The following is a 72,089-nucleotide window of genomic DNA, read 5'->3' on the forward strand; positions in this document are numbered from 1 at the left end:
TTTTTTTTTTTTTTTTTTTTTAGGTTCTGCTACTTCTCTTTTCATCTTTCCACTTTCTTAATTCAGGAAAATATTTTCTATTATCATTCTTCCAGGGTCTGGCTTTTCATCCTCAATTCGGTACTACCCCTAAGGTCAAAAACCTATTAGCTGAATCCAACACCATTCCCATAGGGAACTACTGAATTCTGAATGTGCTTCAACATTTAAGTAGGCATATCTAATGGAGGCCTCGCAGGCACACTGACTTCTGAAGTGAAATTGCTATTTTGAGCCTGGACAGTGTTGCTTAAACTGTAGCTTCCCTTGCCAACTATTCAGGCAAGAGACGTGAGGAAAGCCATAAAAGGAGCTGCGGGGAAGTGGAACGAGGGAGTGAGAGAAGGGGTTGAAAGGCCGGGGGTAAAAAAAGAAAAGAAAAGCCGATTAGCCGCTTTACAGTAAAACCCAGAGAAAGTGAGCACTGATGGAAATGTGGATTTTATCCCTCCAGGAATTCTAGTCAGCCCACCCGGAAATAACCTTGGCTGTAATTAGGCCCCTGAGAGCAATGACCCTTTCACAGAAGTTCAGAGACCTCTGCTTTGTTTAGACACCAAGTGTGGGTGGAACTTCCTGTTTGCACCAGGAGCTGCATAAAGCCTAGTTGCCCTGGGGAATGTTTGGGATCAAACCAGTTGCAGGGAGCCGGGTACAATACAGTCTGGTCTCCTCAGGGCCCTTCTTCCTGCAGCATGAGGAAAAACAAACTCCTTCATCCCAATTTTATTCTCCTCCTTCTGGTCTTCCTGCCTGCAGATGCCTCAGTCTCTGGAAAACCGTGAGTTTCACAGAGAACGTAAAGAATCCTTTCCTTTAAAGAGAATCCTTTCTGATTCTCATTTAGATGATTCATTTGTCTTTCTCACAAAACTGTCACCTTCTTAGCTTTAAGATCTCTTCCAGTTATCAGAGTTCATAAATTTGGTTTGTTCATTCTTTCCTTATTCTTAACTAGTTTTCTCCAACTCTTTCGATCTCTCACTTTCTAAATTTTCTAGGGATATACAAAGACTTTCTAAGGGGCATTTGCAATTGATACTTTTAAAGAATCAATTTTTAGATCCTCACATTCAGATTGATTTTCTCAAGACCATGCTGTTTATCCTTTCTTACTTCTCCTTTTTAATTGCCCATCTCACAATTTATGAGACAAACCTCTCCCTCAGTGCTCAATATTACCATGGAGCATTGTCCTGGAGTATAAAAATCTGTAGGGCAGAAATATTTGAAATACTGTTAAAGGAACAATTTGAAATACTGATATTGATGTTGAGAAAGCAAAGGATTCTAACAGTGAGGAAGAAAATTCATTTGCAGATTATGTGGTAATGAATTATTTGTTTAACAAAGTTGAAACACCGGGTGATAGGTGATTAGAAGCAATTCTTGATAATAGGTACTGGGTGATTTTTGGTACCTAATGCAGGAGTTGCAAGAACTGATGACAATGATATAATTGTTTTATCTGTATTTTATTTACCTTTAAACAATGTCTCGTGGCACTCATGTCCATACAAACTAAAAATAGCAACAGAATTAATGTTAAGCCTCATTCAGTTCCTGCAGTTAAAAAATATCCATCTAATGGAGAAGAAATGTGTGGGAAATATCAGAAAGGGAGACAGAACATAAAGACTCCTAACTCTGGGAAACGAACTAGAGGTGGTGGAAGGGGAGGAGGGCGGGGGTGTGGGGGTTAATGGGTGATGGGCACTGAGGGGGGGCACTTGACGGGATGAGCACTGGGTGTTATTCTGTATGTTGGTAAATTGAACACCAATAAAAAATAAATTTATTATAAAAAAAATCCATCCATGGATACACAAAACAGCTCATTGTTCTTATTCAAGATGTGTTTCAAAAATATTTTGATTTTATATCTAAAACTAAAAATAGCTGAAACATAATTTGTAATATGTTTATTTTGTTTTGATCAGTTGCATACTAGTAAGACTTGAAAATAATTCAATCCAGAAGAAAATGTTTAACATGTACAGCTTTATGAGTTAAAGTTAAATTAAGCACCCATACATAATATTATATATGTATGAGTTCATGTACCTATATATACATATATATAGCCCATATATGTATAGTTAATAAAGAAGCAAGAGTTATCCATAAAAATATTTGGAAGCATAAAAATCTGAAGATAAACTTCTAAGTAGTAAGTGGCATGATAATTCAAGTTTAAGGAGGGAAAAAAAGGAAAGATGTTAAATTTCTGATCATCACAAAAAGAATCTTTTGATGTATTTTTTAAGTAGATCATAGTGAGTAACTTATCACTATATTTTAGAACCCATTGAAAACTATAGAAGACTAATGTAAGTTTTAACTTAAAATGTCATCCAAAATAATATCTTTTGGTACTATGTGTGATAAAAATATAGATGTTTACTTGGAAACATGTAAGGAATACATAGTGTCTAAAAATTATTTTAGGAATTCTGTGAGCAAAAATGTTTGAAAACTACATAGTCAATAAAATCATATATGAGGGTATTGGCAAAGTTTCTGTTCTGCTCATGAGTAACCCAAATTCCATCACTAGAAGGCCATTTTTGGGTGGATCCATTGTCTAGCTATGAGTTGAAAGGCAAATATTTAAAATGCAAACAGTCAGGGTTAGATAATATGAATATTTCATTAGTTACTTACCACAACTGAGACTTTAAACTAATGACTCACTTTCCTCAGATTCCCTCTGTAAAGTGGAAGCAAGTATGTGCCGTACCATTTTCACAGGGTTGTTGAATATATATACTTTTGTTACCCAACGAAAGTACTATTTATTGATTGATTTTTGTAGTGTCTCTCCTGAGGCTTTGCTTGCTTTTTACTGCATTCCTAGTGTAGAATTGATTTACTGCATGAAGAAATATAATTCACATATTTTCATTTGAATTTAGATGATCACATATTGTGTTCCTTCAAGTTCCTTCAAGGTATCCTAGCAGATTTTAATCTACTTCAAGCTCACTTCAAGCAAAATGTTCACTGCCATGGCAATGATGATGGAATGAGAAATCATTTTCATGCATGCCATTCAACAGCAGTGATCAACGTCATATTTATCAATCAATATGTCTTATCAATTGGTATAGAACTAATGAGAGTAATAATCATTGTGATGGAAAATAGTGCTGGTGATAACAATACCTCTCCTCCTTCACTCTCCTCTAATTGGATTCCCCCATTCCCAGGCAGTACATGGTCCTAGTCCCCTCCCTGCTCCACTCTGAAATCCCTGAGAAGGGCTGCCTCATTCTGAGCTACCTGAATGAGACGGTGACTGTAAGTGCTACCTTGGAGTCCGTCAGGGAGAATAGGAGCCTCTTCACTGACCTGGTGGGGGAAAAGGACTTATTCAGCTGTATCTCCTTCACTGTGAGTATGCCTGTTTGACTTCACATACTTGATTCTATTGGTTAGGGTCATAGGCATCTAGAATTCAGTCAAGATACAGCTTTGAGAGCCTGGCAAAAACTCCAAGAAGAAATCTGCAGGAGGTAAATATTTATAGGCATATTAAAGATCAACTTAATGATCAAAGAAAAATTTCTATTAGCCGGGGGGGGGGGGGGAAGCAGTATGCACTAGACAAAAGGAAAATGTGACTTCTTAAAATTAAAATGGAGAAATGTTAATAAGGCAAATTAGATCAACCTACCACATAAACGCAGTGGTGGTCTGACAAGAACACAAGAATCAGCCCATATTAAAGAGGGAAAATTGTAAAATTACCATAAGCAAATATCCAATAATCTCTTCAGCATTGCCCGTATGTAAAATGCTTACAGCCTATAGCCAATAAAATATGGTAACCTTATTTCCCATATGCTTCTACCATGCCCTGTTAGCACATAGCATCAACTTGGTAAAGTTCATTATATAATTGAATCAAGACTCTATTAGCTGATCTACAAGGAGATGTGAATCTCACTTATGACCTCTTTTCCTCCATCTTCTGTTCTGTTTTCCCATTTGTAAAATGACAGAAGTAATTCCTGTCCATGCCAGCTTCCCCTGATGAAAATGAAGGGGGTGCAGTGAAGGGGCCAGATCTCCAGGGAGGAGAGGAACAGGGAGTGAAGGAAGAAACTTGCAAGACTGACTGGGTTCTGGGGGTCTGTCCTATATTTCAGGTGCCAAGATCTCCATCCAATGAAGAGGTCATGTTCCTCACTATCCAAGTGAAAGGACCAACACAAGAATTCAAGAGACGGACCACAGTGGTGGTTAAAAACCAAGAGAGTCTGGTCTTTGTCCAGACAGACAAACCCATCTACAAACCAGACCAGACAGGTACAAAAAGGCCCTACAGTCAGAACAACTCCAAAAAGGGAAGGCCTTCTGGCCCTGCATTTTCCCCAAAGGCTCTGTAGTCCTGGTTCTTTGGGTTTGATTTACAGGCTACTAATCCTGATTTAAAGTTTCTAGGACTCACAGAAAATGTTTCTGTTTCAGTGAAGTTTCGTGTTGTCTCATTGGATGAAAATTTTCACCCCCTAAATGAGTTGGTGAGTCTCTAAATATCTATATAGAATCACTGTTATCTGTGTAAACAATCTGAGAGTGTATTTTTGGTGCTGGGGAGGACCAGAGAGAGGAAGAATCTGGTATCACTAGCAGTGATTTCTGGCATTACAATCCTGCAAGATCCTCATTTAAACCAGAATCCCACGGGATGCCTGGGTGGCTCAGTGGTTGAGCGTCTTTGGCTCGGGGAGTGATCCTGGTCCGGAGATAGAGTACCACATCAGGCTCCTCGCATCTATCTCCCTGCTTCTCTCTGTGTGTTTCTAATAAATAAATAAATAAATAAATAAATAAATAAATAAATAAAATCTTTTTAAAAAAATAATAAAAGATTTAAAAATAAACAAAATAGACCAGAATCCCAGGTTAAGAAAGTAGCTAATTCTTTCCATCTTAGTACTGGTAATCAGTCAGTTGTCACACAATTAAACTTACTCTTTATAAAGTTTTCAATTAAGCAAATTAGAAAAGTATGTTAAATTAGGCAAATTAAAAACACATACTACATCATCAAATAACTTAAATTCAAATAACTTCTCAAAGATTTAGAATTTTTCTAAACACACCTACCAAAACCTCTTCTATAAAGGAAGAATGTAATCAGTGTTTGTTGAGACTAACACCTGATATTTATAAGGAACAACTTTTTCAACTTTAATGCAAACATCAAATCAGAAAGTCCTCATTTTTCTCTCCAAATCTACTGCTCCACCACATCTTATTTCAGAGGCAATTCTTTTCTTCTAATTCCTAAAACAAAAGCCTATCATGGGGCACCTGGGTGGCTCAGTTGGTTAACTGACCTGCTCTTGATTTCAGCTCAGGTCATGATCTCAGGGTCCTGGGATGGAACCTGGTGTCAGGCTCTGTGCTTCAGTTCAGCAGGAGTCTGATTGAGATTCTCTCTCTCCCTCTGTCCCTTCTCCCACTCTTGCTCTCTAAAATAAATAAATCTTTTTTAAAAAAGATTATTGTATAATCCATTTCTCTCTTTCTCCCATACCTACATCCACTTTATCAGAAAATCATGTTAATTTGAAATATATCCAGACTATTTCTATTTATTACAACCTAATTGCTAATCTCATCCTGGCCAATATCACCTCTAAACAAGACTGTTGCAGTAGCCTTGAAGCTGGTCTTCTAGTTTCTACTTTCATTCTTCTATCTAAAATAAACACTTCATCCATCACTGTAGCAGCCTTACCATTTTTTCTTCTCAGCATCTAACTACCTGATGTAAATCAGGTGTGTGTGTGTGTGTGTGTGTGTATTTATCACATATTGTCACCTTTGAGATATATATCATTGATATATTGATATACATATGTAAAATGAATGCTGAATCAATGAATCATTGATATATATCTCAAATGAATGCTGAATATGAAATGAATATCAACTTATGAATATATGTCTGTATTTACATATAATTTACATATTATAAATATGTAAATGTTAAGTATATAAAATATTTATCTCCCAAATATATATATATGCGTGTGTGTTTCTTTTTTTTTAAGATTTTATTTATTTATTCATGAGAGACACACAGAGAGAGAGAGGCGGTGGGGGTGAGGGGGAGCAGAGGCAGAGGGAGAAGCAGGCCCCACGCAGGGAACCAGATGCAGGACCGATCCTGGGACTCCAGGATCATGCTCTGGGCCGAAGGCAGGTGCTAAACCACTGAACCACATAGGGATCCCCTGCATGTGTGTTTCTTATATATCCAACCCTCCTAGAATCAGATATATTGTTCTTTTGTGCCTTTCTGTACTCCCAGCACCTAGAATGATGTATAGCACTTGGTGAGCACTTAATAAATATTACTTTTTTAAAAATGACTGAATATTGATAGTAGAGGAGCTATTCCTCCTCTTTATTCTTAGGAGTGAGAATTCTGTGACACATCTCAATATTTGGATCTGAGTGTGGTTCTTATAGTTAGTGTTCATTTTTTAATCTGTAAAGTTTCATAAGAAAGGAGTATTTCTCACGAATTTAAGTAATATTAGTAAATTCCATTCCTAATGAGTGGGTGTGCACATGGATATTTGTTGCTGATAGCCTAATAGATTCTTAATATTATTTATTAATTGCTTAAAATAGAATAATTAAAACTTTTATAAAATTTAACCTGGATTTCCTTTCTACTTTACTACAGAGAGCTATTCTACATAAAGCTGTTTTGCTTATAAATCAGAATTGAGAATAGTTGAGAATAATTCTACATTCCTTTATTTCTCTTTTGTCTTTCAGATTCCACTAGTATATATTCAGGTAAGCAACATGAAACATTCCATAATCAGAATTAAAGTAATAAATGTAGAGAAAGTGTTGATATTTGAGAGGTTTTTACAATATACCAGAAACTTGACATTAAGGCTGAAACCTTCGAGCTCATATAGTGCTAGATGGTTCTGACTCATCTGCCCTCCCCACCCCTCACCAGCACCCCATTGGTTCTCTTTGTGGATAACATGGGAGTTTCTGTAGATGTCTTTTATTGTCTCTAATGCTCTAGGCTCTGTTGTAAGTTCCAATTACTGTATCCATAGGACCCAAAAGGAAATCGCATCACACAATGGCAGAAACTCAGATTAGAGAATGGTCTCAAGCAATTGAGCTTTCCCCTCTCATCTGAGCCCTTTCAGGGCTCCTATAAGGTGGTGGTGCAGAAGGAATCAGGTGAAAGGACAGAGCACCCCTTCACCGTGGAAGAATTTGGTATGGATTATGAAAAGTCATGGAGCATTTTTCTTCATATCTAAACTTCTGGGCCCAGAATTTGAGCTTATTTAGAGTCCTTCCATTTCCTATGTGTGAGGTTGGGCTTTGACTAGAGTCATTTATATCTCACTCCAATGAGATTATCAATGATCTGTGAAGAGAACTTCATATACCTTGGTTATTTTTTGTAATAATTTTTAATCTCAAAGAAATGTAAAACATCTTTGTTTTAGAGAAGTCTTCCATAATTCATTAAGGCTTCAGTGATCTGTCAGAGTCCTTCAATCAGAATATCCATTTGAGGGGTGCCTGGGTGGCTCAGTGGTTAAGCATCAGCCTTTGGCTCAGGTCATGATGGGGTGTGTGGATTCCTGCTCATTGGGGAGTCTGCTTATCCTTTTCCCTCTCCCTCTGCTCCTCCCACTGCTTGTGCACTCTCTCTCTCTCTCTAATAATTAAATAAAATCTTTTAAAAAAGAATATCCATTTGATAGTAAGGTGGTTGTATTGGAGAGTATAGCTACCTTTTCAGAACCCTAAAATATTTTTAGGGAATTGTTACTGAAAATACTAATTCCCCAAAAGTTGAAAAATAATCACTAACTTCCTCTATCATCAATGAACAGTGCTTCCCAAGTTTGAAGTGAAAGTAACAATGCCAAGGATAATCACTATCTTGGAAGAAGAAGTGAATGTTTCAGTGTGTGGCCTGTAAGTTACATATTTTTTAATCTTTTGAAAAAATATTTAAAGGAGACTCACCATTTGTGATATTTTGACTCATTTCTTTAGGAACAGTGGGAGCACAAATACTTAAAGAACATGGGATCATCCCATCTCTGGAACCTTCCTCACCTGTTGCTTCTCTATTTTTCCCTCTTATTTTCTTTCTTGTCCTTATCAACATTATTATAACTATCATGGGACAAGCAACTGTTCCTAGGGAAGCTGTCTACTAGGATTGATTCTGAAAGTGACAAAGCTACACACACACACATAGGCAAATGGGACAGTGTTAAAGGGTATAATCACTTTCCCCTCCCCAGGTTGTAAAGGAAATTCTTGTCATCAACAGATCATTTACCGGACCTTGCATACATAGTGGGAAAACAGCTTAGATTCAGAATTTTTAAAGATAGGCATATTACCAAAATCTCAGCTGACCCATTGGTCTACCTAAGGCTTGTCACATACCTCTCAACACTGCCATTTTTTTAAAAGCATTTATTTATTTATTTGAGAAAAAGAGAGCACATGAATAGGGGAGGAGCAGAGGGAGATCCAGAAGCAGACTCTCCACTGAGCAGGGAGTCCAAAACGGAGCTTGATTCTAAAACCCTGAGATCACGACCTGAGCCTAAGGCAGATGCTTAACCAACTGAGCCACCCAGGCTCCTTGTCAGCACTGTCGTTTTTACTGATGAGACTGGACCTTTGGTCCAGTTTGGTCCTTTTCAACTTAAAAATTCATGTTTCCAAAATCTTATGCTCTCATCCCAGTAGTCCAGTGGTAGCACTAGCAGATAGAGCACACAGAGTGAAGAATCCAGCCCTGCCTAAGGGCCACACATGTAAGGCATCCATGATTTAGCTGAGTCCCTGCTCCAGCACTGTCTCAGAGTAATTGCCACCGAGTTCCTGATCCCATATAACTGGTGAGCCAATACCCTTGCAAATAAAGATACAAAGGATATTTTTAGGTAGAGAAGGAAACAAATACCCTTGAAAACACATCAACCATCAATGACAAATAGATAGATAGATAGATAGATAGATAGATAGATAGATAAGATAGATAGATATACACATATATGTGTGTGTGTAATCATAACCCCATTTTTGTAAAAAGTAGACAAGTTAAAAGTCATATAAATAGAGCTACACATCGGAAGAGGCTAATAGAAGGAAACATCATTGTATTAATAGTTTGTATTCCTAGATAGAATTGAGGGCATTTTCTCTCTCATTTTCATTTTGTTGGTGCTGGGTTTTCTTTTTCTTTTAAGAATAGATGTAGCTTTGGTAATAAATCTATCTTTTTAAAGATGAAATTAAAAATAAAAATTATAGGAAAAAAGATATCAAAGAAGACTATAGTCAATTTCAGCATGTGGCACTGGAGATTTTTTTAAAAAGGTCATAACTTAGCCCACTTGCTTCGACACTGTGAGAGCCCTTCAGAGATTAGAGAGAAATACAGAGTAAACATGCTAAAGGGGAAATAGAAATAGGTAGAAAATGGGGATGTTCGATGTCTGCTTTGATTCATTTGGCAATGTTCTTATGGCAGATACACATATGGGAAGCCCGTCCCAGGACATATAACTATGAGAGTGTGCAGAAAGTACAGTAACCCTTCTAACTGCTATAGTGGAGAGTCACAGGCTGTCTGTGAGAAATTCAGTCATCAGGTAGGTAGAAGACTGTTCCTTCTACGGTCTAACAATGGAGACATTGTTGATAAGCAGTGAACTACAACCTGGTACTAACTCAGGAAGAGAGCAAGCTAGAAGAGAGCAATCTAGAAGGTATATTGTACTAATTTTTTATATAGTGACTTAGCACAATGGGAATTATTTATTTCTCGTAATTGTCCACAGTGGGTGTCCTTGGTTCATCAAGCCCCCAGAATAATGGAAGTTGATCAATCTCTAATACTTGGCATCCAAAGCTGCCTTGGGCATCCACTTGTATGAAGGAAGAAGAAAAAGCATTACACCTGTTAATCACTTTGGCTGGGAAGGGCATAGGTTTTGCCTTCTTTCCATGAGTGAGAATTTGTCATATAGCACCCCGTCCCAAGGTGTCAAGGAGGTAGGAAACACAGTCTCCAGATGGGCAGCCCTTCCCAGCAGCAGGTGTATGCTATGGAAGGGGAGTCCGACTTTGGTGAAAAGTTAGCTCCCTGCTACAGCAGGATTACCCACAAATTGTTAAGACATTTTTATCTCATTAACTCTAGGGAATATCAGATATTAAGAAATACATCTGATAAACCAGATACAATTGTGAAATACAGTCATAATTAATTCCTAGAGAATATTTAGTGTTCTTATCATAGAAAATCCCTAGGTTATATTGTGCCCCCCAAATCCTACCAGATTAAAAGACCACTGATCTGTCCATTATTATGTTTTTGTATTTTATTTTATCCCCTCCTAGCTAAACAGCCAGGGCTGCTTCTCTCAGCAAATAAAAACCAAGATCTTCCAGATGAAAAGACAAGGATATGAAATGAAACTTGAAGTGGAGGCCAAGATCCAAGAAGAAGGAACAGGTTTGTGTACCTCGTGGGTGTGGAAGAAAAAACAATGTATATTGATTTATTTCCTTTCCTGAACTATGAACTGAAAGGGAAATAGTAGTATAAGAAGTTCAGGGATATCATCCTTCCAAAAAAAAAAAAAAAACTCATATTTTCTTTTTCTTTTTTCCAGAGGTAGAATTAACTGGAAAAGGATCCACTGAAATTACAAGAACCATAACCAAACTCTCATTCGTGAAAGTGGACCCATATTTTAGACAAGGGATCCCCTTCTTTGGGCAGGTGGAGTATTTTCTAAATCACAAATCAAATTGTGTATTATCACCTAATAAGCACATCATATTATGCTAAAACCAGACCTGGTTTATTATCTATTGATTAATATAACCAAAAGCATAAAACCACATAAAAATAAACCTGTCCCTCTGTAAATTTATAAATGAAATCTACAAAATCATTCTAAAGCACCATCAAAATTAGAAGTATTTTTTTTCACCTTTGAAACAGCATTGTTGTGATATCACTCAATCTTTCTTGGTTTACTGGTAGTCTCAGATTTTTATTTTTTCTCACACAAATCTCAAAATTCATAGTGGCCACTTGTGTTAGCCTTCTAACACTAACTTTGTATGGAAATGAGTGGGTAGGTAGCTTTAATTTTTATTTTGAACTATAAAAGAATCTACTGGACCTAATGTTCCTTTCATTGTTATTATATTTACATTATTTTCTCTATAATAACCAGAATATATTTTTTAAAAACAGTACACATAAGGGTAAAATACTGCTATTTAAGACTTCCAGATTTTAAAAATATAAATTCTCTCATGTATCTACAAAATATCTTGTATTGTTATTTTTTCTATTATAAGCAGATGTGTAAATGGATCTCTCTGACTCCAGAAGTCTGAGATGGCAATTGTATGTCTGTCAATGTATCATTACTGTGCATCATATTCTTAATGGAAATGTTATGAGGTATTAGGTGTGGAAACTGAGAAACAGGGAGGGACTAGACCCCACTAAGGAAGGGTGGAGTATGTTTTAGAATGTTTTGATTATGTTATGACAGAAAACTATTTGAGAAACTTTAGTCACTTCCTAAAATGAATAGTCCCTTTATTTTTAATTTCTCAGAGTATACTGATATTTCAATATTCAGTATTTCTCAGACTACTTTTTTTGAGATTTCATTCCTGCTAAATAATTACCCTATGAGTTGTAAGACTCTCTCATCAAAAAAGAATCAGAATTTTGTACCTGTCTTTATCATTGTATATGCAGCCAATATTTCATTGGCAAACTCAGATTTTATTAATCAATTACAAATACTGATCCAAGTCTTCCAGTTGTGTTTCTTTCTACCAAAAGTAGCCTCTACTGAAAAAGAACCATCATCTTTGCAATCTAAATCGGACTACTCACCTACTGAGTGCAATATTAGCAGTAATTTGACCTTAGGCCCTTATGTAATACTGTATGATTCTCCTCAATTTTGCATTTTTCACATAGGAAGTGCCCAATAATATCTGCCTACCTTCCAAAAGTTTGAAAATCTACATTGAGAAGCAGATATATTAAAAAAAAAAAACAACTAGAAAAGTACACAGGGCAATGCATTAGCAATTGCTAACTTGTGCACTTATTATACTTTAGAATACTAATCCATAGAAAGTTAAGGGTTGGCCACAAAATAAGTGTTTGGGGCTCAATTAAATTTGGCTCAGGGGTTAAAAATTTTCATTACATCTGATGTTTGTGCTCTGTGACTCTCCAAGAGTTCTATATAGTACATGGCATTTCCAAAATATCCACAGAATACATTTTTTAGGTCACTCTTTTCTCATTAGCTCCAAGATTCTCCATTCCTTCACACTTCTTTATCTTATATTATTTTTTTGGAGGAGAGGGGCCAAGGGAGAGGGAGAGAGAGAATCCTAAGCAGGCTCCACACTAGGTGTGGAATCAGATATGGTGCTGGATCTCACAATCCCAAGATCATGACCTAAGCCAAAATCAAGGGTCCGACACTTAACCAACTGAGCCACCACCCAGGTGCCCCCACAATGCTTTATTTTTCATCTTAGGGCTGATTACTAACAAATAAATATATATCATTTATGCATTTATTTAACATCTGTCTCTTTTCTGTGATAGCAGGAACTTTGTTCACTGCTGCCACCTCAATGCCCAGAGCTATGTCCAACATATAGGACATAATAAGTATTTGACATAAAATGAATGTTTGGTAACTACTGGGTATTAACTATATAACTGATCCACAGATTTTAATCTTCAGGTGCAACTCATGGATGGGAAAGGTGTCCCCATGCCAAATGAACTCATCTTCATCACAGCAAATGAAGCTAATTATAATTCCAATGCTACCACTGATGAGCATGGCCTGGTTCAGTTCTCTATCAATACCACCAACATTATGGGTACCTCTCTCACTGTCAGGGTAAGTTTGACAAGAAGTTACCAACAACATGAAGTAGACTTGGAAATAAGGTTGCAACCTAAAAGCGATGAAATTTCCAAGTAGTATTTAGTCCTATGGAAATGGAAATGGAAAATAAGTAAATAAGTAAATAAATATAATATCATTTAATTTTCAGGGTGGTGGAATTAAATGTGTTTAATTTCTTTTTTAACAGTTGATGTGTTATTTTGAAATAAAAGTAAATTAAAATTTATGAAAAAAGAATACATATTACAGCACTTAGTAAGCCCCCTTTAGCTTGAATATTATTATTGTAAAAGTCCAGTTTAACATCCTTAGCATTTAGTTTCAAGTATATATCCTCTATAAATTGTTGTTCTTACTTTATTTTGGTCCTGCTATTCTAATTTTCTCCAGATTTTTGTTATATCCACATAACTTGCTTGGTATAGCATAGAGTTCTCTATTCATCAGTGGAGATGAAGATACACATCTAGAGATACACAGATACACAATATACATTACATAATAACAATGATAAATGAGATAAATGATATATTTTATTGATTACACTTTAAATAGAAGGCATGAAAGCCCAAACCTCCTAGTAATTAAAAATTGAGCTTTCTTTCATTTATTCAATCAAGAAATGTCTTGAGTGTTTTCTATGTGCTAGGCAATGTCTTCATCTTGAGAATAAAAATATTATTTTCAAATAATATGTATCATTTACCAATTATCACTAGAACATATATTAAAATATAAATTAAGTGTTTTGCTGACACAAGGATTCATTCATTCCACTTGGCAGGTGAGGATGAGGCTAAGGAAGCCGGAAAGAATAAGGAAAAACTTCCACATGGAGAAAAGTTAAACTACAACTCAAATAGAGCCTATGAACCTTAAGAGTCAGGAACCACAAAAAGCATTAAAAATAATCAACCTAAGACATCCCAGGAGAGATCGATTTTACCTAATTCACCAACTCAACTTTTGAACCAAAGCTGTTGGCAGCAAGTGTTCTCTGACCTCTACGGTAGCAATATCACATTTATTCATAATACCTATTTGGAACCCATCATAAATAGGCTTCTGAAATGTAGTTCTTCAGTTTCTGGAGAGTATTTAGTCTCCTCAATTAGGTTTTATAGCTCCAGTGTCTCTGTCTGCGTAAGTAAAGTGGCTCAAAAAAATGTTGAACAAATTAAACAGAGCAAAAGATGCCTCTGTGTATGCTCTTCAGAAATTTACATACCAACCCAAGGAGCCTCTGCAGTGTTAAGGTCTGCAATACAGATAAACACTCTCTCACTTGTTTCTGTGGAGCAAAAGCATTCTAGGTACTAGTTAAGGTAGGACAGTGAACTAATGCAGCTTTGTGAGAACATTGATTCTCTATGACATGTGATCTAAAAAATAATATCATTTTTTTAAATTCTTTAGGTCAGACACAAGGATTCTCGTTCCTGTTATGGTTACCAGTGGCTGTCAATAGAACACAAAGAAGCTGATCACACTGCTAATCTTGTGTTCTCCCTAAGCAAGAGTTTTGTCCACCTAGAGCCCATGCCTCGTGAACTGCCCTGTGGCCAAACTCAGACAATCCAAGCACATTATATTCTGAATGGACAGGTCCTGCAGGAGCTGAAGGAGCTCGTGTTCTATTATCTGGTGAGAAGGAAGGCCACTCCATTGACTTATCCGTAGACAAAAGCCCTCTGTGGGGCAAGGAATTATGAAGTTCTTTAGACATCACTACTTTGAATTACCCATGTTCCTCCTGAAAGTTTGACTTCTCTTAGGGCTAATTATTGCCAGCTGGAACTCAATAAAACAAGCATAACACGTGAAGGGCAAGACATGGGGTATGAGATTTCTGTCAGGCAAGTCATATTCCTTTTCCTTTCCTTTTTCGGCAGATAATGGCAAAGGGAGGCATTGTCCGGAAAGGGACACATGTGCTGCCTGTGGAACAGGGAGAAAGTGAGTATTTCCACAATTCCACATTTCTGCCCCGACTCCAACATATTCAGCCTTATGTTGCAGAAATACCAGAAATAGTTTCAAATAAAGAGAGATGATTTCCATCTGACTCCAATAAATGAGAAGGGAAAGAATTGGTCTTTGTTTGTTTGGGTTTTTTGCCCTTTATCAAATATTTATTTTCTTTTCCTTCAGTGTCTTCTGTTTAGATTACTTAAAATGTTGATGCTGTTGTTTTAGAATCTATGCTTATTCCAAATTTTCAAAATTTTCAAGCCATAAATATTCATGGAGCTTCTTCACACAATGGCATTTTAGGATTGTTTTAGTTATCGCTTCATGGCCTTTTGGCTAAAATCAAGTGTAGAATTATTTTAGGAAACAGAGAAGGTAAAATTTTGGAATGCTTCCTATATACTAGGTCTTTTGCTGAGTCATTTATATTTTTACATAATATTTCCTTTTTGAAGATCATTCTGATTGATGAAAAGTTAAATTGGGTACTTCCACCATTGAATTGGATGCTCACTATGAACAAACATGGAACAATATAAACCTCTGAAGTTTTCTGCTCTTCTAAGAAAGTTTTTTTTAAAGATTTTATTTATTCATGAGAGACACAGAGAGAGAGGCAGAGACACAAGCAGAGGGAGAAGCAGGCTCCATGCAGGGAGCCTGATGTGGGACTCGATCCCGAGTCTCCAGGATCATGCCCTGAGCCAAAGGCAGATGCTCAACCACTGAGCCACCCAGGTACCCCCCTCTAAGGAAGTTTCAAAGATTGCTTACAAGAAAACTATCAGTGAGCTAGTCTTTTAATAGTCTTCATAGCAATGAAAAGGCACCATCGTAGATTTACTTACAGAAGCTTAATGCAACTTATAAAACACCTATGTGGGCATCAAAAAACAACTATCAAAGGAGCACAGTACTCCTCTTTAAAAAAATACAAAATTTGGTTCATAGAAAGTTAAATAAAATATAAGGATAAATACAATGTGTTAGTGGGGGATCCCTGGGTGGCTCAGTGGTTTAGCGCTTGCCTTCAGCCCAAGGCATGATCCTGGAGTCCTGGGACCAAGTCCCACATCAGGCTCCTGCATGGAGCCTGCTTCTCCCTCTGCCTGTGTCTCTGCCTCTCTCTCTCTCTCTGTCCCTCATGAATAAATAAATAAATAAATAATCTTTAAAAAAATACAATGTGTTAAACTCTTACTATTACATCACATACCTTCAGGTTCTATTTCCCTTCTCTAGTGTGAAATCTAGATCAAATAGTAGCCAACTGGATGTCTCCATACCCTCAGATAGCATCAGAACTTTATATAGATGAGCTAAAGTTGAAAATTGGTGTGAAACCGTTATATGATTTGTAAGAGAAGAAAGCCCTTCAATAAAGTTTTTTCTAAAGCTAGAATTCTGGGGGCACTTGGGTGGCTCAATGGTTGAGCATCTGCTTTTGGTTCAGGTTGTGATCCTGGGGTCCTGGAATCAAGTCCCACATCAGGCTCCCTGCAGGGAGCCTGCTTTGCCCTCCACCTCTCTCTCTGTGCCCCTCATGAATAAATAAAATCCTTTTTAAAAATAAAGCCAGAATTCTTAGAGGTGTAGAATTCTTAGAGGTAAACATTTACTTATTGCATCTACATTTTCTTATACCTGTTATACCAATTAGTAGAAACAGTCATTAAGCAGACCAGGCTCCTAAAAGTGGCTCTGTGCAACAGGGAAATTTCATGTCAGTCCTGGGGAGTTGTCTAACCCATAATCACTTCGTCATTCTCTCTGTGCTCCAGTGAAAGGCCATTTTTCCATGTCAGTCCCCGTGGAGTCAGACATTGCTCCCGTTGCTCGATTACTCATCTATGCCATTTTACCTGATGGGGAAGTAGTTGGGGATTCTGCAAAATATAAGGTTGAAAACTGTCTAGCCAACAAGGTAGGTTTTTTTATCATAAAATTTTCAACATTTAAAACTAAAAGTTGCTATTATTATCAATTATTTTCTGTATGTGAACATTGGGGCCAGAGGGGTTAAATGAATTTTCCAGAAATTTTCAGCAAGGTAAGGGCAGAGTCCCACTAAGAAGCCATATCATTTGACTCCTAGTTCAAAATTCCCATACATTGTCTCTTACTATATGATACAGTTCAGAGTACCTTGCTCCCCCACTATGAAATGTTGGAAAACCTGTAAGCAAGTTTTTAAGACTACTAAAGAGCCCAAAGAAAAATGCAAGAGCATCTAGAACCATTTACATTCCACCTGTACTTGATAAACACCTTCCCATGTGCCAAAGGTAAAAAAAAAAAAAAGGCATCTCAAATTTAATAACTTATAAGAATAATTAGATATCATTATAATGGTTCAACTACTACTTGAGAATCAGAGTGAAGTGTAGGGGACAAAAAGCCTCAAGGCTCACATAGCGCCAACCACCACCAAGTTAAACAAAGTGAATGTGCATTGAACGTGAGGAACACTCAGGAAATGCTTGCTTGTGAATGCACAGTTAAATCAGGACTTTTGTTTTTTCCACCACCCTCCCCAATTCCACAGGTGGACTTGAGCTTCCGGCCAACACAAAGTCTCCCGGCCTCACAAGCCCACCTGCAAATTTCAGCATCTCCTCAGTCCCTGTGCGCGCTCCGAGCTGTGGACCAAAGTGTGCTGCTTGCTAAGCCAGAAGCTGAGCTGTCCGCTGCCTCGGTGAGTTCCCCGCAGCTCCCCTGAGTTAGGAGAGGCTGCACAAAGAGCTCAGAACGAGGAGAAATGCTTACCTGAGTAAGATAGGATCTATTAAAATTATCTTTCTCTAGTTTAGAGTTTTGATCTCCTTCATGGGCACTTTTTTTATGAGAAATATATTACATTTGAATACAAGATTTATATGTATTTACATAATTTATATGCCTATACACATATATATGTATATGTGTGTTTATATATGAATATCAATCAGTCATGCACCATTCAAAGCCCCTGAAATCCTTGAGCTCTAGGAAACTAGTAATAGGTATTTTCAAACTAGTTGCAATATTTGAAAAAGCCTAACAAAAGTGGTGCACTTACCTGCACTAAAACGGATATGAAATATCAAATTTCTGTTTTTATAAGAATTATATCAAACGCCGTATGTCCCAAGATGAACACAATTTCTGAAGGAAGATATACATTGTCTGATGAATAAAAATTTGGAAAAATAAATTACGATATGATAAATTATATTGATGAGTGAAATCTTTTAAAAGGTTGGGTGAGTAGAAGAAATAGCACAAGCATATGCTCAAGTGGAATGAGGAGAAACAACAACACATACTAATAACAGTTTGAATGTATCTTCAAATTTTCAATATGCAGCCAACTGAAATAACCTCTTACTTACAGGATTTATTTTTTTCAGTCTCAAAATTTTACAAAGGGAAATTTATATTTTACTCCCTAAAAAAGGAAGTTATAAGAAAATACTTTTAACTTTTTGGTCCTTCCAAATGGAATTTAATTGAAAATATTAGAATTCTTCTCAAGAGGGACTCCTGGGTGGCTCAGTGGTTGAGCGTCTGCCTTTGGTTCAGGATATGATCCCAGGATCCTGGGATCTAGTCCCACATCAGACTCCCCACAGAGGGCCTACTTCCCCCTCTGCCTATGTCTCTGCCTCTCTCTCTGTATCTCTCATGAATAAATAAATAAAATCTTTTTTTAAAAAAGAAGTCTTCTAAAAGAAATATTAAATACAATTCAATAGTGGGAACAAAAGGGATACATGGAAAAATAACATTTTATGTTTATACAACATAATTTGATAGTTCTCAGGGAGGTTCTAAATTATAAGGATAGATGAGATAGACTTATTCATTTGTCAATAAAAAAGCAGAAGTTTTCGGGTAATTAGTAGTAGGCCTGGGGTAGGAGACTAGCCCAATCCACCCAAGTCTTGAGAGTATTTTACTAATGAAACACTTTGCTCTCAATAACATAAGTCATCCATTCAACACATTTTTAGTGCCTGCTGTGCTCTAGGTGTGCCCACTGTTTGTTGAACTGCTGGGGATCTAGCAGTGAACTACTCAAAAGACAAAAAGCCATGATCTCATGGAACTTATATTTCCATAGATGATATAAACAATAATACATAATATGCTTTGGAGAAAAAAACATACAGGGGAGATAGAGAATAGTAAGAAGGAACTACTTTTGAGAAAAAGCATTTAATTTCATTATACTACTTACTTGGCCAAGCAGTTTTGAATTTCTCTGAATATAATTTCTCTGTGCTCTATCAGCATTTTTACATCTGTCTTACTCTTCCCCTTCAAATTAATTTGAAAGCATCATTTTGCTCTATTTTATGTACTGGGTGAAGCTCTGGAGCATTTTGTTCGCATGAATAATACCTAAGAAAATACTGTCCTGTCCTATATAGAGGATATATACTTATTGATGTGCCAATTTAGAACAAGTATTCAATAACTCTGGTACACATTGGGTCAGCTGCTAACCACAAGGAGAGACAAAACTATCATTGTATTCTATCATCCTAAAGTTTTATACCATGTCTTAACTATAGCAGGCATCAACATATCTCAAGAGAGTTTTAGTTTTAGTCTAGTGTTTGCCTTGAACTGTGTAACAAACTGTCGTGATGTTTGGGTACAAAGATGGGAATGTTTTAATTGTCTTTTCCCTCTAAAACTGTTCAAAAGAAACAGGTTCAAAGTCATCTCTGTAGGAGCGCCTGGGTGACTCAGTGGTTGAGCATCTACCTTGGCTCAGGTCATGATCCCAGGGTCCTGGGATCAAGTCCCATATGAGGCTCCCTGCAGGGAGCCTTCTTCTCCTTCTGCCTATGTCTCCACCTCTCTCTGTGTGTCTCTCATGAATGAATAAGAGAAATCTTAAAAAAAAAATCATCTCTATAAATTACTGAAGCAATAATGGTGCTCAAAGACTGGTTGTGATTATTTTTTTCTTTTCTCTTTGCCCTTAAGAAGAATAAGCCACAAATAGATTTGTCTTTTTGTCATTTGCATTTGTACAGGTTTATAACCTGCTACCAGTGAAGGACCTCAGCGGTTTCCCTGGGAGCTTAAATCAACAGGAGGAAGATGATAGAGACTGTGTCCATCACCATAATATCTATATCAATGGAGTCAAGTATTCCCCTGTATCAAATACAAATGAAAAAGATATGTATAGCTTCCTAAAGGTAAATTCCTTATATTAGAGATGTCTGTTCTAAAGATTTACAAATATTATATATAAAAAAGTATTTTAATGCCTTCATGCCATAATTGAGAGTAATGGGACATAGAGAGGTCAAGTGACTTCAAGGTCACTAATAGTAGCAGATCTACTAATAGCAACACAGCCAGGGGTAGAACTTTTTGGACTATTAAGGTTTTTTTTTTTCCTGAAATTCATTGCCTTGTGTCATTTATAAATATCACATATATAAAATATTACTGTTAAAAGAGTTTTAACATCAGAATAAAATTACCTCCGCAAGTATACCAATATCACTTCTATAGATATGAACACTAAAAGTTCCACATTAAGCTAACTGGATTGTGAAATTCAATGAAGTCTGTGCTTATATAGATTTTATAATAATTATGTACTGATTAGGTAATAATTTCCTTTGCAGGATATGGGCTTAAAGGTATTCACCAACACAAAGATTCATAAACCCAAAGTATGTGAACAGCCTGAACACATGGTAGTGCACTCATCTCGAAGACTATTTGCTTCTCCAGGTAAAAAACTAATAAAAGTTAATATACTGAATCAAATAAAAGAACTTTTTGAAAGATAAAATGTGATAAAATTAACAAAAACGGCCCTGTGATTCAGATATAGTAAGGTTCTTTCTCAAGATCATAAAGCAATACAAACCCCAAAACTCTGATTGTGTCAAGCCCCCATATAAGCAACACTGAAAAGAATAAAAGGCCAGCTATGGAAAATTTTCTGAGAAGTATAGTAATGTTGTGTGTCAACTGTATTTCCCGTTTAAAAAAGGAGGGCGGTGCCTGGGTTTAATCTGTCAGGCATTTGCCTTTGGCACAGGTCATGACCCTGGGGTCCTGGGATTGAACCCCGAGTCAGGCCCCCTAATCAGCGGGGAGTCTGCTTCTCCCTCTCCCTCTCCCTTTGATCCTCTCCCTGCTCATGCTCTCTCTCTCTCTCTCAAATAAATAAAAATCTTTTTTTAAAAAGAGAGAGATGCAGTATAAAAGAAAGGATTAATTCTGATTGAGCAACCAGGAAAGTCATTCATAAAGAATCTGCCTCTGGTAAATGGAGATGTGTGACTATGTAAGATTGAGAAGGAAAGATCATATCCAGGCAGAGGATCAATATAAACCAAAACAGAAATGTTCACAAGTTGGCACTACATTCTCACCAGTTAGGTAAGGAAACTCTTTAACATCCCCAAATTATCAGCCAATATTCATGTCAAAGTCACATCCATTTGTCAGTGAAATGGCTGCTTTACTGGTGAATCAGATTGTAACCAAACATTATTTCTAGTCTGATATTGTCAAATCATGGTGGAATATAGATTGAGTACAAACTAAAATTTGTCAAATATCAGGAAAACATTCAATGAAAATTAACTGATGATGTGGAATTTAAATATTATTATATATTTTTTATTATGTATAAATTAAAGTCTATCACCTTTACAGTAGAATTTATGGAAAACTTGTGTATATACAAGTATATATATATGCACAAATTTTTTTCAGAGAGCCGGCTATTGAATATTTACTGGCATGCCATTAACAGAAGGTAAATAGGCGAGAGAACCTGACTGACCTTTTGGCACATTGTGGAAATAAAGAATTTTTTTATCCTTGATCCTTCACTCCTATTAACTTTCTGAGACCCATTGTCATCATGTCCGAATACGGTGTTTCTTTGATCTCACAGAGGAACACACCAAAAGGACACTGACTCCTGCCCTCCTCCCAACCCACGTCCTATCTCTCTTCTCTTGAGATAATGCACAGTAACCACAGAGGATACCTTTTCTACTCCCCAGGCAATCCCAACTCTTCCTGCCTCTAGGTGTCTGCTCTCTGCTTGTGATTCTCTTCCCACAGCTCACTTAGAACTTAATCGAAGAATACAGAATTCACCTAAAATATCACCTCCTCAAAGAAGCTTTGCCTGAACACCGAAGCATCCTCTCCGGGTTCCTGTCTATTCCATTACCCTGTCTATATATTTTGTAAAATCTATTACAATCTCTTTATCTTTATATTCATTATTTCTGTCTCCTCTCTTACCCACCACAGTAGTGTCTGAATTGCAAAGATCCCATGAGCTTACAGACATGGTCCATTTTTCCGAGCCTCTCACCGAAACTGTGCGAAAGTACTTCCCTGAGACGTGGATCTGGGATTTGGTGGTGGTAGAGTAAGCAACTTTCTTTATATGTAAAAGGCAACAATATAGACTTCTCACCATTTTCCATTTTTAGCTAATTTTTCAATATCCAAGTATTTCTTTTAGATATATTGCTGTTTTCAGGAGGGGTTTAACATAAACACTTCTGCTATGAGAGTCTCACTATTCTATTTATATCAGAGCTAAGAAATTGTGTATACATTTAATCAAAGACTTCCAGAAAATGGGAATAAAGACTACATATGACCAGTCACTACACAGACTAACACCTATAAGAGATCCTTCCCTGGCCAACAATTTTGAGTTAAATACAGAATCAGTCAGGCCAACTACACACCGTAGTAGTAGAATTAAAGCTTAAAAGTCTGCTCTCATTGGAAAAGTATTTCAAAGAGCAAAATTTAAGAGTAATCTCAGATTACATATTTAGTTCATAATGATATTGTCTACAATAGATAATGCTATAATTATATGTCAAAACAGAATTTCGATACTAACTAGAATTGAAAACAGAATTGGAAGGAAAGGACTCCTTATATTTTCCAACTTTAAGCCTTGATTATACTCTCCTTCATTGCTATTTCTACTAAGTGCATTTAAGTCATGACCATAGAATTATTTATAGGGATTCTCTTCCTGGAAAGGATTTATTTAACTGTTTATGTTCTATTCTTCGCATCTCTATCCTCCCCAGCTCATCAGGGGTGGCTGAAGTGGAAGTGACAGTCCCTGATACCATCACGGAGTGGAAGGCAGGGGCGCTCTGTCTGTCCAACGACACTGGACTTGGTCTCTCTCTTCCCACCTCCCTCCAAGCCTTCCAGCCCTTCTTTGTGGAGCTCACAATGCCCTACTCTGTGATCCGTGGAGAAGCCTTCAACCTCAAGGCCACGGTCCTCAACTACCTTTCCAAATGCATCCGGGTAAATAGCTCTCTGTCGTACATTGAACACAAAGTGTAACAGCCAAGTAAATTTAAAATTGCATTTTTTGAAATACAAGTGTAAGATGTGCTCACCCGAGGAGTAATGCTCTCAAAGATATTCATATGGTATAGAAGCTATGGTTGATAATATTTCCATATACTTGCAACTTAAAACAAACTTCTGACCCTTACCCCAACCCCATAAGGTTAGGAAGCTTATGCGATGAAGATTTCTGACACAGTGATAAAAAATCAGCGCGCTTCATTCTCATGTCTTAGATCCCCCAAGCTTTTAAAAAACTTCTACATTTGGGATCCCTGGGTGGCGCAGCGGTTTGGCGCCTGCCTTTGGCCCAGGGCGCGATCCTGGAGACCCGGGATCGAATCCCACATCAGGCTCCCAGTGCATGGAGCCTGCTTCTCCCTCTGCCTGTGTCTCTGCCTCTCTCTCTCTCTGTGACTATCATAAATAAATAAATAAAAATTAAAAAAAAAACTTCTACATTTCACATATTTAACTTTCATATATCATATAGCATTAATTATAGTAAGCCTTACTTTAAAAGTTATGTGTAAGAAAAAAAAAAAAGTTATGTGTAAGTATTTGATCTCCACCGAAACTATAACCATTTGTAAATCTTATATACTCTCCTGGGAGACCTGAGGGAATAGTCAAGATCCCAGGCCAGAGAAGTACAGCCCTCACAGGCAACATGCCATCATGACTTTTCCTCATCTCTTGTCTCACCCCATGAAAGAGTAGTTATCCAAAAATACAAAGATTTTGATGTCAGATCCACTGTAAGGTAGTTGCTCTCCATTTGAATCATCTGAAGTATTAAGCAACCTAAAATCTAATCAATCCCCCAATATACATTATTTCAAACCATTCTCCCTTTGGTCACCTTCTCCCTGTGATCTGTCTCTGTCTCACATGTGGTTTCAGGTTAGTGTGCAGCTAGACCCAAATCCTGCATTCCTAGTACAGGAGAAGGAACAAGAGTCTCATTGCATCTGTGGGAATGGCCGGCAAACCGTGTCCTGGGCAGTAACGCCAAAGGCATTAGGTAAGGGACAGTCTCCTAGGGACAATTCTTTACTCAAGGATTATATATATCAGGGCAGGTCGGTGGCTCAGTGGTTTAACGCCGCCTTCAGCCCAGGGTGTGATCCTGGAGACCCGGGATCGAGTCCCACGTCGGGCTCCCTGCATGGAGCCTGCTTCTCCCTCTGCCTGTGTCTCTGCCTCTATGTCTCTCATGCATAAGTAAATAAAATCTTTAAAAAAAAAAAAAAGGATTGTATATAGCAGTAGAATCCTTATATCTAGTGCTAATTCCCTCAAAGACACACACACACCATGGTAGAGTGTTTTGTCCTTTGTCTTTTATTCTAGGATGTCTAGACTACCCTCACTTCCTTTACCTCCATCTATCGCCACCTTGGATTTCTAGGGTCACTAGCCTCTAGTTGATGCTCCTCCCATTCCTGTTCCTCTGGTTTTATAAAAAAAAAGAAGTTACAAAGCATTGAACACTTACAAATCTTGAGGTTTGGAGACATGGAGAAAGGAGATAGTGCTCATCTATACTGACCATTTTTTAGGAAATGTGAATTTCACCGTGAGTGCAGAGGCACTGGAGTCGCAAGAGCTATGTGGGACTGAGGTGACAGTGGTCCCTGAATATGGAAAGAAAGACACCATCATTAAATCCCTGCTGGTTGAAGTAAGTAAGCCTACCCATTTGATAGATTATGGTGAGCCAATAAAAACAACGGTGAGTCAAGGTTCCAAGTTTTAGGTAAGAAGGGCTAAATAATCACAGAATTTTTCACAATATTTTCTCCTCTCTCTTTCTCTATCTGTTATCTCTTTCTCCATTTTTCTCTCTTGATATTTACGTAATTTTTCCTCACTTTCTCATCTATCAACCTGTCTCCTTCATATTGCTTATACTTATAGATTTGTTTATGTAATGCATTTGGAAGTCAGCTCCAATTCTTCTCTTCACTATTAAGAAATTTTGGTTCTGCTATCAATATACCATGTCTGTTCTCATCTCTGCCTTTTCTTTCTTTCCCTAAAGCCTGAAGGACTAGAGACGGAAACAACATTCAACTCCCTGCTCTGTGCATCAGGTAAGAGTCATTCATCTCAATTAAAATAGTATTGTCTAAACTTTCTGTAACATTTTAAGTTCAAAGAATTTTGTATCTTATTCCCACACTTCCCTATGACTTAAGACCCAAAGAACCATCAAACCATTTGATAAACAAGGCACCTGGTTCTTAGAGAAGCCACATAATTTGATCAGGAGATTATCCCTAGACTATCCCTATTTGTTTGATTCTACCCTAGCCCATGCTTCTGAGTCTTTATCAATTATAGCACCTGTGTAAACACCCAAATATCTTTCTGACCAGTATATGATGTGGTTATGTAGAAAGTAAGTAGAATCAATGAATATTGCCAAAGGGAATGTTTCCTTGAATATTTAGTATTACAATATATGAGTAGCTGAATTCAAGCCACCCCAACATTCAGTTTTGCATAGCTAACAGCATTTGATAACAGGACCATGCTATGTCCTGAAGAAAGAATTGACTTAGTCTGTACTATTATTGTAGTATCAATACTTGTTTGATTCTACCATGCTCTATCAGTCATTTGAGAAGAAACTAAAGAAATTCACAGCAGAAGATATAACTTTATCCTGATGGAGAATTTTCTAGTCTAAACAAAAACACAGAAACTTACTACACTAAGAAAGTTAACAACACACACACACACAAATAAAATTAAATAATAAATACTTAACAACACAATGTATCCTCAACTCAAACAATGTCAAATCAACATCATACATGTGTTTCTTGCCTTTCTGTCTACCTCCTAATTTATGTTTATTATGCTTATTGTACTGTCAAGATTTCAAATATATAAAATGTGTTCTAAAACCTTAATTGCCTGGTTGTTTAGCCTTATTTCAACATTCAAGTGAATTTACCACCAAATCCTTTTATCATGGCTTCTCTTCTATTCCTAACTTCTTCATTTTGATTTATTTCTTATGTATCTAGAGCATTATAATCATTAAGTAGTTCTATTAAAATTAATTTAATTGCCCATGTACTACAAAAATACATTCTCCTTTGCAAAACAAAACAAAACTTCACACTAATGGCAATCTTTTTCTTTTTTTTTTTTTTTTTTGGCAATCTTTTTCAATACTTTAATGATCATCTATATATGTTTAGAAATAATATGCACAGGTGAATTTGTTTATATACATGTGATTTATGTAAATGTTATAAGTTTCATTCTATAACTTCTATAACTAAGTAACATTTTAGAACTTGCTACTTGGCAACCTGACTTAGAAATCTAACCATGTTAAATTATAGAACTAGGTAATCCCTTTAAGTCCCTTTTTATGCCATACTACCAATATATCACAGTTCTGATTGGTTTTTTCGGCTATTCCTCTATTTTTTTAAGTATTTGCCAGACTGAATGATTGAATACCTCCTTATCTACAGATGCAAGTATATTTAAGGTAGATACCAAATGTGAAATTCATAATTAAGAGGGGACATGTAGGGATCCCTGGGTGGCGCAGCGGTTTAGCGCCTGCCTTTGGCCCAGGGGGCGATCCTGGAGACCCAGGATCGAATCCCACATCGGGCTCCCGGTGCATGGAGCCTGCTTCTCCCTCTGCCTATGTCTCTGCCTCTCTCTCTGTGTGACTATCATAAATAAATAAAAATTTAAAAAAAAAGAGGGGACATGTATATTAAGTTTTAATAAATCTTTAAAGACCTTTTTTATTACCTAATACATTAATATTCCCACCAGTTTATATTTCCCTGCATCATCCTCACCATCTTTAACCATCAAAGTTTTAAATTTTCCTTGAAAAATTTGGATGAAATATATATTGTTGTTTTTTCAATCTAATCACAAGTGAGGATGAGCTTATTTTTACTATTTATGAATATCGTCATATTCTTTGACCATTCAGGTTTTAGTGGTTTGTCTTTTTTCTGATTCATCTGTATGACACTGATTCTTTATCTATTGAATAAGTTGTAATTTTTTTTCACTTGGTAATTTGTCTTTTACCTCTGTGGCATCTGTTTTCTTACAAAAGTTTTTTTGAGGTAATGTAAGAGAGTTTTTTAACATACAAATAATATATGCGTAATTATATTATGTATTTAATTGTGTGGTTAAATTTAAATACACATTGCATGTATTAACATAATAACATAATGCATACAATTTGATGAGTTTGGAAATAAGTGTACATCTAAGACTCTTTCCATAATCCATACTATAAACCTATCCATCACCTCCAAAAGTTTCCTCTTACTCTCTTATTATCATATTTTTTTGTGTGATGAGACGACTTAATACGAAATCTATCCTATTGGCAAGTGCTTAGGTGTACAATATGGTTAATAGTAGACACTGTTCTGGAATGCAAGGTGGTGCAGTGACTCTGGAAAACAATATAGAGGTTCATTATGACCCAGCAATTGCACTACTGGGTATTTACTCAAAAGATACAAATGTAGCAATCCAAAGGGACACCTGCACCCCACTGTTTATAGTAACAATGTCCACAATAGCCAAACAGTAGAAAGAGCCCAGATGTCCTCGACAGATAAATGGATAAAGAAAATGTGGTGTATACATATATGAATATTACTCAGCCATCAGAAATATGAAATCTTAACCATTTTGCAACAGCGTGGGTGGACTAGAGGATATTATGCTAAGAAATAATCAGAGAAAGACAATTATCATATCATTTCACTTGTGTGGAATTTAAGAAACAAAACAGAGGGGACACCTGACTGGCTCAGTCAATTAAGCATCTGCCTTTGGTTCAGGTCATGATTCCAGGGTCCTGGGATGAAGCCCCATGTGGGGCTCCCTGCTCAGTGGGGAGCCTGATTCTCCCTCTCCCTTTGCTGCTCCTTCTGCTTGGGCCTGCTCTTTCTCTCTTAAAAAAAAAATGTTTTTAATCTTAAAAAAAAACAACACAGGATCATAGGGGAAGGGAGGGAAAAATAAAATGAGATGAAATCAGAGAGGGAGACAAACCATAAGAGACTCTTAACTATGGGAAACAAACTGAGGGTTGCTGGAAGGGAGAGGGTTGGGGGATGGAATAGCTGAGTGACAGGCATTAAAGAGGGCACGTGATGTAATGAGCACTGGGTGTTATATACAATCACTAAACTCTGCCTCTGAAACTAATAATATACTATATGTTAATTAATTGAATTATAATTAAGTCAATAGTAGGCATTGTTCTATAAAAGAGATCTCTACAACATAATCCTCTGACATAATTGAAATTTTGTACCCTCTGGCAAAAATATCAATATTAATTTCATGAGCAAGGGGATGCAGCATGAAAATACTACATTTTTCTTTCATTGTCCTGAAATTTACCAATACTAAAATAACAGTAAATGTTTGCCTATTAGCAGCAATTTTTTTTATTTTCAGTAAGTCAAACACTGTTCATCTTCACCCCCACTCCATGTCTAGGGCTTCCATAGAAATACTACCTTCATAGCTGGTGAAATTTGATGGCAGTAAGGCAGAGCATTATTATAAAATTCAGGAAATTTCAGAGATTTTTCCTTTGCCTATGTATACATTAGGAGTTTTTTCATAAAACTTTTGAGTAAGGAGGTTAGGGATAGACACTAAACAGATCACCTTACATCTCCTGCCAGTCACAGGATGACTACAGCAGAGGCAACCTCGTGGGCACTTTGTAGCCTTATGGAATGCACTCTACATGCAGGGGAAAAGAGGGATGAGGAAGGAGAATTTCTGGAAATCTCAGAATCCTGTCGGTACACATTTAAGATACATATATTTTTGAAAGCAGGAATATTGTAAGGAGGACAACTTTTCAGAAGTCTAAGTGTAAGTAAGATACAGTTCTGGATTCTTGGTTTGGAGCTCTTCAGGAAGATATATGGTGGAAATAATTTTCATTATTCCTCTAGATGCTGAGGTGTCTGAACAATTATCTTTAAAGTTGCCAAAGAATGTAGTAGAAGAATCTGCTCGAGCCTCCATCTCAGTATTGGGTAAGCTCTGGCCCTAGTGAATTATTCTACTACATTGATAGTTTTTACTATATTTCTTTTCCATAAATACTTGAAATCCCAACTATAATGTCAACTTGATTCTCCCCTCCTGCTTTGGATTGCTCCCAATCATACTTCTGTCCCTGGACAACTCACACTTCCTAAAAATCTTCATTTTTCAATCTTCCTAAAGTGATTCATTTCTTCTTAATGATTCTGATAGATTATAATATATAAGCCTTATGACCTCCCATCTCTCCAATTCCCTAGGAGACATACTGGGATCTGCCATGCAAAACATACAGAATCTCCTCCGAATGCCCTATGGCTGTGGAGAACAGAACATGGTCCTCTTTGCTCCCAACATCTATGTCTTGAATTATCTAAATAAAACACACCAGCTGACTCCAGAAGTCATGTCCAAGGCCATTGGTTACCTCAATACTGGTGAGTGATTAAATGAGTGAGTGAAGACTTCTCGGTGTTATTTTAACAATAGATTGGATTTCCCAAAAGACTTGAATTACTTAATAATTCTATGATATGTTAGCTTATCAGAGGACCATAGTTACTATGATAAGAATGCTATAATAATTAATTTTGTGGTTATTATCCAGTGTCCAGTCTCTAATAAAGGTTTAAGAACCTTGTAACATAGGACAGCAAAATTTAAGAACTATCATAAGAGAGACCAAGGCATTTTAGTAATTTCTCTGGCCACAATGCATACAACCTATCATATTGTTTCATTAACCTTCCATTTTAGGTTACCAGAGACAGCTGAAGTACAAACACCGTGATGGCTCCTATAGCACCTTTGGAGAGCAATATGGCAAGAATAAGGGCAATACTTGGTAAGGAACAGACAGTTTTTTTGAGGTCCTATTTTTGTACTAGCTCTTTCACAATTATATTCCTAGTAACCTTGTCAGATATGTATTATTAAACCTATAGCTGGTTATAATAAATAATATACCAAGAGTAGCAAGGTAACAAACAGAGAAGCTGACATTTAAATACACGTATGTTAGATTGGTCCCCAAAATTCATCTTGTTAATAAAAGGTATTCTTTCTAAATAGTTTTTTTTTTTGAGAGAGAGAAAGGGTGCACACGAGCAGGAAGAGGGGCAGAGGGAGAGAGAGAATCTTAAACAGGCTCCATGTTTAGTGCAGAGCTTGACTTGGGGTTCAATCTCATGACCCTGAGATCATGACCTAAGCCAAAATCAAGGGCCGTACACTTAATTTCAGGTGATTAACTGACTGAGCCACCCACATACCCAGAAATAGCTATCTTTTTAATCGTCATTTTTTTCTAAAATAGCTCCCAGTTTTTTAATATATGGCCAGTGACTGTATCATATAACTTCTAGGTAAACCATGTTAGCTTAGCTTTTAATATGTTTTTAGATCATACTCACCTTGACTACAAATAACTTCAGTAATTTATTCCTTTTTTCTGAAAGAAATGAAGAGGACCCAGTGACATGAAACATTGCTTTAAAATCCCTAAGGCAGGGCAGCCTGGGTGGCTCAGCGGTTTAGTGCTGCCTTCGGCTCAGGGCATGATCCTGGAGACCCGGGATCGAGTCCCACATCAGGCTCCCTGCATGGAGCCTGCTTCTCCCTCTGCCTGTGTCTCTGCCTCTCTCTATATATATATCTGTGTCTCTCATGAATAAATAAATTAAATCTTTAAAAATAAATAAATAAATAAAAAATAAAATCCCTAAGGCAGGGACGCCTGGGTGGCCCAGTGGTTGAGTATCTGCCTTCAGCTCAGGTCGAGATCCCAGGGTCTTGGGATTGAGTCCTTAAACACGCTCCTCTTAGGGAGCCTGCCTCTCCCTCTGCCTATGTCTCTGCCTCTCTCCCTGTCTCTCATGAATAAATAAATTAAATATTTTTAAAAAATAAAATAAAATCCCTAAGGCATGGGGCACCTGGGTGGCTCACTCAATTAAGCACCTGACTCTTGATCTCAGCTCAGGTCCTGATCTCAGGGTCATGAGTTCAAGCCCCTTGTTGGGCTCCACGATGGGTGTGGAGCCTACTTAAAAATACATGAATAAATTAAATCGCTAAGGCAAAGCAAAGCGGTTCACAGTTACTCAGTTTTCAATATAAGAAGATTCTGTCGTCTACAGATGGAAATCTCTAGAGAAGAAAAATGGCAAACCTTACTCAGATAAGTAAAACTAAGTAACATCAGAAGTACTTAGACTCTCTGTAGCAATGGGAAAATGAGTTAGCAAGGAAATACTAGATCTAGCAGATTAACCAAGCAGTCTAAAGGAGATAGGAGTTCCAAACACACAGGAATGCCTGTCAGGTGACTCACATCAATATAAACATGTCACACGAAGCCTTTACTCTGCCATAGTTATAAAACTATTGTAACAACATAAATATCATCATCTCCTTCCCCCTGCTCAGGCTCACTGCCTTTGTACTGAAGACTTTTGCCCAAGCTCGAACCCATATCTTCATTGATGAAGCACACATCACCCAAGCCCTCATGTGGCTCTCCCAAAAGCAGAAGGACAATGGCTGTTTCAGGAGTTCCGGGTCTCTGCTCAACAATGCCATTAAGGTGGGGTGTTCTCAGAGTTAGTTTCGATTTGTCCATTTACGATGTCTACAGGGATGAGAAGAAGTAATAATGTAGGAATTCCTTAGGAAAGGTAACTAACTAACATAATTAATTAGTTAACTAATTAACTAATTAATTGCTTAACTAATTAATTGATTAATTTTAAAAGCCTGGATAGTACCAAGAAAGAGGGGATAGAACTTAGGTTGATTGGGATCATTTGTCCCCTGGGGATGAATATGAGTAAGGATAAATTCCAGGACACAGTAGAATGCAAAGAGCCGATCAAGAGCATTCTCAGAAGTTAAATTACTCAAATCCCTCTCTCTTGTTCACCGTTACAGGGTGGAGTGGAAGACGAAGTGACCCTCTCTGCCTACGTCACCATTGCCCTTCTGGAGATCCCTCTCTCAACCACTGTATGTACCACCTCATTCCCTCGCTGAGCCATCATTCTGGATGCAATGAAACTGCTGCCCTGCTCAGAACAATCACCCTACTGAAAATCATGTCCCTTTATGCCACGCTGGTGTTTCCCAGGTCAACTGAAAATTTGGCCAATCCATTAAGAAAGATTTACACTATCCCAGTGAAGCCTCTAAGCTATTTTTCCCCTAAGACCTCCCACTACTGCCATATACACATGCAAAATGAATTCTAAAAATATGGCCTGTGTGTCCACCCTGTGAATGTAATAATAGCATAAAAATATTTTTCTCTCTATCCAAAAGAATGAGAACAGATGGACACATGCATTTGAAAAATGATCTGTGTTTACCTAGGAATGTTAGCATCCCTATTCACATAGCTTGGTTGCCTCCTTGTTCTCTTTCCTCAGCACCCTGTTGTCCGCAGTGCTCTGTTCTGCCTGGAGTCAGCCTGGAAGTCAGCAAAGGAAGGACCCCATGGAAAGCATGTCTACACCAAGGCACTGTTGGCCTACGCTTTTGCCCTGGCAGGTAACCAGGAAAAGAGGAGAGAGATACTCACCTTACTTAATGAGGAAGCTGTGAAGGAAGGTGAGTACACATCTGAGATCCTCTCCCATCCCCCATTCTCTATATCCTCCCACACCTACCTCCTGTGATTCCTTGCACCCCCTCTTCTTTTGTCTATATCATTAGAAAATCGGGGATTTCTCTTTTTTTTTTAAGATTTTATTTATTCATGAGAGACACAGAGAGAGGCAGAGACATAGGCAGAGGGAGAAGAAGGCTCCCTGCGAGGAGCCTGATGTGGGACTTGATCCCAGGACCCCGGGATCACAACCTGAGCTGAAGGCAGATGCTCAACCACTGAACAACCCAGGTGTCCTGAAAATCGGTGATTTCTTAAGCAAGTCACACATCAGAAGATAAGAGGCAGTATACTCTAATAGTGAGAAGCTCAGCCTCTGGAGACTAGCTCCAAAACGTTTTACCTATGGGACTTTGGGCAAGTCACTTAACTTATTTGTGTCTCAATTCCTTCATCAGTAAAGTGAGGATAATAATAGTATTTACCTCACAGGGTTGTGTCAATATTAAGTAAATTAATACACGCGAAGCACTTAGTAGACTATATGATGGTACATAGTAAGTGCTATAGAAGTATTACCCATTATGATTACAATAACTGTTCTTTTTTTTCTTTAAAGATTTATTTATTTATTTATGATAGACAGAGAGAGAGAGAGAGAGAGGCAGAGACAAAGGCAGAGGGAGAAGCAGGCTCCATGCAGGGAGCCCAATGTGGGACTCGATTCCAGGACTCCAGGATCACACCCTAGGCCGAAGGCAGGCGCTAAACCCCTGAGCCACCCAGGGATCCCCCACAATAGCTGTTCTTAATATTCGCCCAATCCTTACCTGGTGCATCATATCATCTTAAACATAAGAAAGGGCTGAAGGAAGTCACTCACAAATAAATTCTGGTATTTTATGTTCATATCACAAGTCTGATCATGTTGACAAATCTATTTGTATTCACACAATATTTCTATGTATACACTGATCACGGATGGATCAAAGAAATAGAAAATAAAATGCAAATGATAATATTTTATCCAAATAAATCATATTCTACCTTTCTCCCCTGGCAGTGCCATTAATTGCTCATTTTTAGGGATCCCTGGGTGGCTCAGCGGTTTAGCACCTGCCTTCGGCCCAGGGGGCGTGATCCTGGAGTCCTGGGATCGAGTCCCACGTCGGGCTCCCTGCATGGAGCCTGCTTCTCCCTCTGCCTGTGTCTCTGCCTCTCTCTCTCTCTCTGTGTCTCTCATGAATAAATACATAAAATCTTTTTTAAAAATTGCTCATTTTTAAAATGTACTGGGAATATTTCAGATATACAAAAAGGCTCAAAGAATCATTAGCAAACCACTTTATACTTTCCCCCCAGCTGACGAAATACAAAATTATCAGTACAGGAAAAATTCCGTGTGTACCACGCCCACCCCCAGAGGTAACCATTACCTGGAATCTAGCGTTACAATTTCCATGGATTTCTTTATTTTTACTGCATATGCATTTCTAGACAACATTCAGAATTTTTACGTGTTCTTCATCTTTAGATAACCAGTATTACACCTTTCAGTATTTCTGCATCTTGTTTCCTTGTCTGCCTTTTCTTTTTTAAATTCAACATTGTACTAATAGGAGTCCCCTCTATGAGTGCCTGTAGTTCATTACGTTCACTGCCACATGATATATTGCAATAGACACATAGGCCATAATTTATATTAAGGAGTCTCCCCGCCTGGATCTTTTCTTCTTTCTTATTTGTCCCTCCTGCAAACCATGCAGCAGTGAACACCCATAGACATGTCTCCTTGAGCCTATGTGTGAGTTTCTCTAAACTATCCTTCGAGAAGTGAATTGCTGATTAGTAGGCTAAGCACATCTTGCCCTTTGCTGGATATTCCCCGCTAGCTCTCCCACAGCAGTGTGAATCAGTTCCCATTATTTCACACCTTTGTCAGCCTTTGGTATCTTAAGGATTAGTTATTTTTTCTGGCCTAACGAGGATGAACTCTACTACCTCGGGTCATCTGTGATCATCACAAGAAACCGCTATAGAAAAAATTATAGAAAATTTAGCAAAGCCCAGATAAGGTCTGGCTAACATCAGACAGAGGAAATCACCACAATCGGTGAGGGCACTTGCTCTGCTCTTTCTCTGCAACAACCCAACCATAGCAACCATTTGAAAACTTGGACGACTGTGGGCTTCGGACTCTGGCAAATCATCTGCCTTAGGCTGGCTGAGACCAACCAAGTCCAGATTTACACAGAAGAAAAAGCATCTAGATCGGGTTCAAGAGAATATGATTGCAATGTATCCCTCACTTCAGCTCTGGTTTAGGTACTTTCACCTTAAATTAAATAAGAATATGTAGTCACTCATACATCTCTTTTTCTCATCTCCAGAGAGTTCCGTCCACTGGGAGCGACCTCAGAAACCCAGGGCACCAGTGGAGCGTTTTTACCAACCCCGGGCTCCCTCAGCTGAGGTGGAGATGACGTCCTATGTGCTCCTGGCTTACCTCGTGGCCCAGCCTGCCCCGACCTCAGAGGAGCTGACTTCTGCCTCTCGCATCGTGAAGTGGATCACAAAGCAACAGAATTCCCAGGGGGGCTTCTCCTCCACCCAGGTCTGTGTTTACCGGAACCTTTTACTTCACCTTTAGGTAACAAAGTTTTGAACAAGATGTAAAGACATGCAAGAAGAAAACCTGAAGTTGAGAATTACATGAAATGAAAATATTATTAGTATTCAGGGATGGTGAGAAATAAGGAAGAATGCCTGCAGTTCTGGCACCCTATCCCTGTTATCATCATGGCCCCCTCTTCCCAACAAGAACTTTATCTTTCTAAAGAAACAGGACCCTGTATGCAATGGTCAGAGCAGAATGAACTAAAAAAAAAAAAAAAAAAAGAATCTACCTTCTGGAATCTTCTGGAAGTTCTAAGAGTGCCTTCCAAACTGTTCCCAGGAACGCTACTCGAAACCCACTAATCTCTCCTTGCAAATGTCTCTATTTGTAGGTCCCCTTTAACTGGCTTGTTGTAAAGCTGACACATTTTATGCTTCCACTAGTTACCTCTTACTATACAAACATCTGTTCACCAGGAGCATGAAGAACTTTCTTTATTGTACCAACATCCTAAGCCTAACTATATAATCTTATATATAAAAAAATTTGTTAGTATGTACACAGCAGGAAGTTTCTTCTTCAGAGAATTTAGAGGTTAGCCTATAGGGTAAACCTCAAAGCGAAAGAGAATATGACAAAATGGCATCTCATCTTTTGTCCATAGTACTTAATCTCTTATTTTTCTATATGAATGGAAAAAACTGAATACTTTTATTAAAAGCTATTCTTTCTTAGAAATCTATTATTTAAAGACTGTCATTCAGATTTGAATGCTGACGAGAATTGAGAATATGGCATGCAGGGATGGGGGGAATCCAGACTTCCAATAAAAAAGAGAGCCAAGGACACCTGGCTGGCTCAGTGGCTGAGCATCTGCCTCTGGCTCAGATTGTGATCCCGGGGTCCTGGGATCGAGTCCTACATCAGGCTCCCCACAGGGAGCCTGCTTCTCCCTCTGCCTATGTCTCTGCCTCTCTATCTCTCTCATGAATAAATAAATAAAATCTTTTTTTAAAAAAGAAAGAGAGCCAAAAAATTCCATAAATCAAGAAAATACTTATAATTAAGCATGACCCCGATGATGACTGCAAAGGGCCTTAGATTTTCTCAGGCGCTGACCTCAGCAGCAGAGTAGAGTTTAATCTGGAATGAGAGCCAGACTGAACTGTGGTTGGGTGGTGGCAGATATGACCATGATTATCAAGTGACACTTCTTAGGCAAATAGCTAATGCCAGTAAATGATTCCCATTCACATATATTTTCCACATTCCATATCCCACAATATTTATAAATAAAGATCAATTTTCTGAGAAATAAAGTAAGCTTCCAAAGCATACAGTCCAAGGCACACATGTGAATGTTGTGGGTCTGCTATCTATCTAAGGAATATAACCAATCTTGAAATTAGAACTCCAATATTTAAGTAGTGAGGGAAGCAGGGAAGAGGAAATCAGCTAACATGGGCCTTTGGGCCCTCAGTAGGTTACCATGACGATGCAGGTTCTCTCACTCGTCTCTTCCAGGACACAGTGGTGGCTCTCCAGTCCTTGTCCAGATACGGAGCAGCCACTTTCACCAGGACTGGGAAGCCAACCCAGGTGACCATCCAATATTCAGGGACATTTTTCACAAAATTCCAAGTGGACGATGACAACCGCCTGTTACTACAGCAGACCTCATTGCCAAAGGTGCCTGAGGAATACACCATGACGGTGACAGGAGGAGGGTGTGTCTACCTCCAGGTGAGACTCTTGGGGACATGGGGCAGTGTCCACATAACTGTTCTCACCGAAAACTCCTCTAACTCAGCAAATGATAGGGCAAATCAGAGAAAAGAGTTGAGGAAGTTGGGAGGGGTGCCGGTGAAGAGAGAAACACAGATTTTTGTCTCTGATGTTCCACAGACATCCTTGAAGTACAATATTCTTCCAGAAAGGGAAGAGTCCCCATTCGCTTTGGAGGTACAGACTCTGCCCCAAACTTGTGACAGACCCAAAGCCCACACCAGCTTCCATATCTTGCTGAATGTCAGGTGAGACTTCTGAATTAATCATCTCATAGATATAACAACGAGTCCTCTTACTGGAACTCCTCCCAAAGCTGAGCAGTGTGGCAATAAATGGTTGCACTACATTTATTGAGAAAGCAATGCGTCCTCATGCTCATACAGAACTTCTCCATGGTGGGGTTTATATACATCGCACATCACCTGCCTCCAGGATCTATGATTGTCAAACCTCATTATTTAAGGATTAATTCCCCTCAACAATAACTAAAAACAAAAGAATATTAGCCCTTGCCTCTGACCTGAATTCCTGATTTAATTCTGATGTAATCGATTCATCCTCTGATTTCATTCTATTGTAATGAAATTCTATATTATCTTTGCTCTATCCAGGGCAGAGATGGAGAATTCCTGAAAAGTATGAATAGAAGGAAGTAGTGACTCTCTAGTTAGAATTACTACTGGCAATAAATAACTCTCAGGTTATATACAAAATAATCAATTTGGGGGGAACATACATATATATGCAGCAGTATTCAAGTAGCTCCAGGGCTTACCAAAAAAATGTGTCTGTCCACAAGAGTATTCTAGCCTTGATGGGGATATGATTCAGGAAAAAAAGTTAAAGTATACGTACCAAATAAGTGGCAAAGGTTAGAGGTCTCAGACCCAGCTATGCATCACTTACTGTCTTAAATTACAGAGGTTGGAGTCCACACCCTTGAAGTCCTGATTCATCAGGTCTAGGGGACAGCCTGGTCTTTGTGGCTTTAACAAGTTCCCTGGAGACTATAACGCACAACCGTCTTCCACATAGGGTGGATATTTAGGAAGACTTCCATATACCTTTGAAGGCTGTAAGGGCTTGCTATGGGCATAGAAAAAGAGAATATTTAACAACACAGAAGACCCTAATTCCTTTCTTCCCTAATTCTTCAGTTACACCGGGAGTCGTCCTGAATCCAATATGGTGATTACTGACGTGAAGATGGTATCTGGCTTCATTCCCCTGAAACCAACAGTGAAAATGGTAGGTCTAGTATAAGTTCAGGAGGCTCTCTTTTATTTGATGTTTTAGGTATCTTCACACTAAGAAAATACTAAAATACTTTAAATCACTTCTGATTTAAATAATACTTTCTCCAATCTGAGAAATATAATTTAACATGCTTGTATACTAGGGTTTTTGGTGTGGGTTTTTTTTCCTCATTAAACTTTGTTTTAATGGATCTCAAGATTCTGTGACAGATTTTTGGTCAAGTTGTTCCCATTAAAAAGTACTTATTTTAAAAACTAATAAATTAAAACACACACACACAAATGGTCCACAAAACATTCACCCTTCCCTCTGAAGGTTTTCTGAGACATTTTCATCATTAACCAGTCTTCCTTTTAAACTTAACTGTCCAATTGAGACAGAGTTCTGTGGTCATTCTTCCACAACTGGTTAAGACTGGGATAATATAATATTAGGTATAATATTCATTTAGCCTCCTGAGCTTCTGGGCAGATGTGGTGATCTTGCCAGCTCCAGCAGCCCTTTCATCCATTGCTTTGATACACCTAAAGGGACTGTTTCATGTTACAAACAGCTCTTTTCTATGAGCCACATCTACTAGAAGGTCAGCAGGTTCCCACTTTTCATGGAGCTTAGACTCTTAAGAAGATAAAGCTTAGGGGCGCCTGGCTGGTTCAGTAGGAAGAGCATGATCTCCTCATGGTCCCAAGCCGCATGCTGGGTGTAGAGATCACTTAAATAAACAAAACATTTTTTTAAAAATGAGATAAAGTTTATGCACCAGTAGAAGGAAAAAAACATGAAAATGACCAATAGATATTAACTGTAATTATTACAGAAGTTCGGAGAAAAATGAAATTGCTGTAAGTTAGAGAAAACAAAATAAAGTTAAAAAAAGAAAAAAAGCCCTTCACAAAAGAATAAAATGTAAACTGAACATCAAAATATGGGGAATTCCCAAGTTTAGGATATTTATTTCACTCTTCTTCAGATATATCAACTTTATGCATAGTCATGTACCATACTAATATCAAACCCTGCATCCCATGCATCCCAATTATCTTTCAGTTTTTAATTTGAAAACATTACCCTCTTCACTTACAAAAATCACTTGAAGAAACTTTCCTCTTAGGCTTAATTTGGTAATAACAATTCTTCTTTTCTCTGGTTTTCCCAGAGGTTTCATCTGTTTATTAACATTTGTGATGTCTTACTTTTCTTCAGCTTGAGAGATCTAGCCATGTGAGCCGAACAGAAGTCAGCAACAACCATGTGTTGATTTATCTGGATAAGGTAAGAGCCCTGCCACTCTAGTAGCAAAAAAATACAGATAATAATCTCTCTAAGAGGACTATAATAATCCTATTCTAAAGGATGTGAATCAGGGCATTTTGGAGACATCACCTCCATGGCAAAAATTTGAGCATTCTAATATTAATTCCAGTAAATATTCTCCTCTCCTTTATTCACATTTCATGTGAAACTATGGGAAGAAATAGCTTATTATAATTTTGGGATGTAAATCCTTCCAGAATGTTATAAGCAAAAAATTCTCTATACAATGTGTTTGTTATGTCCATAAGCTATTTTGAAGCTTTGAGTAATATAAGGAAGAAATCCAATGGTAAATCTAATGATTTCTTCCTTCTATTATTATATCAACATCAATTATTATGTGGATGTTGATATGTCAATTATGTATTATATTTCAAATACATCAATTATATAAATGACATCTCAATTTCAACAGCACATCAACAGTATAAAAGGGGAAAATACTCATTTCAGCAAGGATGCACCATAAAATGATAAGATGAGTTGACCAATAAACCAATCTCATTTTATAGTTATGTGTTCTAACATTATTTATTCATATATTAATGGACATTTTATTTTACAAGTGTTTTGAAAATGTAATAAGGCTGTAACAATCGACCTTTTATATTACTTTTTAAGTCAACACAGTATTTCTACAAGATAGAGGAGTAAAACTATACAAAATCACTGGATTTGTAAAAATGAACATTGCCATTCAACCAACAAAAATCATATTGTCATTCACCCATTATAAATAGAATGCACATACCAGCATTGATAGGAGTATATGAATTGTTTGAGTTATTTAAGAAAAATTTAGGGATATTTTCAAGCACCCTGGAAGCTTTCTATAAAACTTAAGGACACCATTAGTTGATAAAAAGGTTTTTTTTCTTGTGATGCCTGCAGTTAAGCATCTGCCTTCGGCTCAGGGCATGATCCTGGAGTCCTGGGATCGAGTCCCACATCGGGCTCCCTGCATGGAGCCTGCTTCTCCCTCTACCTATGTCTCTGCCTCTCTCTCTGTGAGAGAGAGGTCTCTCATGAATAAATAAATAAAATATTTTTTTAAAAAAAGGTTTTTTCTCCCCAGAAGTAGATGAATAATTAAACTCATTCAAAGAAGAGAGAAGAAAGCTTGTCATTTCCTTTTGCTTTCTAGGTGACAAATCAGACACTCAGCTTGTCCTTCATGGTTTTGCAAGATGTCCCAGTAAGAGATCTGAAGCCAGCCATAGTGAAAGTCTATGATTACTATGAGACAGGTGAGTATGAACAACCTTCACTTAGAAATTAAATTTCTGATCACAAAAATTTAGATTTGAGAAATGTGTAGGGGCAAATTATTACACTAATTATTCTTACTACTTCGTTTTGTCTCCATCAAGTCTGATTCTTCTCTGTCTTCTATACATACATTGTAGAAACTATCTTATCGTGTAAATACATCAACTACTAATAGAGACCACCTGTGGGATGTTTCGTTCCCTTTTCTTCAGATTAGTTAACTATAAGACAACATGAGACTTAAATAAGTATAACATTTGAACTTTCAGAAGTTAGGGGAAAGAGAAATACAACATATTGTATTTGAAGAGTTAGCAATATAAGACAGCAAGCAACACATCAAATGGATACTTATGTTTCTGATACAATTCTTCCCATAATAAAAGATTTTTTAACTGACTTGCATCCCATAGATGTTTTCTTTCCCTCTCACTTCACCTAATGGTTTTGTTTTGATTCAGATGAGTTTGCAATTGCTGAGTACAATGCTCCTTGCAGCAAGGGTAAGTAAGTAATGCACACTCTTTCCAAATGCAGTCAGACCCGCTTGGCTTGTCTCTCACATTTCCATAAAATTCTGGCTAAATATTTTTCATAGACACCATCTTGCTCACAGTGCAACCTATTATAGAAAAATGCATTTATCGGGAAAGGGCCGCTGCTGGGCAAATTTCAGATAGTTCATAGGTTTATTTGTTGGATACTTATAAGTAATAAATCTCATTTCCCACTGTGCTAATCAGGCTTCCTTAGGCAATATGCTACCCAGACCTAAGGGATGGAACATTCACTGTTCAGGAAGCCCAACTCCATCTTGATTCTCTCTTTTTTCCACTATCACAGATCATGGAAATGCTTGAAGACCATGTCAGTGAAAACCTCTTTGCTGGTGTCCTCATTCCACAGACTGAGGAACTTTTGTGTCTATGAAGATTTGAGGAATAAACTTTTTTTTCTGGTCAGTTGTTATCACTGCTTCCTCATTCACACAATAGACATTTATTACATTTCCATATAATCCCCAATAGAATTCTGAGATTAAAAATTCATAGCAATCAAGGGTTGAGGGACTTCAGAAAATGAAAAACATTACAGTGATGGTGGTCTAAGTAGGCTTCATTAGAGGTTGCAGGCAAAGTACTGGATTATTTACTGTAAGAATGTGAAGTATGTTTGGTTACAGGAATCCCCTAAGAAAAAGCCAAAGTGCATGGAAAAGACTTTCCATAATAAAGAGAAATAATGAAATACAGTGTTGGATAAGTTATATTGGGAGGCAGCATAATTAGTTGGAACTTCACCTGAACTGGGGTTATGTGTCCTCAGAACCAAATCTGCCATTGCCTGATACAAGTGATTAGTCAGAGTTAACCGTGGGTCTCAGATGATAAAGGATGACAGAAGGAAAATGCTGAGGGTAAAGAAAAAAAATAAATGCTGAGGGTGATACATTAGAAGCAAGCTCCCGTAGGGGTGCCTGGGTGGCATAGTCGTTTGAGTGTTGGACTTTTGATTTCAGCTCAGGTCATGATCTTGAGGTAGTGGGATCGAGCCCCACATTGGGCTCTGTGCTGAGCATGGAGCCTACTTGGGATTCTCTCTCCCTCTCTTTGCTCCTCCCCCAACGCTCTCTCTCTTTCTCTCAAAAACAACAACAAAAACAACAACAAAATGAACTCTTTTAGAAGAAAGTATATGACTCAAAAGTCTGAATAGGAGTGTTATATTGGAATACTTTTTCCCCAGAACTTTGAGTCAGGATCAAAAGATAGGTATAAACTCAAGGAGGCATTCAGACACAGAAATAAGTGTCCGCACAATATCCAGTCTTTACACATTCTTCATGGTAAGTATTGAAATCATTTATTGTATGGATAGAGGGGCAGAAGACTCAGGAGTTCATAGAGATCTCTGGAGTAGTCCTAGGAGTCTATAGGAGTCCATGTCTTCATTTGGGTTAGTTTGATGGATGCCTGAATGGTATCAACTAAGAACTCTAAAGGACTTTGAAGTTAAGCGTTCTTAGCTCTATCTCTGGAACTGGGTACAAGTAAAAAAATAAAAACTATCACTGAATTCCACACATCCAAGCCTCCCCATCTCAACCCTACTGAATCCCAGATCTCTTGCAAAGCTGCAATAGCACTACAGAAGCCCCACAGACAAAAACTCACAAGGCTGACAGAGCACCAGATTTATTCAGCACAAACTTGATAACCAGGGCCAGGCTAAAACCCTGTCAAAACACCGGGAAGAAATGATTATCCTAATGGTGAAGTGGGCAAGGACAGGGTTTCCTTCTTCAGAGAATCATCTACCTTCTGTATTTTTTTAAAAGATTCTATTTATTTATTCATGAGAAAGACAGAGACCTAGGCAGAGGGGGAAGCAGGCTCTCCATGAGGAGCCTGATGCGGGACTCGATCCCAGAACCCTGGATCACGACCTGAGCCGAAGCCAGACGCTCAACCACTGAGCCACCCAGGTGCCCTTTACTTCCACATTTTACACAATTTTCAGTTTGATGTGGTGCAAAAACCATGTGCTTTCCAAGATGTGGAAAATAGAATGGACTCAAAATTCGACTCTGCAACTTAATACCTATGCAATCTTACTCAGCACTTAACTCCTCTTGAAACTCAATTTTCTGATCTGTAAAGAAGGAGAATATTATCAACCTCCACAAGTGTGTGTGAGGATGAAAAGACAAAGGCCCTGCACATAGCGGACCTCGCCAGACACAGCAATGCCGGCTGGAGTCACTGGCCACCTTGGTTCTATCTGTGAAATGGGAATAGAAGCAGCAACTATCTCAGGAGACAGCTATGAGGAGTGTGCTCGCTGAATTGAGTCCTTGACACACATAAACACTCAGTAACTAAATGGTAGCTATTTCTCAAATATCTTTTAAAGCCTGCCAGTAATAACATGACTTCTTCAAGGGAAATTAGTTCAGAAATAGGGGAGCTCAAGGTTGTTTCTGAACAATAACAACAATGCACTGGAGAGCAATTAACCACAAAAAAGCAAATCTGAAATAACTTACCATTTTAAAAATTACATTTAGAAGTCCAATTATTTTCTCCAATTTCCTGAACACAAAGTTAATAAAAATCTGAGGCTTTAAAAATATACTGGAAAATGCAAGTAATTGGGATAAGGCTGTTATATTCATTCTGCTAGCAGGGAAGGAAGTGGGGAGATGACTAGGCAGGTGGTGGGGGACACTGGGCTTGAGCCTCGGGGGGCTCTGGGTCGACTCTTCCCAGGGGCCTCTCGACCCTGTGCAAGTCAACAACAAAAACAGAAACAACCCAGTTTCAAAATGTCAAAGCACTTGAATAGAGATTTCTCCAAAGAAGAGAAGAAATGGAAAATATGTACATGAAAGATGCTCAACACCATTAGTCATCAGGGAAATGCAAATCAAAACCACAATGAGATACCTCTTCATGCCTACTAGGATGACTATAATTAAAAAAAAAAAAAGAAAAGGAAAATAACAATTGTTGCCAAGGATGTAGAGAAATTGTAACCCTTGTATATTGCTTGGGTCATTTGGGGAATGGCATGAAAGAAACAAGATTTTAATGTTCAGAGGTTGACATGATTACCAAAGTATTTTGTTTTTTCATCACTTTTAGAAATGAATGAAAAAAAAAAAGAAATGAATTAAATTCATTTTAAATTACCAAATTCAAAAATAAATAAATAAATAAATTACCAAATTCAATTTAAAAATAAATTAATTATAACTTGACAGATAATAAGGGTCTGAAAAATGTTTATTAAGTTTTTTACTTCATATTCTGATTAGCTTCCAATTAAAAACAAGTACAAAGAGTTAACAGAGAAGAAAGTGTTCATGTCCAGTAATTGGGCGTTATGTGTCTGAAAATGGTTATTGTTTAACCCGACAAAATGTCCCTCAGCCCCTGTAGGACTCAGGCAAAGTACGGCTAATATACTCTTGTATGACTTATATTGGGTAGAGTTCAAATACAACACTGGGACTGATAGAATGCAAGAAGATAGGAGAGTTAATTCAGTCACATAGTAATTGTTACAGGAAACAAATATTTCATGCAATTGACTTGAGGCATCTAACTTCATAGTCCCCATTTGTGTCCAATCTCAAATATTCCTGCTATTTCATGTTATCAATCATGCATTCATCCAACAATTACACTGTGGCCCAATAGGAAACAAAACACTCTCCACCTTCAGAGAGTTGTATTCTAGAAAGTGGAGAAAAGATTTTTTAAAAACAAAAATATAAACAAGAAATTTAAATTGCAGACAAGAAATGTTTCCTGATATGGGAGGGAAAGACAGGGAGGAAGATGGAAGTAGGAATGGGGTAGGACTACAGTTCTATGTAGTAACTCAGGAAAGACTTCCGTAAGAAGCCGTGGGTGCCTGGGTCGCTCAGTGGCTGAGCATCTGCCTTCAGCTCAGGGCATGATCCTGGAGTCCTGGGATCAGGTCCCACATCAGGCTTCCCATGGGAAGTCTACCTCTTCCTCTGCCTGTGTCTCTGTGTCTCTCATAAATTTTTAAAAATTAAAATTAAAAATAATGTTATAGGAAGAGACCTATAAAAGGTGAGAAAATGTTGCTCATTTTCCTGTCTCTGTTTCCTCCTCTTTCTTGTTCTTGATCTCTCTTCCTTCTTTCCTTCCACCTTTTCTCTCTGTTCCTCTTAATTAGAGAAACTCATGGGATGAAGTAAGTATTCCGAAGCTATGGAGTCAGTATCAAAGTTACAATGGCTCTCTTCTCCCAGAAAATTCTTTTTTTTTTAAAGATATTATTTATTTATTCATGAGAGACACAGAGAGAGGCAGAGACACAGGCAGATGGAAAAGCAGGCTCCGTGCAGGGAGCCCAACATGGGACTCGATCCCAGGACTCCAGGATCACGCCCTGGGCTGAAGGCAGGCGCTAAGCCACTGAGCCACCCAGGGATCCCCCTCCCAGAAAATTCTTACAAAGATTATCTAATATCTGTACTGTCTAGAGGTTGGCACATTCCCTCCCTGTGCTGATATCAATAGTAGACTTGAAATTATTCCCCTTATCAGCCCTTGGGAACAGTGATAATAAGTAACTATTATTATAATGAGGAGTAGGGGAAAGAGAGGAGCTCCAACACGATGTTGCTTACCTTGTGCCCTGCATGGTGATAAGGACATTACATGGCTTTCTTTCTCACCCTCACAGTGCCCCCACGAGTGGATGGGATTATTATTTGCATTTCAAGGTTGAGAAAATGAGGCTTAGAGATGCTAAGTCAACTAGAGAAGCCAGGATCTGATGAAGATGACATTCTCAATCATGACGCTAGTCTTGCACTTTTGATGTGCTTCTCTTCTCATGAAATACCACCTTCAGGGCAAGGCAGAGAAAATCTTATCATTCCAGTGTTACTGCTCAGAAAGCTGTGGCTTGGATCAGAACCAAAAATGATTTCATTGGAAGACATGACTTAGGCATGCAGTGTAGTGATGATGAAGAACTAGACCCCTGCATCTAGACCATGTGAGTTTGGATCTTAGATCCTCCACTTAGTACCTGTGAAATTTCCAGTTGGTTACTTAACCACGGGGTATGCCATCTGTGAAAAGGGAGCGATAAGAGTACCCACTCCATGATATTGTTGGGAGGATTAAATGAAGTAACATAAAGCCCAGCATATGGTAAGAGCTCAATAAATATACCTGTTAAGTGTGAAGCCGGGACTAGAGCTCCATTTGGACTCACAGTTCAGTGCATTACTGAACTCCAGTACCCAGAGGACTGTATTTTCCAATCTTGAGGAGGAGAGGGATCTAACTTGACAGAGTGAAATTTCAGGCAAGCAACTATCTTGTTACAAGAAAGTTTTGGATATTTTATCAAAATAAAAAGTATAAATAGCAATAAATAAAACAGTGGAGGAAGAAAAAAAATAATAGAACCGAACACCAAATGATGAATTTTCTATATGGAAATTAGACTTCATTATGCTTGAGTCAAAAAAGCCAAATATAACCAATTTTACAATTGCCTAATTTTTTAATAATCCTTCTATATTTTTATACCTCTTAAATATGTATGCGTTTTTTCCTTAACTTCCATGATACACCATATTGCCCTGCTTTTTCTACTATTCCTCTGTCTATTTCTTCTGGGTCTCCTTAAATGCACTTGTTTCTCGGAGCCCTTTTTTAGACTTCTTCGTAATCTGCATACTCTACATGGGGGATGTCATCCATTCCCCTGCCTAAAGTCCTCCAGATATGATGATCCAAACTTGTATCTCCAGCCATGAGCCCTTTCCTGAGCTTTAACCTCTCCTATTCAACTCAATGATAGACATCCACATGCACGTCACGTCTAAACCACATTCATCACATTCATCACACACACACACACACACACACACACTGCTGTGCTTTCTGTTAATGAAAGCATCATAATCCACCCAACTAGAACAGAGACTAGAAATCATCCCCAACTTTCTTTCCACCCTAAATATCCAATCATTCAAAATATTTCATTGATTTTTATTTTCCTTCTAAATACCGTGTAAATTCATCTTCTCTCCATTCCCACCACCTCCATCTTGGCTGAGAATCCCATCACAACATTTCTAGATAGCTAAATTCACCTTCAAATGAGTCTCTCTGCTTTCAGTCATCCTCCAAACCACCATATCAAGGATTCTAAACCAGATTCAAAGATGTCATTGCTTAAACACTTATCTGACCCCAAATGTCAATAGTGCTGAGGCTGGGAAACTCAGTTCTAAGATGAGGAGGTGGGTTCTGATGAGAGGGTGATTTGCATTCCCTGGCCACTTTACTAACAGCATCTGCTCTGACACCACTTCTGGCCACTGCTGAGAGCAATGAGCCCTTTCAGGGTGTTCCTGCCAAATTCCACACGCTCTGCTTGGAAGCCTTGGGGTGGGGCATTCTGTTTGCACAGAGCTCCCTCATAAATAAATGCCTGTGAGCTGGGGGAGTTTCGGAGACTACGCAGAGTGCAAGGAGGAAGATACCATATTCTCGGATCTCCTACACCATGAGGACAGACAGATATGCTCTGTCATGTCTTGTTCTAATTCTTCTTGACCTCAGTACATGGAAGACCATGAATACCACCCATGGTCTTATTTTTATATTGTCCCCTTTTCTTTCCATCTCTCTTCTCTTCTGTCATTCCATTGCCATTTTTCCCTCCAAGCCACTAGCTGTTTTCTTGAATGCCCCTTCCTACTTTAATATTATATAAATTTGTATAATTTTTTTTCAGAAGTGATTCATATGACTAAACTTATATGTGATTTTATTTCAGAAAACTCCCTTCCTGTGAGTCTGTCACTGTTGGTTCATAACCTCCTCGGAGCTTCCCAGGCAAAATCTGAAACCAGCTCTTGTATACAGAGGGCAGGGAGAGGTCAAATAAGTGAAGGGAATGTACATAGGAGGCTTGTGTTCAGCGACTGCAAAACAAGTAGATCCTCACACCCAGCTGGCAAATCTTTTTTTTTTTTTAAGATTTTATTTATTTATTCATGAGAGACACACAGAGAGAGGCTGAGACACAGGCAGAGGAAGAAGCAGGCTCCATGCAGGGAGCCCAACATGGGACTCGATCCTGGGACTCCAGGATCACACCTTGGGCTGAAGGCAGGCGCTAAACTGCTGAGCCACCCAGGCATCCCAACTGGCAAATCTTAAAAATGTATACAAAGGCCTTACCTGGGTTCAGCCACATATACCGTGCAGGTGTTCTCATCACCACATCCCTATCTCCAGTCCCTGTCCCAGGGGCAGTCGCTGGGAATAGGAAAGGCAAGAAGAATGTATTCCAAGGACGGTAGAATGGGTAAGGAGCCTCTGAGTGCCAAGGTCAAGCTCACGGGTCACCTGTGGTCACATCCTCTTAACCTCTTCCAACATTCCACTAGCTGTCTTCCCCAGTGTGCTCTGAGAGGTCAGCAGGGAGTTTCATTATCATGGAGGTGGCCCGTTTTCTGCCTACACTGGAGGCAGATGCCACAGTAACAATGCAGATACATGGAAGAGAAAACACAGATTTAGACAGTGATTCCTGAAATCAGTGACAGCTTTTTCCAGCAAGAGCCCATGATCCACACCATTGATTTCTTAAAGCCCCTAGGCTGGGGATCAGGTCACTCGGGGTGTTCACTTGTGTCTGCAAGGATTTAATGAAGATCATACATTAGCAGACTGACTCATCAGGTATGAACACAACATTTTGTTTGGATAACGGCACGAGTGCCTCCTTGTGAGACGCAATGATGGCCAGCCTATTTTGAAGAACAGCTTTTCCCTTAAGAGACATTTCAGTATTCAGTAAGGACAGACTTTGTTGCTATCATTCAAGGCTTGCTGGGTGAATTTAGTAAGGGCTTCTATCTGTGCTATAATGTTCTCCAAGCCAGTGGAGGGGACAAATGATGGTACTGGTGGAAAACAGAATGTGTCCATCTGGCCTTGAGGAGAAGGAGGTTGACAGTTTTAGGAACTTGACCTGGTTGTACATACCACATACATTGACCAAGGAGAGAGCACTGTCAGACATGAGGAAATGACTGAAGGAGAGAGATGCCAGACCAGGACTCCCATCTTCTTTTCAACAACAGGGGTATAGATGGCCCGTCTCTGACTTCCTAGGAATTTGTTGTATCTTCTCTATAGATGCCCAGGGTCTATGTGCCCAGCGAGATCCCCCTCGTCAGGCTGACCCTACCTGCAGGCTAGAATAATCCAATCTATTTTATGAATGCCCGGATCCCCCGAGTCCCATGTAGTTGCCAGGTACCAGGCAGGACTAGGTGTGTGTGATGTTGCTCATTTTCTCTCCCTCTTGCCAGGTCGGAGAAATGCCATGGCTCCTGTATCCCATAGCAGCTCTAACCACACCTGGAGACTTTCCCAGGGCGTTTTGTGGGAAGTTGGCAGTTATTCAGTAAGCTCAGTGAGAGCATATTCTCTCACCATGAGCATTGAATGTCTCCTTCTGAGACACTCAAATAGAACAGTGATTGTAGGTGCTTCCTTAGAATTTATCAAAGGAAGAGGGAGCCTCTTTAATGACTTTGTAGGTGACAAGGACTTACTCCACTGTATCTCCTTCACTGTGAGTACTAACTGCTATCTCCCTGTTTTATTTGTTTTCTTCCTTTTTAATATAATTCTAACGGCCTGGAGATTGGTTTTCCAGAACAGGGAATTAATTTAAAAGGACATCAATGACTTCAGGGACGCCTGGGTAGCTCAGTGGTTGAGCGTATGCCGTTGGCTCAGGGTGTGATCCTAGAGTCCTGGAATCAAGTCCCACATCGGGCTCCCTGCATGGAGCCTGCTTCTCCCTCTGCCAATGTCTCTGCCTCTCTCTCTCTCTCTCTGTGTGTGTGTGTGTATGTGTGTGTGTGTCTTTCATGAATAAATAAATAAAATGTTTAAAAAATAAAAATAAATAAAAGGACATCAATGACTTCAAAGGAAAACCTAAAAAGAAAATTTATCCGAACAAAGGAAGAAAGTATATATTTCCCATCCCAAAAAAGGGAGAGGCATTACTTATAGACAGGCAAATTTGCTATTGAATCCCCAAAATGGTCCTATTAGCCAGAGAAAGAATAAGTTAGACGCTTTGGGATATTTCTTTTTTTTTTAAGATTTTATTTATTTATTCATAGAGACACAGAGAGAGAGAGAGAGAGGGAGAGAGAAAGGCAGAGACACAGGCAGAGGGAGAAGCAGGCTCCATGCAGGGAGCCCGACGTGGGACTCAATCCCTGGTCTCCAGGATCACACCCCAGGCTGTAGGCGGCGCTAAACCACTGAACCACCGGGGCTGCCCCCTTTGGGATATTTCTAATAGTAGGGCACAAACTTTGAAAGAATACTAGAACTAACAAGTGTCCCCATACTCTACATATAATTTATATCCTGAGGAAATTTCCAGTTTCCTTTTGGGGCAATCCACTCTCAAGACATACCTCCTACCATCATCACAATATGAATTTTTCCCTTTCCCATAGTTTTCAGAGTTAGATTTACTTTTTAATTTACATTATAATATTTACTCCATACAGCTGACTATATTTTAATTGCTATTGTGGAGTCGCCTGGAAATTTGGGTTTCATTTGTTACGTTCATTCTGAATTATTCGCCTCCACCTTAAGTTTCAGTAATAAGTAATACCTCTTACCTACCCTCCTGTGATGTTGAAGAAGAACAGGTAAGAAATACAGAGGCCTCCAGAGAGAGATTATGAAGGCTCTCATGTTCGTTCTTGTTCTCAGCTCCCAAGATCCTCAACTTTTGAGAATGCTGTATTCCTCTGTGTCCAGATAAAAAGATCAACACCATGAATTCAGGGAAAATATCACAGCCCTGGCAGAGAACACAGAAAGGCTTATCTCTGTCAAAACATACAAATAAGCCTATGTGCCAGGACAATATGATATGACACTCCACAGTGGGGTAACTTTAGAAATTAGATATCCTTCGCATGTTACCCAAAAGATCTCACTAAGAAAAATTGTCTTCTCCCATTACGTTTCAAGTTGTCTCCGTGGACAAAAATTTTCACCCACTTCAAGAGTCTATGAGCCTTTTGTGTGTATATCAATGGTTTGGGAAACAGTAGTGGCCATGGGGGCTGGGGAGAGAAATGCAAGAAAGGACATTTGCCTCTAACAAACCTGAAATCAACAGCAACAACCCTTAACCCAAGCAGAAAACTAGATTGTCATATGAAGCGTTACCAAATGGGAAGAATGAATTTCTTTTCCTTCACACTTTTTAATCAACCAGATATCAGTCAAGTATCTTTACTGTTCAGAAGTATCTATATCCTCATAGCTGGGGACCTACACAGACAATAACAGACAGAGGTTGGCCTTTGACATCATTTCATCACATAAATCCTCAAAAGCTGTATACTCTCACTGCTTTACCCTTCCACTTAGACTTGTAGAAAACTGGGGCTCCCGGGAGGCTCAGTGGTTGAGTGTCTGCCTTCAGCTTAGGTCTGATCCCGGGGTCCTGGAATCGAGTTCCTCATCAGGCTCCCCACAGGGAGCCTTCTTCTCCTTCTGCCTATGTCCCTGCCTCTCTATGTATATCTCTCATGAATAAATAAATAAAATCTTAAAAGAAAAAAAAGAAAGAAAACAGTAAATCCCAACTCTACTAAGTGTTCCACATCTTTACCTGTATTCTTTTTTCTCTACTTCTGTTGCAATGAAAGAAGTATCCACATTTCAACTCAAAGCCTACCACCCCTCCAGCTGTGCCCAGCCTCTTTCCTTCTCCAGGGCTCCCACTTGTCCTCTTCTCCTCCATCATTGTATTTCTCCTTTATAATTCCTTATAGGAAAGAAGGATGATTCCTAATAAGCTGCACACCTTACTAGCACCTTATTTATTTTTAAGTTAAGCATAAAGTTTCCTGAGGCCTCACACCTCTCACTAAATACCATTCCATTTCTCTATTCCCCTTCATGACCAATCTGGATGAAAGAATTTACTACACACAGTATCTCTACTCTTTGAGCTTTTAAAATGCTACCTCCCATCTCTTTGAGCTTTTTTTTTTTTTTTTTTTTTTTTTTTTTTTTTTTTTTTTTTTATTTATGATAGGCAAACAGTGAGAGAGAGAGGCAGAGACACAGGCAGAGGGAGAAGCAGGCTCCATGCACCGGGAGCCCGACGTGGGACTCGATCCCGGGTCTCCAGGATCGCGCCCTGGGCCAAAGGCAGGCGCCAAACCACTGCGCCACCCAGGGATCCCTCTTTGAGCTTTTAAAATGCTATGATACATTAAAAGCAGACAGACAGGTATTGAGAATAACTTCACAAACACCTATACCCAAAACTGTGATTCATTTAATGTTAATGTATTTGCATCATTTGTACAGAAAGGAGACATTAAAGAAAAATGTGAAAATCCTCCATCTATCCTTCCTTTATCTTATTATTCCTCCCTCCCTCACTACAGCTGTCCATTATCCTGAATTTGGCACTTATAATTGCTGAGCATGTTTATTATTTCTTCTTGTCCTGAGTGCTACATACATACAGTATGTATATACCTAGTATATGTGCATATTTATATATGTGTGTATAAATATATACATTATAGAGAGAGAGAGAGACTGGCATCCTTAAACTATTATGGTATTATTTTACATGTTTATGCAAATTTTTGTAAATAATATTAAAATATACAATATTGGGCAGTCTCGGTGGCTCAGTGGTTTAGCGCCACCTTCAGTACAGGGCATGATCCTGGAGACTGGGGATCAAGTCCCACGTCAGGCTCCCTGCATGGAGCCTGCTTCTCCTTCTGCCTGTGTCTCTGCGTGAATAATGAATAAATAAATAAATAAAATCTTTAAAAATGTTTATATATGTACATATACATATATATATATAGTTCTGTAGCTTGTTTTTTTCATTTATATTATACTTTTCAAGTTTACCCATGCTGTTATATATTCCTGTAGCATAGTGTGTTCCTTTTAACTACCAAATAAATAGTTTTTTGCAATTTATCTATTTTCCTGTTGATGAACAGGAAATTTATAACAAATTAAAAATTGGACATATTTAAAGTATACAACAGGAAGGGTTTTTTTTTTTAAAGATTTTATTTATTTATTTATTCATGAGAGACACAGTGAGAGAGGCAGAGACACTGGCAGGAGAAGCAGGCTCCCTGCAGAGAGCCCGATGTGGAACTCCATCCCAGGACCCCAGGATCACAACCTGAGCAGAAGGCAAACACTCAATCACTGAGCCCCCCAGGTGCCCCACATTAGGAAATTATAATATATGTATATGTATTTGATATATACATTTGATGTGTCAAAGCTTGTGAAACAATGGCCACAATCCAGCTAATTAACATATCCATCACCTCCCACAGTTAGCATTCTGTGTAGTGTGGGTGCGTATGCACATTGAGAATGCTGAGACTTCTCAGCAAATTTCAAGTATACAGTACATTATTATTAACTATAGCCACCATCCTGTACATTTGGTCTCCAGAACTTACTCATCTTATAACTGTAAATTTGTACCCTTTGATAAATATCTTCTCTTTCTGCCCCACCCCCTCCAACCCCTGGTAACTACAGTTATACTCTGTTACCATGAGTTCAAATTTTATTTATTTACCTATCTATTTATTTACTCATTTACACTAGATTCCACATATGAGTGAGATCATGCAATATTTGTCTGTATCTAATGTCTAGTTTATTTCACTTAGCATAATATCCTTCAGGTTCATCCATGTTGTCACAAATAATAGGATTTCTTTCTTTTTTAAGTTTGAATAATAATTCATTATGTCTGTGTATTTCTTATCTATTCATCTATTGATAGACACTTAGGTGATTTCCATATATTGGCTTCTGTAAATAATGTTGCAGTGGACAAGAGAATACAGATATCTCTTCAAGATAGAGATTTCATTTCCTTCAGATACATACCCAGACATGGGATGCTAGATCACATGGTAGTTCTTTTTTTTTTTTTTTTTTAAGGAAACTGTAGTGTTTTCTATAATGGCTGTACCAATTTACCTTTCCACCAACAGTGCATAAGAGTTACGTTTTCTTCATCTCCTTACTGGCACTTGTTATCTTTGACTTTTTGATGATAGGCATTCTAATAGGTATGAAGTGATATCTCATTGTGGTTATGATTTGCATTTTCCTGGTGATTAGTGCTGTTGAATACCTTTTCACATACCTATTGAGGGGATCATATGATTTTTGTCTTTTACTCCATTAATGTAGTATATCACATTAATTGACTTGCATATGTTAAACCATACTTATATCCCAGGAATTATTCACACTTGATAATGGTGCATGATTCTTTTAAATTAAAAATAGTTTAGAGGCGCCTGCGTGGTTCAGTCAGTTAAATGTCCAACTCTTGATTTCAGCTCAGGTCATGATCTCATGGTTGTGAGATCACCTCCCCGTTGGGTTCTGCTCTGGGACATGGAGCCTGCTTGGAATGCCCTCTCCCTCTCTCTCTGGGCCTCCCCACTCCACTATGTAACTGACTGAGCCACCCAGGCACCCTTTCATATCATTATTTTTAATTAATCTTCTGTTTCTGTTTGATATCCTCCCAGATTGCTACAAGAGAACTTTCAGTGAGTTGTTTTGATTTCTTTTTTAATTTTGTTAGTGTTAGGATTCCACGCAGAATTAGCTAGTAAGATTTGTGGTTAAAAGTGTGGGCTCTGGGGACGCCTGAGTAGCTCAGTGGTTGAGTGTCTGCCTTTGGCTCAGTTGTGATCCTGGGGTCCTGGGATCGAGTCCCACATTGGGCTCCCTGCAGGGAGTCAGCTTCTCCCTCTACCTAAGGTCTCTGCCTCTCTGTGTGTCTCTCATGAATAAATAAATCTTTTAAAAAAGTATATTAAAAAAAAAAAAGCATGGGCTCTGGGGGCGCCTGGTCGGCTCAGTCAGTTCAACTATTGGACTCTTGATTTCAGCTCAAGTCATAACATGGGTTGTAAGGTCAAGCAAGCCCCACACCAATCTCCATGCCCAGCATAAGATTCTCTCTCCTTCTCCCCCTGCTCCACCCAGCCCATTCATGCTCTCTCTCTCTCTTTCTCTAAAAAAAATTTTTTTTAAAAATGTGAGCACTAGAGTCAGACAGCTTAGGTTTGAATCTTAGCTCTACCATCTTCCATTTGTGGTGTTACCTTGGCCAAGTTTTTTAGTCTCTTAATGCCTCAGTTTTCTTATCTATAAAATGGGGATAATATGAATACTCATCTGATTGCAATGAACCTTAAACAAGATAAAGAATGTGACAGTCATTGAGGCACCTGGGTGGTTCAGTGGTTGAGCATGTGCCTTTGGCTCAGGTCGTGATCCCAGAGTCCTGGAATAGAGTCCCTCATTGGGCTCTCTGCAGGGAGCCTGCTTCCCCTTCTGCCTATGTCTCTCCCTCTCTCTGTGTGTCTCTAATGAATAAACAATTTTTTTTAAACAAGGAATGTGACACTCCTCAAATATCTCCCAGAGAGCAAAACCACAATTGACATTAACTGTTGGGACAGCCCAGGTGGCTCAGTGGTTTAGCTCCTGCCTTTGGCCTAGGGCCTGATCCTGGAGCCTGGGATCAAGTCCCATGTCGGGCTCCCTGTGTAGAGCCTGCTTTTCCCTCTGCCTGTGTCTCTGCCTCTCTTCTCTGTCTCTCATGAATAAATAAATAAAATATTTTTTAAAAATTTAAAAATAAAAAAATTTTTAAAAAAGAAGTTAGCTGTTATTTCTCTTCTCAACCTCTAGTTCAGAGTTTTATATATATATAATTTATAATTATAATTATATAATTTTATATATATGTGTGTGTGTATATATGTATATTTTTTTTTCCTGCCTGAATCTAGAAATTCTGATCATTAGTTTTGTCCTAGTGTCCTCTGACCACACTTTGAAAAACAAAGAGCTGCCCAAGAATTCTGGAAGCCATATGTTATTTGAAATTAAACCATGAGGGAAAAAAAAAAGAACCTGTGTTAATCTCCATTTCCTGATTTGTGAAAGTATAGAATCAGAATGTTGTTCACTAGGTGGTTTTAAACAATCAATGCTAGCAAATTCTGTTTTAGGAAATAGCAAAACACACTTGTTGGAATCTTTATTTTTTGTACTATTCTTAACATTTATTGGCTCCCTAAAGTAATTTAAATTCAATATTCCATAAACTTTTATTTATAATTTTATTGTCTTCTATAACAAATAATTGTTGTATATAAACTTCCTTGATCATAAATTAGCTGGTCCTTTGTTTTCTTTTTTTTTTAAGATTTATTTATTTATTTATTCATGAGAAACACAGAGGGAGAGAGAGAGAGAGAGAGAAGCAGAGACACAGGCAGAGGGAAAAGCAGGCTCCATGCAAGGAGCCTGATGTGGGACTGGATCCCGGGTCTCCAGGATCACACCCTGGGCTGCAGGCGGCACTAAACCGCTGCACCACCGGGGCTACCCTACTTGGTCCTTTGAAAAATCATAATTCCAGGGATGTAATCAGAACACAATTTTACTTTGTCTTTCACAGTTCTTTGAAATGTACTCATCTCTGCCTGTAGAAGGAAAGTCTGGCAATCTTCTGACTTTTCTTGTCATTGTCAGATAGTAATTTTAAAATCACATTAATTGGAATGTCAAGTCCAGTGTGTCCATCTAAACTCCAAATTTAATTTAAAGCTAAATCCTCTTCTTTTTCACAGCTGAACTGTTGTGCAGGTGGAAAGTCAGGCAAGAGGGATTGATTGATCCTCCTCTTCCTCAGCCTTAAGCAAATATCCTACCCACTCCCTATCTTGGGATTCTGGCCTAGCTGGATTGAAGAAGTAAAAGCAGAGACTAACTGCTCCTGATTTGTGAAAGTATAAATTAAATTATAAATTAAATTTGTACTGTCCTAAGATGGTTCTGCATCCTTTGGGCCAGGGAGATGTTTAAAGCTAACTCTTATCCTTATCATGTATTTTCATGAACTCTTCAGACGTTCATCATTAATATAACTAAAAAATTTTTTATACCAGCAAATGTATTCCAATCCAATGATTGCTTTCTCTCTCTGCTACTCCCAGATATCAAGGTGTCCACTGCCACCCTATCCTCACCAGGAACTAGAGGGTATTATGCTAAGCAAAATAAGTCAGCCAGAGAAAGACAAATGCCATAGGATTTCACTCATATGTGGAATTTAAGAAACGAAACAGATGAACATTAGGGAAGGGAAAGAAAAATAAAATAAGATGAAAATAGAGAGGGAAGCAAACCATAAGAGATGCTGAACTCTAGGAAACAAACTGAGGGTTGCTGGAGGGGAGGGGTGGATGGGGTAACTGAGTGTTGGGCATTAAGGAGGGCATTTGATACAATAAGCAGTCAGTGTTATATGCAACTGATGAATCACTAAATTCTACTCTTAAAACTAATAAGTTATGTTAAATGGAATTTAATAAAAAACTAAATTGAATTTAAGGGACGCCTGGGTAGCTCACCAGTTAAGCGTCTGCCTTTGGCTCAGGGCATGATCCTGGAGTCCCGGGATCGAGTCCTATATCGGGTTCCCTGCATGGAGCCTGCTTCTCCATCTGCCTATGTCTCTGCCTCTCTCTCTGTCTCTGTCTCTCATGAATAAATAAATAAAATCTAAAAAATAAAATAAAATAAAATAAAATAAAATAAAATAAAATAAAATAAAATAAAATAAAATAAAATAAAGAACTAGGATCCAGCTCTCCCAAATCTTGGTTCAGTGTACTTTCTTTCTTTTTTTTTTTTTAAGTCCTACACTCTTCATTTATTATATTGTTTGTGATAACACAAAATAAAATCTATCCTCCTACCAAAATTTTAAGTGTAAAATACCATATTGTCAACCCCAGTTTATATGCTGCACATATACATCTAGGATGTATTCATCTTATGTAACTGAAACCTTGTACCGTTTTATTAGTATCTCCTGTTTCTCTCTCTCTCCAGCTTTTGGCATCTACCATTCTATCCCCTTTGGCTTCAGCACATTTTGAGTGCCCTTAAAATACAACCCAGTCCAGAGCCATTCACTTCATTCCCCTGAAAGGAGATAAGAAGCAGAGGTAGAGAGAAAGACAGATGATTAAAAGGGTATTCAGGTAGATAAATCTGCTTATAATTAGAATGACTGACATTGCACCTGGAGCAATAGCTTAAGTACCTAATGGTCCTTATGAACAAGTGATAAGAATATAAATCACTCCAAGCACTCCTTCATTGTTTCCAAATACAGCTGGCCTGTAAACTGATCACTCAGAAAACATTGGTGAGGGAAAGACAGGCAGAAAGCCCCAGAAGTAACTGTCTGACGATTATAATTTAGCAAAATGGAGTGGTGAATGTTGAATATGCAGATGACTCAAAAAATGTGAGGAGCTTTAGGACTGTCACCCCACCAGGTAGCTTACTAACCTGATGACTTTCCCTTTCACAGGGGACTTTAGCTTCCAACAGCACAAAGTCTCCTGGCTTCACGCACCTACCGCCCACCAGTGAGTCAGCTTCTCCTCAGTCCCCGTGCCCCACTGGGTCATGGACCAAAGTGCATTGCTCAGGAGGCCCAAGGCAGAGCTGTCCCCAACCTCCATGAGCTCCCTGCAGCCCCAGGAGTGAGGAAGGGGTCAGAAGCTCAGAGCAAGTAAAAAGAAATAACAATTTAAAATAGTTTACATTTGTTTGGACGTTAATAATTGTCAAAGTTCTTTAACATGCCTTATTGAATGCTGGTGGCATCCCAAAGATATATCTTAATTTTAAAATGTAAAAATAAGGGTGCCTGGGTGGCTCAGTGGTTGAGCATCTGCCTTTGGCTCAGGCCATGATCCTGGGGTCCTGGGATGGAGTCCCACATCAGGCTCCCTGCATGGAGCCTTCTCTCTCTGACTGTATCTCTGCCTCTCTCTGTGTCTCTCATGAGTAAGTAAATTTTTAAAAACTTTTTAACTAAAAAAATAAATAAAATAAAATGTAAAAATATAGCTCAGGAAAATATAGCTGTTTATCCAAGATGAAAATAAGAACAGCCAGTAAATTCCTGAACTTGAATGTGATTTCAGATATTCAGTCTATATATCTGCGGTTTATTTTACTACTGCTATCTCAATGAGTCAAACATATATTTTAAGTGCTTTTACCCTTAAGATCCTCAGTAATGTTGGTCTTTAGGCATCAAGTAAACTTTTTATAAAAATGATTCTTACAAATTTCAATAGTTCCCAAATAGGAATAAAATATTTTTTTAATTAAAAATAAAAATGAAGAGGGAGGCTCTTAATCTCTTTTCAAAATTCTCAAAAGCATAACTAAAATCATACACTATTTTAGGGGTACCTGGGTGGTTCAGTTCCTTAAGCATCTCTTAATTTCAGCTGAGGTCATGATCTCAGGGTTGTGAGATGGAGCCAGCCTTGGCTCTGTGCTCAGCAGGTCTGCTTGAGATTCTCCCCCTCAGTCCTTCCCTTTCCCCCCTCCTACGCACTCTCTTTCTCTCTCTCTAAAATAAATAAATTTATAAATAAATAAATTAACTAAAATAAAATCCTACACTATTTTCAATAATCTTGTCTCGGCTAGTTAAAATGTGAAAATCTCTCGGTTTTTATATTTGGTTATTGTACTGGGTTATGATCAGCATTTATGAAGGTTACCATATGATAGCTCTAGTTTTGAAAAGGAACTTTTAAGAATCATTATTGGTATTGGCTGAAAACGTAATTTAAAACATAGGGTATGTATGCAAATTTCTTAAATGTTTAATTAAATTTTATTATGAATAGAATTATTTAGCTAGGATGTTTGAGAATTTATTGTTTAAGTTTATTAATTAAACTAGTGCTTAACTTGAACTAGTGTTTAAATAATGAGAGTTTATGTTTCATATGTAGGAAGTTCTTTGGAAAACATATTACTAAAGTTTTGCTATTTATAGTTTGAGTTCCCCCAAACTTGCTTGTAATAAAAGATCTCATGAGTAATTATTTCTATTCAAGAAATATATGCACTAGGTTTAAAAATGCCAATAGTATTAGAAGTGTTAGAAGTGTTATAACCAAAAAACAACAAGTTTTCTGGCTTCCTACTACACTTCCTCATTCTATTCTTTGGAGGCATACACTTTCAACCATTTTAATTATTCCTCCTGATATTTACTTCCATTTTTCTAAATAAGCATACAGTCATTGCCCATTCTTCATCATTTTTAACATTATCTATTGATTCCTATTATAGTAAGTAGTATTTTAACTTTTTTAATATTTTATTTATTTATTTCAGAGAAAGAGAGAGAGAGAGAGAGAGAGCACAGACAGGGGAGCGGCAGGCAGAGGGAGAGGGAGAAGCAGGCTCCCCACTGAGCAGGGAGCTACCATAAGAGGCTCCATCTCAGGACCCCAAGATCATGACCTGAGTCGAAGGCAGAAGGCTTAACAGACTGAGCCCCAAAGTTTTAACTTTCTTAACACTCATCCTCTCTCTTTTCCTCTTGCCAATATAGTCATAATTTAGAAAAAAGTCTTTGTTAATTTTCTTATTGTGACTATATAAATATTGATCATTACAAAGCTAACTAGTGTGTTATGATTATATTTCCCTTCTTGCTTTTGATTTCTCCTGGAGATTAGTCATTGCCTTATTTACATATTTGTAGGGTTGTTTTTATTTTTTCCCTCATTTCTGTCTGTCTCCACATTCTCTAATAAATCTGTAAATAGTATTCAATTCTATTAACTCCACTTTCTCTCTATTGGATCCCTCCATCCTCTTGCTCTATTCTGGACTGATTGCTCTCCAGGCCAGGTGCTCAGTCTCATTCTTGCAAATACCTTTTAAATCTCTCCCCTGGTTTGGTTCACTGTGTGTCCTGGATCCTTTAACCTCTTAACTAGTCTGCTTCCTCCTTTTGGTAGGGCCCATCCTTTAGTAAGTTTCTGAGAAAGAACACGGGAGGTAAACATTTTTTAGAACTGTGAGTATCTCTATTTACTCAGATAATTAATATTTTATACTTAGTACAGAACATTAGTTAGAAAATCATTTTTACTGAGAGCTTTAAAGGCACTTGCTCCAGTGCTCTCTAGCTTCCAAAATCATGACTGAGATGCTCAATGCCATTCTAAATTTCAGTCTTTGTATTTGTTTTGTATTTTCTTTCTGGAACATTTTAAGATCTCTTCTTTATGTCTGGTGCCCTGAAAATTCATGATCATGTGAAGGGTCTTGATTCATTTATTATACTTGACTAAACATTCTGGTGAAGACTATAAATATTATTTAAATTCATAAAATAAAACATATAAGAAGACAAAAAGTATAATTTTCAAAATATTTTTATTTGATTAGCATATGTGCTTATTTATTATCACATTAAATAACCCAATTCATCTCAAATGTGAACAACTTAAAGTTAGCGAGAATATGAGTAAGTATGAACACTGGTGTGTCTTAGCTTGAACACCAGGACTACAGCATGGGTTTATCTTTAACTCACATTCTTCTGCATATTGGTTAAAAACCAATGGCAGGGGATCCCTGGGTGGCGCAGCGGTTTGGCACCTGCCTTTGGCCCAGGGCTCGATCCTGGAGACCCGGAATCGAATCCCACGTCGGGCTCCCGGTGCATGGAGCCTGCTTCTCCCTCTGCCTGTGTCTCTGCCTCTCTCTCTCTCTCTCTCTCAATTTCTGTGACTATCATAAATAAATAAAAATAAAAAAATAAAAAACAATGGCAGGGGCACCTGGATGACTCTGTGGTTGAGTATCTGCCTTTGGCTCAGATTGTGATCCCAGGGTTCTGGGATCGAGTCCTGCAGCAGGCTCCCCATAAGGAGCCTGCTTCTCCCTCTTCCTATGTCTCTGCTTCTCTCTCTGTGTCTCTCATGAATAAATAAATAAAATATTTAAAAAGAAAGAAAGACAAAGACGAAGAAGAAGAAGAAGAAGATCGATTGATCTTAGGAGAGGAGCACTAACTCTAACTCTCTGGGAAAATTCTCTAATTCCTTTATCAGTAGAGCATATATTTATTATAGAGTGCATATCTGATGGATTCCATTCTTAGCCATAGCCAGTCTGGTTTCCTTCAGCAAGCCTTATTTTTCATATCTAATTAGAATTATATTCAAGAATAGGTACTAACTCTTCTTTAAATATTTAGTAGAGGGATGCCTGGGTGGCTCAGCAGTTTAGTGCCTGCCTTCCGCTCAGGGCGTGATCCTTGAGTCTTGGGATCGAGTCCCACTTTGGGCTCCCTGCATGGGGCCTGCTTCTCCCTCTGCCTGTGTCTCTGCCCCTCTCTCTCTCTCCCTGTGTCTCTCATGAATAAATAAAAAAGTAAAATCTTTAAAAAAATATTTGGTAGAATTCACCTATGAAGCCATCTGGTCCTGGATTTTTTGGGGGAGACTTTTTAAGTTACTGATTCAATATCATTACCTATAATTGTTCTCTTCAGATTTTCTTTTTCTTCATGATTCAGTCTTAGAAGGTTGTATATTTCTAGGAATTTATCCATATATTCTAGGCTTTCCAATTTATTGTCATATAATTGTTTGCAATAGTTCCTATGATCTTTTGTATTTCTGTGGTGTCGACTGTAACTTCTCTTTAATTTCTGATTTCATTTATTTGGGCTCTCTTTTTTTTTTCTTGGTGAGTCTGGCTAGTGGTTTATCAATTTTATCTTTTCAAAGAACAAGCTTTTAGTATCATTGATCTTTTTTTAATCTCTATTTAATTTACTTCTGTCTGATCTTTATTATTTCCTTCCTTCTACTAACTTTGGACTTTGTTTTCTTCTCTTCCTAATTCCTTCAGGTAGATTATTGATTTGGAATTTTTCTTATTTCTTGAGCTAGCCTGTATAGCTATGAACTTCCCTCTTAGAACTCTTTTTGCTGTGTCACATTGATTTTGGAAAGTCGTGTTTCCATTTTAATTTGTCTCAAGGTATACCCTTATATCAAAACCAGACAAAAACACCACAAAAAAGAGAAAATTAAATGCAAAACTCTTCAACAAAATATTAGCAGACCAGGTTTAATAATACGTTAAAAGGATCACACACCATGATCAAGTGGGATTTACTTCAGGGATACAAGGACAGTTCAATATGCACAGATCAATTAATGTGATATACAACATTAATAAAGAATAAAATCATGTGATCATCTCAGTAGATGTAGAAAAAGCATTTGACAAAATTGAGCATCCATTTATGATAAAAACTCTCAACAAAGCCAAGTATAGACAGAACATACCCCTACCTAATGAAGGCTGCATGCAAAGAAGGAAACAGGATTACTGTCTGACACCATACACAAGAATAAACTGAAATGGATTAAGACTTGAATGTAATCCATGAAATCATGAAAATGCTAGAAGAAAACATAGGCAGTATGCTCTTTGACATCAGTCTTACTAATATTTTTTGAACAAATCTCCTCAGGTAGAGGCAACAAAAGCTAAAATAAATTAATAGGATTATATCAAACTAAAAAGCTTTGGCACAGCAAAGGAAACCATGAACAAGATGAGAAGGCAACCACCTGAATAGGACTTACTGATATTTCCTCTATTGTGATATTTGCAAATCATCCATCTGATAACAGGTTAATATCCAAAATACCTTTTAAAAACTTACACAATTTGGGATGCCTGGGTGGCTCGGTGGTTGAGTGTCTGCTTTTGGCTCAGGTCATGATCCTATGGTCCTGGGATCGAGTCCTGCATCAGGCTCCCCACAGAAGCCTGCTTCTCCCTCTGCCTATGTCTCTGCCTCTCTCTGTGTGTCTCGCATGAATATATAAACAAAATCTTAAAAAAAAACTTACACAATTTAATACCAAAAACAAAACAAAACAACCCAATTTTAAAAATGGTCAGAGAATTTGAACAGATAGTTCTCCAAGGAAGACTGACAGATGGCCAAAAGATACATGGACACATGTAAAGATGCTACACATCACTAATCATCAGGGAAATACAAAGGAAAACCACCATGAGATATCACCTCACACATGTCAGATTGGCCAGTAACAAAAAATAAAACAAAATAGCAAGTGTTGGTGAGGATGTGGAGAACTATATACTTACCGTGACAACATGGATGGACCTAGAGGGTATTGTGTTAAGTAAAATAAGTCAGCCAGAGAAAGACAAATACTGTCTGATTTCATTTACATGTGGAATCTTAAGAAAGAAAATAAGTGAATAATCAAAACAAACCAAAAACAGACTCATAGATACATACAGGAAACCAGCTGCTGGTTATCAGAGTGAGAAGGTGTTAGTGAGTTAGGACAAACAGGACTAGGCAGGGCTAGGTAGGGGGCCACAAAATCAGACTCACAGAAATCCCATAAATGCTGAGGTGGAAGGAAACCAGTGATAAGGGAGCAAGCCAGACCACCCTGCCCTAGGTGTGGATAGGGAGGGTATCTTTTTCTGACAGTCATCCATGACCAACCAAGAATAACCAGACCCCAAAGAAGAAGTAAACCATTAAGGATGTTATTACCAGTCCTAACTCAAACCAAGACAGCACAAGAATCTCAGGGCCACAAGCTTCCCAGTCAGTTCTCAATAAAAGACTGACACTACAGGCTCTCAGTGGCAAACCTGTCGGGACCCCTCTCACTCCTGAGAACTTTCTCTGTATCTTTACTTAATAAACTTCTATCCCTTTCCTCACTCTCCTGTATCTGCGAGATTCATTCTTCAACTCCGTGAAACAAGAACCAAGCTCTCCCATATCATTAAGAGGTGATGGGTCAGGTGAAATAGATGAAGGGGATTAAGAGGTATAAACTTGCAGTTACAAAATAAATAAGTCATGAGAATATAATGTGCAGCATAGGGAATATAGTCAATAATATTATAACAACTTTGTGTGGTGACAGATCATAGCTAGACTTATTGTGGAGATAATTCCATAATATATAAAAATATCAAGTCCCTATTATGTACACCTCAAACTAATGGGATATTGTGTGTCAATTGCACTTTAATTTTTCAAAAAAAAAAAAAAGAAAGAAAGAATTATATTCACTCTTTGGCAAGTACTAAATCATCGTATTTTCTTTCCTCTTCTCTCCAAAGACACAGAGCGAGGAAATGCTTGCGGCCCGTATCCTTAAACAGGGCTTTGCTGAAGTCCCCAGAACCAGACTCTAAGAGAACTGTTTTGTCTCTAAAATATATGGCTGAACAAGCTTGGTTAATAAATATATATTTCTGAGAGTATCTATCATTGATTCCTTCTTCATTCAATGCAAATCTACTCCAAGATCACTTAGTGCCTTGCATTGTATCCTGCATTTGCAATGAACAAAGAATGACATTCTAGTAGAAGTGAGAAGGTGAATTATAAAACTGGGAACAATTCAAATCAGCCTTACTACTGCAGAACCTCAGAATATTCAAAGTAATCTACTGACAATTTGAGAAAATTTAACACACACACACACACACACCCCTGCCAAATTTTTTTGATGGGTAGATTAGTGACAAGAAGAGTATAAAGTATAGATGGGTGGAAGCACTTTTCAAAAGGCATAGAGTATACTTTATGCCAGGTAGTATGACTGACCTGACCAGATGGGAGTTTCATATTGCAGAAGCTAAATGTTAATTAATTAATACATTACGTTAAAGGTAGAAGGCAGAAAAGTATTATGGCAATTTCACTGAATTAGAAATTGGTTGACTTGACTTATAGTTTAAAAAATTTCAAATGATACGAAACCCAGAACTTATTTTAAAAATGATAAATTTTATATATAAAATCTCAAATTTCTAACTAGGAAAAAAAAATCCCATCATATACAAGAGAAAAATGACAAACTAAGACAAAATATTTTCAGCTTTTATCACACTCAAAAGGTTAATTTATTTAGTATATAAAGAACTTTTTTCGGGCACCTTGGTGGCTCAGTGGTTGAGCATCTGCCTTCAGCTCAGGGCTTGATCCCAGAGTCCTGGGATGGAATCCCACATCGGGCTCCCCACAGGGAGCCTACTTCTCCCTCTACCTATGTCTCTGCCTCTCTCTGTATGTCTCACATGAATAAATTTTTTAAAATCTTAAAAAAAAAAAAAAGAACCGTTATGAATAGGCATGCCTGGGCAGCTCAGTCAGTTAAGCATCTGCCTTCGGCTCAGGTCAGGGATCCAGCCCCACACCAGCTGGCTCAGCTCAGCGGGAAGTCTGCTTCTCCCTCTCCCTCTGCTGTCCCTCCAACCACCACCCAGCTTGTGTTCTCACTCAGTCTGTCCCTCTCAAAAAAATAAAATTGTTTTAAAATATTAAATAATAAATGAAATCTGCCAATAATCATCTGCATTGACTTTGGATAAATTAATGTCTAGATATCAATTTCACACATAAGAGAGAATCTGATGTTATTTAAGAAGTAATAAGTAAGTATGGTAGCAATGTTCTGAGAAGATAAGAAAGTGTAGAAGCAAAAAAATAGATAAAGGGTTACCTTAATTTTTTAACAAGCCCAGTGCTGAGTGTCTATCTGCTAGGCATTGTTCTCAGCATTTTGTTTGTTATATAATTCCATACTCACAATCACTCTATGATGTACATAGTATGATTAATACCATTTTTTAAATGAGGAGACAGAGGTAAGAAGCTAGGAAGCTTCCCAAAGTCCAAAGTATTTTGAGGGAGGCAAAATTTGCACCCGGGCAGTCCAGCATCAGAGTCTATACCGTAACCACTTCCCTCCATTACTTAGCAGTGGGAAAGAAAGGTCCTTTCTCCTTTTGAGATTTCAAAGGACGGTGAGAGGCTGGATGCAGAAAAAGAGATGTGTTTAAAGGAAGAAAAATGTATATGCAGCAGAGAACAGGTGAGAAAAATGTGGCAGAGAAAGCAGAAGTTACAGTTTCCGGGGAGACCCTCAGGCAAGCTCACCTCTGAGGCGTGTGGGCATCACCAGGGAGCAATCGTCCCTTTCCTGCAAGAAGCATGTGGGATTGACAGACTGACCAATGCTGCTGACGCTGCAACAGGCCTTTTCCCAATGTCAAACTTCACTGGGGAAGGAGACAAGGTAACACCCACAAAATCTCTTGCTTAAAGCCTCCTTATTTGGACATTGTGTTCGCTCATTTTCTTTCTAGAGGACAGAAGGAAAAGAGCCCTTCAATATTCCAAAAGAGCTAACAGACTTATGATGGGATAATATCGTGGGATCCAAGGTTCCTTCCCTAGCTGATCACAACGGAAGGGTCAGGGAACCTCTACTCTCAGACTGGATCTGGCCATGCCCACAGGCACTCTTATCCAAGGCATATGCTGTGACTCTGCTATAGGCCCCAATCTCAAAAGAGCTACCAGAGCTGAGAGCCCAGGTTTGTGGAGATCCTCCCAGAAATGGTCACGATGGAGAATCCCAGCTTCACACAATGAGTTAGAAGCATTGCCAGTAAATGACCAAATACTACTAGCATTGTACTTGGTGAGGAAGAAACAGAAAAATCCTGCTGACTAGCCTCCGACCCTTGATGCACTGATATTTTTGTCTAATTGCAGTGAAAGAAATATAGTAAGACCTAGGGCAGAAAGTGGAAGCAGCTTTCAATTTTAGTCTGTGCTGAGAGAGTCAGACCAGGTTGGATGTTGAAAAGGTGCTCAGTGGGGAGTCTGCTTCTTCCTCTCCCTCTGCCCTTCCCACACCCCCATTTGTGCTCTTGTTCTCTCTCTCAAATAAATACAACCGTTTTAAAAACAAAAAAGGGGCACCTGGGCAGCTCTATGGTGGAGCATCTGCCTTTGGCTCAGGGCGTGATCCCAGGTCCAGGTATCAAGTCCCACGTTGGGCTCCCCACAGGAAGCCTGCTTCTCCCTCTGCCTGTGTCTCTGCCTCTCTCTCTGTGTCTCTCATGAATAAATAAAATCTTTTAAAAATAAATAAAAATAAACATAAAAAACTGAAGCTACAGAGATCAAGTGGGGCTGATTTATCAACCATCTTCAAAGAAGTCTGTATTTGATCCCACAATAGGGAGACAATGGAATCTTTTAAAAACAGGTGGGTAACATGATCAGATTTGGTTTAGAATGGCAACAAGTGACAGAAAGAGGCTAAGTGGCAAGTTGATTATTACAATAGTACTTATTTCTTAACCACTTAATTGTGGTTGGAAAAATGTGCCTGGAAAATAGGCTGTAAGTATATTCTACTTCATAAAACTGTATTCTTTAATTTTTACAATTTAGAGAAAGCCAGAATGCTGTGCACCAATACAAGTTCTACACCAAAATGAAAACCTACCGAAATAATATAGTAATAATAATAATAATAATAATATACAGGCCTACTGTTCAGCTTTCTATGAAATTTGCTTTCTGGACTCATTAAAAGCCATAACTGACACTAAGTGACCAATCAAGATCAATAATTAATGTGTTCCCAGAGTAATTATGCATCTTGGTTATTGGATGAGGAATGGGGGACTACTAAAGCACGGTTAGACTCAGACTAACAAGATGTTAAAGGACAAATGCTTTAAGAGACCCAGCATATATGAGATTCATGCCTCAGATCCTGGGCATTCTGGTGAAAAACCATCTTGGATGTTCTGCAATTTTTTTTTTTCTTGAATGTGCTTTCTTGAATGCTTGTCCCTCTTCTGGTGGCTTACCAGAAGCGGTGTGAGGCCCTCTTTTCATGTACAGTAATGAAAATGAGCCACAGGGTGGCAGCAAAGTTTAAAAAGTGAGTACTGCTGCTTTATTAATTTTTTCTTTCTTTTTTTTTTTTTTTTTAATAAGGTACACCTGGGTGGCTCAGCAGTTGAGCCTCTCTGCCTTTGACTCAGGGTGTGATCCTGGAGTCCCGGGATTGAGTCCCGCATTGGGCTCCCTGCATGGAGCGTACTTCTCCCTCTGCCTGTGTCTCTGCCCCTCTCTGTGTGTCTCTTGTGAATAAATAAATAAAATCTTTTAAAAATAAAAAAACATAAAAAATAAACAAGTTAGGCAAAAGGAAAAGAAAAAAAAGGAATACGTAATTATGGAAACTTGAGATAAGAAGATACCAAAATCAGGTCAGGTACCTAGAACAAATGGTCCTTATCTGTGAGCAGAATTACACTCACAATGCTGGAAATAGTTGGCTGATGGGGAAGGGCATGGTTCTTAGGATCAGTATATTCTACAAGGAATATTGCATTTCTTTGTTTTCCATGAACAAAATGTGACTTTCAGCCTTATCCCCATTGGACTACAAGAAGTTTATCTCAGATATCCTGGGGAACTAATGTAGGATGAAGGTGTCACATCCATCATCTGCACTGCCATCATCTGTCTACAGTCTACATGACTGTTTTAGGTCTACTACTCTGGGGCCTCCCTATCATTTGTAGGGATAGAATTCTGACAAAGATTTGTAAGTCTTTCTCTGGTTTGGGTATTAGGGTAATACTCGCCTCATAGGATGGGTTAGGATATGTTCCTTCTGTTTCTATTTCCCGTAGAGAATGTAGAGAATTTGTATGATTTCTTCTTTAAATGTTTGGTAGGATTCACCAATGAAACCATTTGGTCCTCATGCTTTCTGTTTTCAAAGGTTATTAATTTCTGGTTCAAATTCTTTAACAGAGAGGCAGCTGGGTGGCTCAGTGGTTGAGCATCTGCCTTCTGTTCAGGTCTTGATCCCAGGGTCCTGGGATCAAGTTCTGAATTGGATTCCCTGCAGGGAGCCTCTTTCTCCCTCTGCCTGTGTTTCTGCCTCTCTCTGTGTCTCTCTAGAATAAATAAATAAAATATTTTTAAAAAACAAATTATTTAGGGATCCCTGGGTGGCGCAGCGGTTTAGCGCCTGTCTTTAGCCCAGGGCGCGATCCTGGAGACCCGGGATCGAATCCCACATCGGGCTCCCGGTGCATGGAGCCTGCTTCTCCCTCTGCCTGTGTCTCTGCCTCTCTCTCTCTCTCTCTCTCTCTCTCTCTCTGTGACTATCATAAGTAAATAAAAATTTTTTAAAAATTATTTAATAGATATAGACCTACTCAGATTATCAATTTCTTCATATGAGAGTTTTGACAGATTGTATCTTTCAAAGAATTGGTCCATTTCATGTAACTTACCAAATGTGTGGGCAGGAAGTTATTCATAATATTCCTTTATTAGCCTGCCAATTCCCATAGAATCAGTTGTAAAGTTGCCTATTTCATTTCTGTTATTAGTAATTTGTGTCTACTTTTTTTCCTTGATTAACTTGGTTAGAAGTTATCAATTTTATTGATCTTTTGATTTTTTCTATTGATTTCTTGTTTTAATTTCATTTATTTCTGCTCTAATTTTTATTATTTCTTTTCTTCCATTTACTTAGGATTTATTTTGGTTTTCTTTTTCAAGTTTCCTAAGGTAGAAGTGTACATTATTGATTTTAGATGTTTTTTGTGTTTTTTTTTCTAACACATGCCTTCAATGCATAAAATTCCCTCTAAGCACTTCAAGGACAGAACAGGCCTGGGGAGTTAATACTGTGACTGTGACTCTGTGAGGATTTTGTGCCATATACTGAAATTATGTATGTGGGATTATGAACCATACTAAAAGATAATAAGATTTAGCACTTTATTCTACTACACTTCTCCATTTTCTCCTGCTTTACTGAAAGTTTAATTTCCTATAATCCAACATCAGCTTTTATTAAGAATATGATGTGTCCCTGTTTTATCCTCTTCTGTTCTTTCTTCATTATGGAACCTCCTACCCCTGAAATTTCCAGTTTCTTTGCTTCTGAATGTTACCATTCTTTTCTTTCTTATTCACTCATTATTTTAGGACTAGTGTTCAGAACTGGCTGTAACCTGAATACAGTGTAGAGGCAGCCTCACTAATCAAATGATCTTAGATCTCTCTTGAAAAGGTACAGTGTCAAAGGGAATGACTGGCCACAAATAAACTATTCGTATCTGAGTAAGGTAAGAATATTGCACGAATATTTCTAGAATCAAGGTAACAAGAAAATATTCTTTCCACTAGTGATTGAAAATATTCTGCCCTTGATTGGCCACTAAAAACAAACAAATCCTAAAGGGGTCTCTTTATTTCAGTATCCTCTAACATGACCTCAGGCTAAGTGCTTTAGCAGTGTATTATCACAACCATTATTGGCTTTGACCACAAGAGG

At 38.2% G+C, this 72,089-nt stretch overlaps 1 protein-coding gene across 1 annotated transcript; it reads left to right on the plus strand.

Annotated features, from left to right (window-relative positions):
- The first annotated feature begins 420 nt into the window (after nt 1-420).
- Nucleotides 421-42,282, plus strand: LOC112665366 (alpha-2-macroglobulin). Its single transcript, XM_025455025.3, has 36 exons — nt 421-820; nt 3,249-3,432; nt 4,191-4,350; nt 4,513-4,565; nt 6,844-6,864; nt 7,143-7,311; nt 7,941-8,025; nt 9,605-9,725; nt 10,477-10,591; nt 10,752-10,861; nt 12,879-13,040; nt 14,466-14,693; nt 14,942-15,005; nt 16,802-16,944; nt 17,566-17,715; nt 20,048-20,215; nt 20,654-20,762; nt 22,311-22,431; nt 23,117-23,345; nt 24,294-24,414; nt 24,953-25,074; nt 25,435-25,486; nt 29,381-29,464; nt 29,735-29,911; nt 30,231-30,318; nt 31,902-32,058; nt 32,403-32,477; nt 32,897-33,077; nt 35,466-35,689; nt 37,217-37,435; nt 37,598-37,725; nt 38,638-38,728; nt 39,941-40,009; nt 41,196-41,298; nt 41,782-41,823; nt 42,164-42,282. The coding sequence occupies exons 1-36, from the start codon at nt 735-737 to the stop codon at nt 42,178-42,180; spliced, it is 4,428 nt and encodes a 1,475-aa protein (XP_025310810.3). The 5' UTR covers nt 421-734; the 3' UTR covers nt 42,181-42,282.
- Nucleotides 42,283-72,089: the final 29,807 nt, after the last annotated feature.

Source organism: Canis lupus, chromosome 27, assembly GCF_003254725.2.
Source record: "Canis lupus dingo isolate Sandy chromosome 27, ASM325472v2, whole genome shotgun sequence".
Classification (NCBI taxonomy): domain Eukaryota; kingdom Metazoa; phylum Chordata; class Mammalia; order Carnivora; family Canidae; genus Canis; species Canis lupus.

Coding starts and splice junctions, on each gene's coding strand:
- LOC112665366 (XM_025455025.3), top strand. CDS start 735: ATGAGGAAAAACAAACTCCTTCATCCCAATTTTATTCTCCTCCTTCTG. Junction 29,465..29,734: donor AGCCTCCATCTCAGTATTGG/GTAAGCTCTGGC, acceptor CCAATTCCCTAG/GAGACATACTGGGATCTGCC. Junction 35,690..37,216: donor GGGGCTTCTCCTCCACCCAG/GTCTGTGTTTAC, acceptor CGTCTCTTCCAG/GACACAGTGGTGGCTCTCCA.